Raw genomic sequence first — 72,089 nt, forward strand, 5'->3', positions numbered from 1 at the left:
CTGCGTGGGCTGTGAGACACCTCTGACTATGGCAGTTGTCTGCTGAAATAACCCAGTGGCCAAAAAATGCAGGACATTGAGCACCTTTTCCAAGGGGCTCAGTGCTTGGGAGCACAGGGTGGGTGATGTGAGGTCATCCTCCCACTCAGTGACCAGGTCTAGGATAATATGAGGTGGAAACCTATACCTGCCATAGACCTGGTCATCAGGCATCCCAAAAAGGCTGGTCCTGGGCAAAGAAATGCGGGGCCTGGCTATTCTCCTCCTCCTGTGGTGTCCCACGATCACTGCTGCGAGAAATGGGACATTCAACATAGCTGTATATGCTTGTTTGTTGTTTGCGTTCACTTTTATACTGCGCAGGGGCGCTTCCGCCTGCTTTCGTGTGGCAGATGTATGTATGCGTGGGTTTTCCCTATTCCATTCCATGAATACATGTTGCTTGTGAGCGTGTGGGCATTGCGTGTATTTCCCTGCGGTACTTGCCTCGTTACGCCCACATTTTCACGTGTTGTTCCCTATTCTGCATGTTCTGCCCCCGTTTTAGGTGTGTGCGCTAGAAGTTGTGCGCTCTCGCTGTGCGTGACACGCACAGTGTTTGGAAAGTCGCAGTGACATGTAAGGTAAGCGCGGATTTGGCGCACCTCCCGGGAAAGCCACATGCAGGGCCTTCCATGAATCGCTTGCGTGCGATTCGCACACGTGCGCTGGTTTTTGTCACGTTTGCGCCACATATTTCAGTGCACAATCATTCCATGAATTACCCTCTTAGTTTAAAGACAGTTTTTTCATCATTAAGCAGCCCTTCCTGTGTCAATGCTTATTCGAGTCAGTAAGTTAAAAAAGTGAACTGTTTGTTCTCTACTTTTGCCCCCGGAACTAACTTAGAGACCACTACTGTATGAAAGAGGCACATATGTACAGGCTTTTCTTTTGTATATCGCAAACTGGCCATCTCTCCAGCATATTTCAGCACTAATTTGGAACCAATGTACCTCTAATGCACGCTGGAGAGAGCCTTCCGAGATGCCGACTATCATTTCTCCACTAGGGGCTCCTTGTCATTCAATGTTTTCAAGGACTAATTGCAATGGGCACACATACTGAGGCACAGACCTCAACTCATAGTACTGGGCTACTGTTAAAAGATCCCCACTAGGTACAGCGCTCTGCTGCTCTCGAGCTAGGTCTGCGCTTTAAACAGTAAAATGAAATAAAATGGAAGGTCGAATCACCTGCACCTGCTTTGGGTTTGGCAACACATGCACTGTGAGGAGGAGGAGAAGAAGGTGGTAGACCTCCTCCTTTCAAGCAAACTGAAGTTCAGGTGCACATCCTACTCTGTCACATCCGTGGAAAGGGGTTGAGGGCCTGTCTCATGCACCTCTAATAGATTGGGAAACGGCTTGATAAAGCTCACAATCAACTAGGTGACCCACTCAATCAACCGGGCGCTATGTTTCAATCCATTTCACCATGTTAATTTATCACCATATTGTGTCAATATGAGATACAGCATGGTGTAAAGCCATTACTGAACACAGGATTCTAATCGCAGTGTATGGTTGTAAGATAGCCCCACGTAAGGGTGATTGGTGAAAGAGCCTACTAAGCAAATACCTATATGTCTCGGGGCACTGATACAGCTTCTCTTTTTCAGACGTCAGATGCGGCATGAGTAGCTTACATTGGGTGTAGAGCCTCAACTATTAATGCTGTGACAGGCTCCAAAGGAGCCCTAAACAACTGTAGTGGACTGTAACCAATCACTATTCAAATGTTTTGTACAACATTGCCCTCAGCTCTAAATGGGGTGCCATGTAATTTGGGAGAGGTTCATCCTTTCCTGTATTTTGTTGGGGTTCTCTGGGACTTTCCCTTTCCTTTTCGTATTTCAAATCTAGGACTGTATGTCCCAGAATGCATGGACCGTATTGGTATGCACTGCACTGCACACAAAACACCACACACATTTGTTAGGTGGCTGTTAAATACACCCTGCTGGTGCCCACCCTTTGCAAGGGACATCCCTCTAACATAAAAATATAGTGGACATAGTAATTCCAGGCCAAGAGCAAAGATATTGGTGTAAGCTTTTCTGTGTTGCAAACAAGCTTACAATGTGTGAAGGTAGTTGGAAATAAATCAACTACACCAGAGCAATTGCCCCACCCCACATCACCAGCTTCTTTGCTGTTCTACTAAAGCTGAACTTCCATATCCGACCCATTCACAGGTGAATGCTGAGGCCTACAGCTTTCAACCCATCCATACCTTCATGGTTATTTGCACCTTCTTCTGGGTGTGGGTGTAGGTGCAGGGGTCAGAGCCAGCAGATCTTAATGATGGATCATGCCATAGCTGTAAAGGAATATCATTCATATGAAGAAGCAGGAGGACCTTTGAGTGCCCACAATAATTCACAGCACCCGCAGGGCTTACTGCACACCCGGGGCTCCTGAATGTATAGTGTTCTCTCAGAAATGTGTTCCAGGACAACAGTGGCTTCGGCTATGGAACAGTGTCCAGCAGGTAAGATGGATGGTTCAAAAGTTGCATGAGGGGTTTGCTGCACAATGTGACCTGTAAAAGAGGGCACTATGTACAATTGATTTGCAATATATCATTAAGGAACAACCGCAACTTGAAGCACCATGACATGTATCTCAGCATTCCAAGATTTGCACCTCAGCACCGCAGCACACTCAAATGGAACTGACAGTACCTTTGGATGCCCCCTATACACTCCTTTCCAATCATCCCAGTGCCATATCCTATCCACAACACACTGCCCACACCTCTCATGACAGCCCATTAACAGCATAAGCCAGGGCCACTTCAACCCGATCTACTGGAAATTGGCACTCCATAGCTCCCGTCCCTCTTTGCAACTTCTTGATGCAGCTGCTTTCCATGGTATCACATACCCATCACCTTCACCTCAAAGTTCCAAGGAACAAGGGTATGTTTCCTCATTACCAACTGTGAGCCATTACTTTGGAGGATGAGCAGATCATAATTAGCAAATCTGCAAATATTTCCAAAGCAAGATGGCCTACATTCTGTTCTGTTAAGGATTTCAATCAGGCAGTACACCCGGGTCTCAGCCTAGCATGCAATGCACCAATGAAATGCTTATTTATTGTGTTTATAGGTTCAATATTCTAAGTGATATACCACACATATCACACCCCTTCTCAAAATACCCCCAGGTCACAATGGACCAGGAATCAGGCTGGTTGGTAAAGGTAATATTTATGTATTTATTTAAAATTCAAATCAAACATATGTTTTAGTATATGGGGCAGCAATGACCAATGTGGTGACAATACAATTGAGAAAGTAAGTAATACAGTTGAATTGACGTTTTATCAACACAGAAGATAACACACAAAGAAAAGAACACTTTTAGCTTGTTGGAAAGATAGCGCTTAAGTTAAGATTTCCCCCTGCAAATTTCTCAACTCACAGAGAAGCAATTCTACACAGATGTAAGTAAGCAGCAGGCCTTTAGGAATAAGGAACAGTGTATAGGGTTTAAATACAATCTTCCCTCTTCAAAAAAGAGAGAAAAGCGTTTTGGAAATTGTACACTTTTTAAAATGACACTCGAAAATGGCTTTGTGAAACAATGAAAAGGGTGCAAAAATCCTTAAATTGATATAGATTCCTATGGGAGCAACAATGAAAAGATTCTAACAAACATAAGCTATAATATGAGCAACTATACACATTTTGAATCAGAATAGAAGTTTGGTAATACTTTGAATGGGAAAACACACATGTAAAACTTTTGTAAAATTGCAAATTCCTGCCTAAATGTCCCTATGCAGTTTTTAAGAAAAACGGGTCAAATACAGTGTTTTTGGTGTGGATGTAGCAAAAGGTCTTAGGTTTAGGTCAGAGTAGAAAATAAGTCTCTAGCTATTAAATTCAGAAAGTTATGCAAGTTTGAATGAGAGGTGTTTTTGAAAAAAATAGATCCGAGAAAAGCAGAAAATCGGTTTGAAATGACAGATTGATTTTACTTAAACTAGATTAATGTCTAAGAGAAAGAGAATAATGCCACCCGTGAATCGTCACAGTTACTTGGCCACTGTAACCCTTCACGTGGTGGATACCCCGTTTTCTTTATAGGAATTACTTTATTTAATCAAAATCACTAATGGTTTATGGTCTAGTAAAACAAAAATGAGATAAAATTGTTGGTAATGCTAAGAATTACAGATAGAGTTGCAAGGATGGTTCTGACAATATTACAGGTCCTTAAGTTAAAGCTGGGATAGGTTATAGATTGGGATAGGAAAACATAATATATGCTATAGTTTACTATGCTTCTTATTGATACTTACAGTCCACTTTAATTTAAGATTTGGACCATCAGGTTCTGGTCATCATAGATCAGGTCTATAGAAAGCAGGGCACTTCTGGCGGGATAGGTCAGCTGGGCAGTTCTGGTCAACTGGACTGGCACCTCAGACTGGATTGGATAGGATTGGCCCTTCTGGTTGCTGGACACTGTAGATAAGTGGGATGGCGAGTTTCAGCAGGCAAGCCTTAAGGTTAGCAAGCCAAACTGGATCAATTTACTTCCCTTTGGTTTTGGGATGGTTTCAGGATTTGGGCCTAGCTGAAAAAGGAGTTCAGCAACTCTGAGGCCTTGGCTTTGCAAAGAAATCTGGAATCAGGAACAAGATGGAGGATTCAGGAACAAGGCGCCACTCGGAAATCAGGATGGAGTCAGGAATCAGTCTCTGTGTGTTGTGAGGTTCCCTTCTTTATCATGCAAAATGACATCACTTTGTATGACTTACAACCCACACCCACAAGGCTATGAATGGTCAAAGGCACAGTTTCCGCCTTGCTTTCTGCTGGTTGGATGACAGAAAGGGTTGTCATGTTTTATGATGTGACTGGAAACCTCCCATAGTTGTTTGTACCAAAATCTAACTTTCTGTCACGCTCACCTGATTCCCACGGAGGCGCAGGTCTGGCTTCGAGTGCTGATGGTTCTTCAATGGTGAAGCGCAGGACTCTGATGATGGACAGGAAGGGCCCCTCTACTCTGGCTTTTCTGGCTCGCAGGAATATTCCCCTGTGCGTGAAAAGGGAGTATTACCTACTGACGGAATAATGCTCAAGCCTCCCACTCCCTTCCAACCCTCCTCGATACCCTTCCACGATTCCCCGTGAAGTCTCACCTTAGGGTTTGGAAGGATGAGCTCTCCATCCTGCTTCTGATGCAGGGGCGCGTTGAAACCCAGTTACTTCACTGGATTGAGGTTTGATGGGAGTTCAATATAAGCTTGACTATTCAGGTGAGGCGCTGTAAGGGTTCTGTTGCAAGTTCAAAAGTTCAAGCTTAATAATAATGTTCATTGTCTTATTGCAGCAAGCGCTAATGCTTATGTCTTTTTCCCCTTAGGGGCTGGGGTTCGGAATGCCGGAGATATGGCGCCGACCCGAAGTGTAAGTTCTGGATGAGCGTTCAGGTAATGTCTTTGCATTCGCTCATTCAATGTCTTTGTCTTTTTTCCCCATTTGGGCCGGGGTCCGGAATGCCTGGAAGCGGCAGGACCCGAAATTAAATGGGAATGACCCAACAGGTAAGTCTTAGAAGGAAACTGAGCTTTTCCTTTTTCCCTTCCTTCTCTCACCTTGTTTTCTTGTCTTTTCTCTCTAGGCTCTGGGAAGTGGGTGCGGATCCGGATGATCGCTGCTGAAGATGGAGGCGCCCAGGAAAGGTGAGTGAAATGCAGCGCTGCAGCGGTCGAAACGAAATGCTTTTGAAATGATGTCTTCCCTTTCAGGATCGTCGGTGTGATGTCCCCGTGATGCAGCTTTAGCAGGTAAGGTCTTCTTTCTCTCCAATTCCTTCTTATCTCCTTTTGCAGGCGACCCAGGATGCTGACAGGCGTGGCTGAAGTCCAGATGTAGGAGCTGACACGGTGAGCGTCCAGCTCCGAGGAGCAGAACAATGCGAAGCGTGAGTTGCTGATCGGGCGTGGTTTAAATAGCTTTGGAAGAAGTTCCAGGCATGTACCCTTCCACCGATCAGGTATGTATCCTTCCCCGACCACACCCAGGTGGAAAGTAGTCCCACAGGTAAAGTAGTTCCATTCAGGCCTCAAGAGGGCCTGGATGTAGCAGCATGGTCTGCATCAGGTAAGTGCACATTAAAGCACTTGAACACATGTCTAGCTTTATGAGCCTGGCGCCTAAGGCGCCAGGACAGGGGTCCAACATGAGCCTGGCGCCTAAGGCGCCAGGACTGTGTCCAAATGGCCCCTGCGTGGGCCCGCTGGCACTTCCCTGGGAGGAATGATGCCTGCCTCTGGGGTTGCTGGGTCGGACCTGGCTCCTTGGAGGTAGGCATCATGACAGTACCCCCCCTCAAGGCCCCTCCCAAGGTTGTTCCCTCCGGGGGTTTTGGCTTGTTCGGAAACCTCCGGTGGAACCTTTGTATTAATCGAGGTGCGTGAACATGGTTACTAGGCTCCCACGATCTCTCCTGAGGTCCATATCCCTTCCAGTCAACACGATAGAAGAGTTTTGACTTTAACACCTTGGAGTCTAAAATGTCTTTAACTTCGAATTCTAATTCCCCTTCAATTGGAACTGGGTCTGGAGGCTTGGACAGTCGGGTCCCTGGTTGTACTGGCTTCAAAAGTGATTCATGAAAAACTGGATGAATACGCATGTTAGACGGTAAATCCAGTTTAAAGGCCACGGGATTGATTATAGCCTTGATGGGATAACGTCCTATGTATCTGGAATTGAAGGTTCGCAAGCCCTTGAGGGGTAAATGTTTCGTTGCTAGCCATACCCGGTCTCCTACTTGGTAAGGAGGAGTCTTACTTCGGTGCAAATCAGCATTTTCTTTATACTTTTTCTTGGCTTGCTGTAAATGAGTTGCAGCTTCTTTGAAGGCTCGGGTTATTGTGGAATGCAGATGATTTACTGCGGGCATTTCCAGGGTCAGAGGTGGATCTAGGTCAGAGGTCCGAGGATGGTGACCATACAAAGTATACAAAGGAGTTTGTCCGGTTCCAGAATGCACTGAATTGTTGTATGCATATTCTGCGATCCAAAGGATGTCTTTCCAATTTAACTCGGATTGGTGTAACATGCACCGAAGATATTGCTCAAGAGTCTGATTGGTTCTCTCGGTTTGTCCGTCGGTCTGGGGGTGGTGGCTGGTGGATAACCGCACATCTATTTGTGCTAGTTGACAACATTTCTTCCAAAAATGGGAGATAATTGACTTCCACGATCCGAGACTAATATGGAAGGAAAACCATGTATGCGAACTATATTCTCCAGAAATTCCTTGGCCAAGGTGGAAGCTGAAGGCAAACCTTTTAAAGGGATAAAGTGGACCATTTTGGAGAATAGATCCACAATTACAAGGATAGTGTTGTAACCAGCACAAGGAGGCAGGTCAGTTATAAAGTCCATTGACAAGGTGTGCCATGGTGCCGGTGGAATATCCAAGGGTTGAAGTAGGCCGGCTGGCCTTTTCTTTTGGCCCTTGTTTTGGGCACAAATTCCGCAAGACAATACAAAAGACTTGATGTCTTTTCTCCAAGAAGGCCACCAGAAGTGGCGTTTGATTTTTTCCTCCGTTTTAGCGATACCAGGGTGTCCTTCCATTAATGATTCATGATGATGGGCAATAACAAGTTCTTGCAATTCTTTACTTGGCAGAAACAACCGCTCCTGGAAGTAGGGTAAATCATCCTTAACGGTGTAATGAGGACCCTTTTGACTCCATTCCAGTAAGGCTGAAGAGTCTAGAAGTTGTTTTACTTGCGTTTGGATGTCCTCAATAGTTTGCAATGAAGTTAGGCCTAAGATTCTTTGTTCAGGTATGATTGGCACAGGTTGTAAACTCGAATTGGGTTCTTCCAGGCCAATCCGGGATAAGGCGTCCGCTTTACAATTCTTGCAGCCAGGGCGATCGGTAATTACGAAATCAAATTCCGCAAAGAATAGAGCCCATCGAAGTTGTCGTGAAGATTGAGCTTTGGCCGTCTTTAAATATTGTAAATTTCTGTGGTCCGTAATTACAGTGATGGTGTGTCTTGCCCAGAGAAGGTAGTGACACCAAGCCTTGAAAGCAGATTTAATAGCCAGTAACTCCTTGTCGGTAATTGCGTAGTTGATTTCAGGAGGAGACAATTTCCTGGACCAAAAGGCCACAGGGTGTAGTTGGTTAGTTTCTGGGTCTCTTTGCGACAAGACAGCTCCCATGGCCGAACTGGATGCGTCGGTTTCCACAATGTAAGGGAGATCTGGGTGCGGGTGCTTCAATACAGGTGCAGAGGTGAATTTGGTTTTCAGGTCCTGAAAGGCTTGTTCGGCCTCAAGAGTCCATTCAAAGCGTTTGTTTTTCTTTAGGAGAGCTGTGATGGGTTGGACTGTTCGGGAAAATTCCGGAATGAATCTTCGATAGAAATTGGCGAAGCCGAGCATGCTCTGAACTCCCTTCACCGAGCTAGGAGATGGCCATTTGAGGATGGCGTCCACCTTTCGCGAGTCCATTCGGACTCCTTGAGGTGTCAGGATGAATCCGAGAAACTCAACTTCTGTGGTATGAAAGACGCATTTTTCGAGCTTTGCAAATAGTCTGTGCTGGCGCAATTTCTCAAGAACTGCCCTAACATGTTTTCTGTGATCGGATTCTGAAGAAGAGTACACCAGGATGTCATCAATATAAACAATGACACAGACATCGATAAGTTCCCGAAGAACATCATTCATAAAGTACTGAAAGGCGGCAGGTCCATTGCACAAACCGAAGGGCATCACCTGATATTCGAAGAGCCCGAATTTGGTGCGAAATGCAGTCTTCCATTCGTCGCCTTCTTTTACACGCACCAGGTGATAAGCTCCTCGGAGATCCAATTTAGTGTACACACAAGCGTCTTTCATCTGGTCGATAAACTCAGGGATCAGGGGCAGAGGATAACGATTCTTAATCGTTATTTGATTTAGGGCGCGATAGTCTATACATGTTCTAAGGTCGCCCTCTTTTTTCGGCACGAAGAACAGAGCTGAGGAGACAGGAGACTTGGACGGGCGAATAAAACCATTGGCTAGGTACTGATCTAAATACTGACGCAAATGCAGGTTCTCAGGTTCCGTAAGAGCATAAATCCAACTACAAGGAGGTTGAGCATTGGGTACCAGATCGATTTGGCAATCATAAGACCGATGGGGAGGTAACGTGTTAGCCTGTTCCTTCTGAAAAACATCTTGGAATTCTTGGTATTCTGACGGTAGCTGTACAGGGGTGGAAGTTGCTGAGGCTAGACCCATAACTGGATTTCTTGGATAACAAGTTGGTTCACAATCAGGAAAACTTATCTTCTTTGCTCGCCAGTCGATTCTGGGATTAAGTGTGTCTAACCAAGGAATTCCAAGAATTACTTGAAATTGTGGGGCCTTGATCACATCAAACACGATTGCTTCCCGATGTCCATCCTGACCCACCAGTGTCATTTCAACAGTGGAATGCGTTACAGGTCCTGAGGCTATTTCGGTTCCATCTACTGTAGTAATGACATCTTGGGTTACTTTCGGGCGGAGAGGGAGCCTAATCCTGGAAGCCAATTCACGGTCTATGTAGTTTCCAATAGCTCCACTGTCGATGTATGCTTTTACAGCATGCAACTGCTGAGGCTGTTTTGGGACCACGAGCACCATTGGCATGACAAAATGCGAGGTCAAAGAGTTTGTTTTCAAGCTCGGCAAGCGGACCCCGACGCTTGTCGGGCTAGGTCGTTTCTGAATCAGGTGTCAATAAATCGTTATCAGTGGCTCCAACCACCTTCTTAGGTGGTTTAACCGGACAATTTCGAAGAAAGTGACCGGAAGTCCCGCAATACAGACAAAGTTGCATTTGCCGCCTTCTCTCTCGTTCCTTCTGCGTTAATGGTCCTTTAACACCGCCGATTTGCATAGGTTCGGATACGTCGGTACTCTTGGAGTTAGCGTGGGTTTTGATCGGTACTCGGGTTTCGTACTTGAACCGATCTGCTTTTCTATTTTGAAGTCTGTGATCAAGTGGAACCACCAAGTCTATGTAGTCTGCGCAGACCTGGGGTGGAAGGAAGGAAGATCGAGTGTTTGCTGATATTCATGAACTCCCTGTCTTTTGTAGTTGTCATTAAACGGAATCCCTTTGCCAAACCATTGAGTGGTCATTATTGATTAAATGTGAGAGTATTAATCTGCATTCCCCATCCATCTCACGGGTGCTGCTGCCTCATCTTAAAGTGCTATTGGGAGACCCCCAACTCTATGGGCCGTCTGGGTTCCTAGTGCACGCACGTATCGGATGAGGGGGGATGTAAAACTTGTCAAGCATGTTGGCAGAGAATTTACATATTCATTTTAACTTATCCTTAATGTGCTGTGGGTCCTGGCGGGTGGAACGGCACCTGCCTGCAGACTTTCACGGATGCACCGGCACCGTTAAAACGGTGCCGGTGCTTCCATGGTCCCCACTCCCATAGAGTCCTATGGGACTCTGGGAATGAGGATCAACATTTTACCGACACCTGACTTACTGGACTGCCAGGGTTGTAATGCCCTGTTGTTTCCGGCAAGTCAGGTGGTGGTAAATCATTACGGGTTTGGTGGCTACTTGCCAATTTCACCGGCACGGTTACCGCTGGACCAGTAATGGGGCCCAGTATTGTGACCTTCAGATTATGAAGCAGGGATGCCTTGGTGTTCACCCCATCAAAGTTTACTTTTCATATGATATTTGATGGCATTCAAACATGAATTAATGTGTGAACTGTGGGATATTTGGCCCAATGTGCCCCACTGCATCACTTTACAAATGGTGAAAGAAACAGCCTAAAATGGATGCGCTGACTCCTGTGCGCACCAAAATCTGCAAAACTGCGCTTGGGTCACAACCACAAAAAACTGCACACCCTACCACACACATTCGGGGGGGCTGAAAAACAGAGTTCTCACTGCAGGAGCATGCCAGTGGGTTCTGTTACATTCAACATGGAGCAAAGCTGCAGAATTGTGCTGAAAACCAAAAATGCCTTTTCAAATTTTAACTTGCAACCTTCAAAAGTGCTGTTTTTGGCGCTAGATCCATTTATGTCCATTGAATCATTGAGATTAAAAAGGGTACTGAAATGTCAGGATCTTCCAGTGTGGCTCAGAGGAACCGGGCCTCATTGACTGACAGCAGTTATGAAATGTATCTAAGGAAAAGGCAGCCCAGGAACATTTGTTTTCTGTTCCACGGGAAAAACGCGGCTAAAATTGCAACATGTAACAAAATCAGCTGTGCAGACAGAAACTTTAAACAATGGCAGGATACATATATCCAGACTGCAAACCATCCCAGCACTGAAGGGGAGAACTTGTGCAGAATCAAATGTGTATGTGCTACATAGGAAGATCGGATTTAAAAGAACTCAGTTTAAGGTGTTTTTCCATGAAGAAAGTGCAAAATCACCTGTTGTGAAAGCATGTTTTGTTGAAAGGCCTAATTCTTTAAGAAATGTAAAAGCATTGCTAATGTAAGAATCCACCTATAAACTGTGTGCATGTGTTTTAATGAAAGATGTAGGTAACTTAAAGTAACCCAGTTTGGAGTTAATTAACTATTTAAAAAAAAAACAATTCTGCTTGACAGTCCTCATCCTGGGAAAGGTTGACACTTCATTGATGGCAGGAAGGCCTAATTGCTCTGGGGGGCCTTGCATACTCATAACAAAGGACCTCATTAGGCCTCAGGCAAAGACAATAGAAGGCTTGGACATTCATCCTCCCAGGGGAGGGGCAGGATGCTGGGAGAGGCTTCTCAGTGAACTTCAAAGGACTGGGCATTTGCTCACACTTGGGAAGTAAGAAAAAGTAACTGACCTGTGATTTGAATTTAAATTGCTTATTTTGCCACCGAACTTCATGATATTTACCTTGGCAGCAAAAATAAGTAAAGGAATGAAAAGTACACACATTGAAATCTGAATTTATGAAAGACATGTGAAGACTTGGTAGGATTTCTTACTGCATAAGGAACTGAAGTCATGAAAAAGGACTAATCGCGCCAAAACTATTAATGCTGCAAATCTAATATTCTGTACCCATGTTCTAGGGGTGATTGCACATATATGTACCGAATTAGGAATTGTTAGGCCAAACCTTTATGATTAAAATTGCCAGAATTCCATAGGAAGACAAGACCAGGTCCCACCGACTTGGGAGTTGGAGGTAAATGTAACCCACAAAATATATAATGTATGTGTCCGATTTTATTAGAGGGCATAAGTATATAAATATGTATTTGTGGGAAAGTGTCATGATGCCTACCTCCAAGGAGCCGGGTCCAACCCAGCAACCACAGAGGCAGGCATCATTCCCCCCAGGGAAGTGCCAGCAGGCCCAAGCTGGGGCCCTTTGGACACAGTCCTGGCGCCTTAGGCGCCAGGCTCATGTTGGACCCCTGTCCTGGCGCCTCAGGCACCAGGCTCATAAAGCTAGACATGTGTTCAAGTGCTTTAATGTGCACTTACCTGATGCAGACCATGCTGCTACATCCAGGCCCTCTTGAGGCCTGAATGGAACTACTTTACCTGTGGGACTACTTTCCACCTGGGTGTGATCAGGAAAGGATACATACCTGATCGGTGGAAGGGTACATGCCTGGAACTTCTTCCAAAGCTATTTAAACCACGCCCGATCAGCAACTCACGCTTCGCGTTGTTCTGCTCCTCGAAGCTGGACGCTCACCGTGTCAGCTCCTGCATCTGGACTTCAGCCACGCCTGTCAGCATCCTGGGTCACCTGCAAAAGGAGATAAGAAGGAATTGGAGAGAAAGAAGACCTTACCTGCTAAAGCTGCATCACGGGGACATCACACCGACGATCCTGAAAGGGAAGACATCATTTTAAAAGCATTTCGTTTCGACCGCTGCAGCACTGCATTTCACTCACCTTTCCTCCGGAACTGCACCCACTTCCCAGAGCCTAGAGAGAAAAGACAAGAAAACAAGGTGAGAGAAGGAAGGGAAAAAGGAAAAGCTCAGTTTCCTTCTAAGACTTACCTGTTGGGTCATTCCCATTTCATTTCGGGTCCTGCCGCTTCCAGGCATTCCGGACCCCGGCCCCAATGGGGAAAAAAGACAAAGACATTGAATGAGCGAATGCAAAGACATTACCTGAACGCTCATCCAGAACTTACACTTCGGGTCGGCACCATATCTCTGGCATTCCGAACCCCGGCCCCTAAGGGGAAAAAGACATAAGCATTAGCGCTTGCATTAGCGCTTGCTGCAATAAGACAATGAACATTATTATTAAGCTTGAACTTTTGAACTTGCAACAGAACTCTTACAGCGCCTCACCTGAATAGTCAAGCTAATATTGAACTCCCATCAAACCTCAATCCAGTGAAGTAACTGGGTTTCAACGTGCCCCTGCATCAGAAGCAGGATGGAGAGCTCATCCTTCCAAACCCTAAGGTGAGACTTCACGGGGAATCGTGGAAGGGTATCGATGAAACAATGTGATCCTTTTGTTTTCTGCCCATCCAGTTTCCACAACCAGTCTATTAAAGGTGGCAACGTAGGAGAGGAGATCCTGATTACCTTGTCGTAAGGATAGCAGTTCGTTATCAAGGGCCTGTCCTTGAGAGTGTCGAGCAAACAATCTTTCCATGCTGGCCTGGAAGCCCTGAAAATCCTGGAGAATTGGATCATCCTGATTTACCAATGGAATAGACCAATCGGCAGCACTGCCACTGAGGTAAGATAGTATAAAGGCTTCCTTGGTCTGGTCGTTAGGGAAGGCCCCGGGTCTGCATAGAAAGTGTAAACGACATTGGTTCATAAAGACGGCATATTTCTTGGGATCCCCCACAAAACGTTCAGGCGGGGCCAAAGGCATGTGTCCAGGTAGATTGATTTGTACCGGGTTATTCAAACCCATTGATGTGGAAGTACCTCCGGAATTAGGTAAAGGAGTGTGCCCTGCCTGGGCCTGCAATAACCTTTTGGCCAGGTCATCAGTTCTTTCCTTGGATAGGATCAGTTCTCTTTTGAGAGCGTTAGTCTCCTGGCGGGCTGAGTGCACTTCTGCCCGTAATTCCCCCAAAATCTGGGCCAGCTGATCTGTCTTGGAAGTCTCCATAGCGCCCGGGTGGGAGATTGTGGGTAGGCTTCGCGTTCTGTCATGCTCACCTGATTCCCACGGAGGCGCAGGTCTGGCTTCGAGTGCTGATGCTTCTTCAATGGTGAAGCGCAGGACTCTGATGATGGACAGGAAGGACCCCTCTACTCTGGCTTTTCTGGCTCGCAGGAATATTCCCCTGTGCGTGAAAAGGGAGTATTACCTACTGACGGAATAATGCTCAAGCCTCCCACTCCCTTCCAACCCTCCTCGATACCCTTCCACGATTCCCCGTGAAGTCTCACCTTAGGGTTTGGAAGGATGAGCTCTCCATCCTGCTTCTGATGCAGGGGCACGTTGAAACCCAGTTACTTCACTGGATTGAGGTTTGATGGGAGTTCAATATTAGCTTGACTATTCAGGTGAGGCGCTGTAAGAGTTCTGTTGCAAGTTCAAAAGTTCAAGCTTAATAATAATGTTCATTGTCTTATTGCAGCAAGCGCTAATGCTTATGTCTTTTTCCCCTTAGGGGTCGGGGTTCGGAATGCCGGAGATATGGCGCCGACCCGAAGTGTAAGTTCTGGATGAGCGTTCAGGTAATGTCTTTGCATTCGGTCATTCAATGTCTTTGTCTTTTTTCCCCATTGGGGCCGGGGTCCGGAATGCCTGGAAGCGGCAGGACCCGAAATGAAATGGGAATGACCCAACAGGTAAGTCTTAGAAGGAAACTGAGCTTTTCCTTTTTCCCTTCCTTCTCTCACCTTGTTTTCTTGTCTTTTCTCTCTAGGCTCTGGGAAGTGGGTGCGGATCCGGATGATCGCTGCAGAAGATGGAGGCGCCCAGGAAAGGTGAGTGAAATGCAGCGCTGCAGCGGTCGAAACGAAATGCTTTTAAAATGATGTCTTCCCTTTCAGGATCGTCGGTGTGATGTCCCCGTGATGCAGCTTTAGCAGGTAAGGTCTTCTTTCTCTCCAATTCCTTCTTATCTCCTTTTGCAGGTGACCCAGGATGCTGACAGGCGTGGCTGAAGTCCAGATGCAGGAGCTGACACGGTGAGCGTCCAGCTGCGAGGAGCAGAACAACGCGAAGCGTGAGTTGCTGATCGGGCGTGGTTTAAATAGCTTTGGAAGAAGTTCCAGGCATGTACCCTTCCACCGATCAGGTATGTATCCTTCCCCGACCACACCCAGGTGGAAAGTAGTCCCACAGGTAAAGTAGTTCCATTCAGGCCTCAAGAGGGCCTGGATGTAGCAGCATGGTCTGCATCAGGTAAGTGCACATTAAAGCACTAGAACACATGTCTAGCTTTATGAGCCTGGCGCCTAAGGCGCCAGGACTGTGTCCAAAGGGCCCCAACTTGGGCCCGCTGGCACTTCCCTGGGGGGAATGATGCCTGCCACTGGGGTTGCTGGGTCGGACCTGGCTCCTTGGAGGTAGGCATCATGACAGTACCCCCCCTCAAGGCCCCTCCCAAGGTTTCCCTCCGGGGGTTTTGGCTTGTTCGGAAACCTCCGGTGGAACCTTTGTATTAATCGAGGTGCGTGAACATGGTTACTAGGCTCCCACGATCTCTCCTGAGGTCCATATCCCTTCCAGTCAACAAGATAGAAGAGTTTTGACTTTAACACCTTGGAGTCTAAAATGTCTTTAACTTCGAATTCTAATTCCCCTTCAATTGGAACTGGGTCTGGAGGCTTGGACAGTCGGGTCCCTGGTTGTACTGGCTTCAAAAGTGATGCATGAAAAACTGGATGAATACCATGTTAGACAGTAAATCCAGTTTAAAGGCCACGGGATTGATTATAGTCTTGATGGAATAAGGTCCTATGTATCTGTGGTTGAAGGTTCGCGGGCCCTTGAGGGTTAAATGTTTCGTTGCTAGCCATACCCGGTCTCCTACTTGGTAAGGAGGAGTCTTACTTCGTTGCAAATCAGCATTTTCTTTATACTTTTTCTTGGCTTGCTGTAAATGAGTTGCAGCTTCTTTGAAGGCTCGGGTTATTGTGGAATGCAGATGATTTACTGCGGGCATTTCCAGGGTCAGAGGTGGATCTAGGTCAGAGGTCCGAGGATGATGACCATACAAAGTATACAAAGGAGTTTGTCCGGTTCCAGAATGCGCTGAATTGTTGTATGCATATTCTGCGATCCAAAGGATGTCTTTCCAATTTAACTCGGATTGGTGTAACATGCACCGAAGATATTGCTCGAGGGTCTGATTGGTTCTCTCGGTTTGTCCGTCGGTATGGGGGTGGTGGCTGGTGAATAACCGCACATCTATTTGTGCTAGTTGACAACATTTCTTCCAAAAATGGGAGATAATTGACTTCCACGATCCGAGACTAATATGGAAGGAAAACCATGTATGCGAACTATATTCTCCAGAAATTCCTTGGCCAAGGTGGAAGCTGAAGGCAAACCTTTTAAAAAGTTAAAGTGGACCATTTTGGAGAATAGATCCACAATTACAAGGATAGTGTTGTAACCAGCACAAGGAGGCAGGTCAGTTATAAAGTCCATTGACAAGGTGTGCCATGGTGCCAGTGGAATATCCAAGGGTTGAAGCAGGCCGGCTGGCCTTTTCTTTTGACCCTTGTTTTGGGCGCAAATTCCGCAAGACAATACAAAAGACTTTATGTCTTTTCTCCAAGAAGGCCACCAGAAGTGGCGTTTGATTTTTTCCTCCGTTTTAGCGATACCAGGGTGTCCTTCCATTAATGATTCATGATGATGGGCAATAACAAGTTCTTGCAATTCTTTACTTGGCAGAAACAACCGCTCCTGGAAGTAGGGTAAATCATCCTTAACGGTGTAATGAGGACCCTTTTGACTCCATTCCAGTAAGGCTGAAGAGTCTAGAAGTTGTTTTACTTGCGTTTGGATGTCCTCAATAGTTTGCAATGAAGTTAGGCCTAAGATTCTTTGTTCAGGTATGATTGGCACAGGTTGTAAACTCGAATTGGGTTCTTCCAGGCCAATCCGGGATAAGGCGTCCGCTTTACCATTCTTGCAGCCAGGGCGATCGGTAATTACGAAATCAAATTCCGCAAAGAATAGAGCCCATCGAAGTTGTCGTGAAGATTGAGCTTTGGCCGTCTTTAAATATTGTAAATTTCTGTGGTCCGTAATTACAGTGATGGTGTGTCTTGCCCAGAGAAGGTAGTGACACCAAGCCTTGAAAGCAGATTTAATAGCCAGTAACTCCTTGTCGGTAATTGCGTAGTTGATTTCAGGAGGAGACAATTTCCTGGACCAAAAGGCCACAGGGTGTAGTTGGTTAGTTTCTGGGTCTCTTTGCGACAAGACAGCTCCCATGGGCGAACTGGATGCGTCGGTTTCCACAATGTAAGGGAGATCTGGGTGCGGGTGCTTCAATACAGGTGCAGAGGTGAATTTGGTTTTCAGGTCCTGAAAGGCTTGTTCGGCCTCAAGAGTCCATTCAAAGCGTTTGTTTTTCTTTAGGAGAGCTGTGATGGGTTGGACTGTTCGGGAAAATTCCGGAATGAATCTTCGATAGAAATTGGCGAAGCCGAGCATGCTCTGAACTCCCTTCACCGAGCTAGGAGATGGCCATTTGAGGATGGCGTCCACCTTTCGCGAGTCCATTCGGACTCCTTGAGGTGTCAGGATGAATCCGAGAAACTCAACTTCTGTGGTATGAAAGACGCATTTTTCGAGCTTTGCAAATAGTCTGTGCTGGCGCAATTTCTCAAGAACTGCCCTAACATGTTTTCTGTGATCGGATTCTGAAGAAGAGTACACCAGGATGTCGTCAATATAAACAATGACACAGACATCGATAAGTTCCCGAAGAACATCATTCATAAAGTACTGAAAGGCGGCAGGTCCATTGCACAAACCGAAGGGCATCACCTGATATTCGAAGAGCCCGAATTTGGTGCGAAATGCAGTCTTCCATTCGTCGCCTTCTTTTATACGCACCAGGTGATAAGCTCCTCGGAGATCTAACTTAGTGTACACACAAGCGTCTTTCATCTGGTCGATAAGCTCAGGGATCAGGGGCAGAGGATAACGATTCTTAATCGTTATTTGATTTAGGGCGCGATAGTCTATACATGTTCTAAGGTCGCCCTCTTTTTTCGGCACGAAGAACAGAGCTGAGGAGACAGGAGACTTGGACGGGCGAATAAAACCATTGGCTAGGTACTGATCTAAATACTGACGCAAATGCAGGTTCTCAGGTTCCGTAAGAGCATAAATCCTACTACAAGGTAGTTGAGCATTGGGTACCAGATCGATTTGGCAATCATAAGACCGATGGGGAGGTAACGTGTTAGCCTGTTCCTTCTGAAAAACGTCTTGGAATTCTTGGTATTCTGACGGTAGCTGTACAGGGGTGGAAGTTGCTGAGGCTAGACCCATAACTGGATTTCTTGGATAACAAGTTGGTTCACAATCAGGAAAACTTATCTTCTTTGCTCGCCAGTCGATTCTGGGATTATGTGTTTCTAACCAAGGAATTCCAAGAATTACTTGAAATTGTGGGGCCTTGATCACATCAAACACGATTGCTTCCCGATGTCCATCCTGACCCACCAGTGTCATTTCAACAGTGGAATGCTTTACAGGTCCTGAGGCTATTTCGGTTCCATCTACTGTAGTAATGACATCTTGGATTACTTTCGGGCGGAGAGGGAGCTTAATCCTGGAAGCCAATTCACGGTCTATGTAGTTTCCAATAGCTCCACTGTCGATGTATGCTTTTACAGCATGCAACTGCTGAGGCTGTTTTGGGACCACGAGCACCATTGGCATGACAAAATGCGAGGTCAAAGAGTTTGTTTTCAAGCTCGTCAAGCGGACCCCGACGCTTGTCGGGCTAGGTCGTTTCTGAATCAGGTGTCAATAAATCGTTATCAGTGGCTCCAACCACCTTCTTAGGTGGTTTAACCGGACAATTTCGAAGAAAGTGACCGGAAGTCCCGCAATACAGACAAAGTTGCATTTGCCGCCTTCTCTCTCGTTCCTTCTGCGTTAATGGTCCTTTAACACCGCCGATTTGCATAGGTTCGGATACGTCGGTACTCTTGGAGTTAGCGTGGGTTTTGATCGGTACTCGGGTTTCGTACTTGAACTGATCTGCTTTTCTATTTTGAAGTCTGTGATCAAGTGGAACCACCAAGTCTATGTAGTCTGCGCAGACCTGGGGTGGATCTACTATCTGAGCTAGAACATCCTTAAGCTCTCCGCGCAGGCCTCGATGAAACAGTGTGATCCTTTTGTTTTCTGGCCATCCAGTTTCCACAACCAGTCTATTAAAGGTGGCAACGTAGGACAGGAGATCCTGATTACCTTGTCGTAAGGATAGCAGTTTGTTATCAAGGGCCTGTCCTTGAGAGTGTCGAGCAAACAATCTTTCCATGCTGGCCTGGAAGCCCTGAAAATCCTGGAGAATTGGATCATCCTGATTTACCAATGGAATAGACCAATCGGCAGCATTGCCACTGAGGTAAGATAGTATAAAGGCTACCTTGGTCTGGTCGTTAGGGAAGGCCCCGGGTCTGCATAGAAAGTGTAAACGACATTGGTTCATAAAGACAGCATATGTCTTAGGATCCCCCGCAAAACGTTCAGGCGGGGCCAAAGGCATGTGTCCAGGTAGATTGATTTGTACCGGGTTATTCAAACCCATTGATGTGGAAGTACCTCCGGAATTAGGTAAAGGAGTGTGCCCTGCCTGGGCCTGCAATAACCTTTTGGCCAGGTCATCAGTTCTTTCCTTGGATAGGATCAGTTGTCTTTTGAGAGCGTTAGTCTCCTGGCGGGCTGAGTGCACTTCTGCCCGTAATTCCCCCAAAAGCTGGGCCAGTTGATCTGTCTTGGAAGTCTCCATAGCACCCGGGTGGGAGATTGTGCGTAGGCTTCGCGTTCTGTCACGCTCACCTGATTCCCACGGAGGCGCAGGTCTGGCTTCGAGTGCTGATGCTTCTTCAATGGTGAAGCGCAGGACTCTGATGATGGACAGGAAGGGCCCCTCTACTCTGGATTTTCTGGCTCGCAGGAATATTCCCCTGTGCGTGAAAAGGGAGTATTACCTACTGACGGAATAATGCTCAAGCCTCCCACTCCCTTCCAACCCTCCTCGATACCCTTCCACGATTCCCCGTGAAGTCTCACCTTAGGGTTTGGAAGGATGAGCTCTCCATCCTGCTTCTGATGCAGGGGCACGTTGAAACCCAGTTACTTCACTGGATTGAGGTTTGATGGGAGTTCAATATAAGCTTGACTATTCAGGTGAGGCGCTGTAAGAGTTCTGTTGCAAGTTCAAAAGTTCAAGCTTAATAATAATGTTCATTGTCTTATTGCAGCAAGCGCTAATGCTTATGTCTTTTTCCCCTTAGGGGCCGGGGTTTGGAATGCCAGAGATATGGTGCCGACCCGAAGTGTAAGTTCTGGATGAGCGTTCAGGTAATGTCTTTGCATTCGCTCATTCAATGTCTTTGTCTTTTTTCCCCATTGGGGCCGGGGTCCGGAATGCATGGAAGCGGCAGGACCCGAAATGAAATGGGAATGACCCAGCAGGTAAGTCTTAGAAGGAAACTGAGCTTTTCCTTTTTCCCTTCCTTCTCTCACCTTGTTTTCTTGTCTTTTCTCTCTAGGCTCTGGGAAGTGGGTGCAGTTCCGGATGATCGCTGCTGAATATGGAGGCGCCCAGGAAAGGTGAGTGAAATGCAGTGCTGCAGCGGTCGAAACTAAATGCTTTTAAAATGATGTCTTCCCTTTCAGGATCGTCGGTGTGATGTCCCCGTGATGCAGCTTTAGCAGGTAAGGTCTTCTTTCTCTCCAATTCCTTCTTATCTCCTTTTGCAGGCGACCCAGGATGCTGACAGGCATGGCTGAAGTCCAGATGCAGGAGCTGACACGGTGAGCGTCCAGCTTCGAGTAGCAGAACAACGCGAAGCGTGAGTTGCTGATCGGGCGTGGTTTAAATAGCTTTGGAAGAAGTTCCAGGCATGTACCCTTCCACCGATCAGGTATGTATCCTTCCCTGACCACACCCAGGTGGAAAGTAGTCCCACAGGTAAAGTAGTTCCATTCAGGCCTCAAGAGGGCCTGGATGTAGCAGCATGGTCTGCATCAGGTAAGTGCACATTAAAGCACTTGAACACATGTCTAGCTTTATGAGCCTGGCGCCTGAGGCGCCAGGACAGGGGTCCAACATGAGCCTGGCGCCTAAGGCGCCAGGACTGTGTCCAAAGGGCCCCAGCTTGGGCCCGCTGGCACTTCCCTGGGGGGAATGATACCTGCCTCTGGGGTTGCTGGGTCGGACCCGGCTCCTTGGAGGTAGGCATCATGACACTTTCCCACAAATACATATTTATATACTTATGCCCTCTAATAAAATCGGACACATACATTATATATTTTGTGGGTTACATTTACCTCCAACTCCCAAGTCGGTGGGACCTGGTCTTGTCTTCCTATGGAATTCTGGCAATTTTAATCATAAAGGTTTGGCCTAACAATTCCTAATTCGGTACATATATGTGCAATCACCCCGAGAACATGGGTACAGAATATTAGATTTGCAGCATTAATAGTTTTGGCGCGATTAGTCCTTTTTCATAACTTCAGTTCCTTATGCAGTAAGAAATCCTACCAAGTCTTCACATGACTTTCATAAATTCAGATTTCAATGTGTGTACTTTTCATTCCTTTACTTATTTTTGCTGCCAAGGTAAATATCATGAAGTTCGGTGGCAAAATAAGCAATTTAAATTCAAATCACAGGTCAGTTACTTTTTCTTACTTCCCAAGTGTGAGCAAATGCCCAGTCCTTTGAAGTTCACTGAGAAGCCTCTCCCAGCATCCTGCCCCTCCCCTGGGAGGATGAGTGTCCAAGCCTTCTATTGTCTTTGCCTGAGGCCTAATGAGGTCCTTTGTTATGAGTATGCAAGGCCCCCCAGCAGCAATTAGGCCTTCCTGCCATCAATGAAGTGTCAACCTTTCCCAGGATGAGGACTGTCAAGCAGAATTGTTTTTTTTTAAATAGTTAATTAACTCCAAACTGGGTTACTTTAAGTTACCTACATCTTTCATTAAAACACATGCACACAGTTTATAGGTGGATTCTTACATTAGCAATGCTTTTACATTTCTTAAAGAATTAGGCCTTTCAACAAAACATGCTTTCACAACAGGTGATTTTGCACTTTCTTCATGGAAAAACACCTTAAACTGAGTTCTTTTAAATCCGATCTTCCTATGTAGCACATACACATTTGATTCTGCACAAGTTCTCCCCTTCAGTGCTGGGATGGTTTGCAGTCTGGATATATGTATCCTGCCATTGTTTAAAGTTTCTGTCTGCACAGCTGATTTTGTTACATGTTGCAATTTTAGCCGCGTTTTTCCCGTGGAACAGAAAACAAATGTTCCTGGGCTGCCTTTTCCTTAGATACATTTCATAACTGCTGTCAGTCAATGAGGCCCGGTTCCTCTGAGCCACACTGGAAGATCCTGACATTTCAGTACCCTTTTTAATCTCAATGATTCAATGGACATAAATGGATCTAGCGCCAAAAACAGCACTTTTGAAGGTTGCAAGTTAAAATTTGAAAAGGCATTTTTGGTTTTCAGCACAATTCTGCAGCTTTGCTCCATGTTGAATGTAACAGAACCCACTGGCATGCTCCTGCAGTGAGAACTCTGTTTTTCAGCCCCCCCGAATGTGTGTGGTAGGGTGTGCAGTTTTTTGTGGTTGTGACCCAAGCGCAGTTTTGCAGATTTTGGTGCGCACAGGAGTCAGCGCATCCATTTTAGGCTGTTTCTTTCACCATTTGTAAAGTGATGCAGTGGGGCACATTGGGCCAAATATCCCACAGTTCACACATTAATTCATGTTTGAATAACATCAAATATCATATGAAAAGTAAACTTTGATGGGGTGAACACCAAGGCATCCCTGCTTCATAATCTGAAGGTCACAATACTGGGCCCCATTACTGGTCCAGCGGTAACCGTGCCGGTGAAATTGGCAAGTAGCCACCAAACCCGTAATGATTTACCACCACCTGACTTGCCGGAAACAACAGGGCATTACAACCCTGGCAGTCCAGTAAGTCAGGTGTCGGTAAAATGTTGATCCTCATTCCCAGAGTCCCATAGGACTCTATGGGAGTGGGGACCATGGAAGCACCGGCACCGTTTATAACGGTGCCGGTGCTTCTGTGAAAGTCTGCAGGCGGGTGCCGTTCCACCCGCCAGGACCCACAGCACATTAAGGATAAGTTAAAATGAATATGTAAATTCTCTGCCAACATGCTTGACAAGTTTTACATCCCCCCTCATCCGATATGTGCGTGCACTAGGAACCCAGACGGCCCATAGAGTTGGGGGTCTCCCAATAGCACTTTAAGATGAGGCAGCAGCACCCGTGAGATGGATGGGGAATGCAGATTAATACTCTCACATTTAATCAATAATGACCACTCAATGGTTTGGCAAAGGGATTCCGTTTAATGACAACTACAAAAGACAGGGAGTTCATGAATATCAGCAAACACTCGATCTTCCTTCTCGCTTCAACTCCAATTAATTTCATAAAAAACACATCATTTATATTAAAACTCGTAATCACTGACGTGTAATGCTTAAAATATTGCATGTAATCCTATTTGTTCTAGGAAGGTAACTTTAATATAGGTGCTATATCTGTATATGGTGACAAAGTGAGGGGTTTGGATAAACACTGTCAGGTGGGGCCTCTAAGCCCTTCCTTCAAATGGACTACTGCAAACCTCACTAAAAGTATGACGTCTCATTGGTTCTACTAACTATAGGACCCTTGATTACTTGGTCCACTATGATTGGGTTGGCAACAACCCCACTCATACCTTTCTACTTGCCTAGCAGCATGCCGAATAGCCGGCCAGGTTCAGGGAGTTTGTCTGCATCCCAAGCTTCCCTCCAATTATTGCTACAATCAAGTATCACCTCAGTGGTCATGTGTCAATTATTTCTTTGTGGTTGGCTTCGAGACTGCTTCTTGGTCTGGAAAAGTAAAGACATCTGTGCATGGCACAAGTCCATGCAAAGGTGTGAAGTTTCATCCCGTCTCACTTGGCTAGTCACGTTATTCTAACACTGTGAAATCGTCTTATTCTTCATGAAATTTGAATATTTGATTTAATTTTGCCAGCCATCTGCCTTCTGTGGCTTATCTTTACCTTTCTGAACAGGATACGCTGTTCTTCTTTTTCATAATTGTATCCACTGTTGGTCTATTTCAGCCGATACGACCTTGGCTTCTGGGCATGCTTTGCCCTCGTCTGAGTTTCTCTCTGTCTTTAATTCTCGAGTTGTTCGCTGCAGAGCTCCCCTGTTGAGACCTTTAGTAACCTCCAAGGGTTGAAGTAGGCCGGCTGGCCTTTTCTTTTGACCCTTGTTTTGGGCGCAAATTCCGCAAGACAATACAAAAGACTTTATGTCTTTTCTCCAAGAAGGCCACCAGAAGTGGCGTTTGATTTTTTCCTCCGTTTTAGCGATACCAGGGTGTCCTTCCATTAATGATTCATGATGATGGGCAATAACAAGTTCTTGCAATTCTTTACTTGGCAGAAACAACCGCTCCTGGAAGTAGGGTAAATCATCCTTAACGGTGTAATGAGGACCCTTTTGACTCCATTCCAGTAAGGCTGAAGAGTCTAGAAGTTGTTTTACTTGCGTTTGGATGTCCTCAATAGTTTGCAATGAAGTTAGGCCTAAGATTCTTTGTTCAGGTATGATTGGCACAGGTTGTAAACTCGAATTGGGTTCTTCCAGGCCAATCCGGGATAAGGCGTCCGCTTTACCATTCTTGCAGCCAGGGCGATCGGTAATTACGAAATCAAATTCCGCAAAGAATAGAGCCCATCGAAGTTGTCGTGAAGATTGAGCTTTGGCCGTCTTTAAATATTGTAAATTTCTGTGGTCCGTAATTACAGTGATGGTGTGTCTTGCCCCGAGAAGGTAGTGACACCAAGCCTTGAAAGCAGATTTAATAGCCAGTAACTCCTTGTCGGTAATTGCGTAGTTGATTTCAGGAGGAGACAATTTCCTGGACCAAAAGGCCACAGGGTGTAGTTGGTTAGTTTCTGGGTCTCTTTGCGACAAGACAGCTCCCATGGCCGAACTGGATGCGTCGGTTTCCACAATGTAAGGGAGATCTGGGTGCGGGTGCTTCAATACAGGTGCAGAGGTGAATTTGGTTTTCAGGTCCTGAAAGGCTTGTTCGGCCTCAAGAGTCCATTCAAAGCGTTTGTTTTTCTTTAGGAGAGCTGTGATGGGTTGGACTGTTCGGGAAAATTCCGGAATGAATCTTCGATAGAAATTGGCGAAGCCGAGCATGCTCTGAACTCCCTTCACCGAGCTAGGAGATGGCCATTTGAGGATGGCGTCCACCTTTCGCGAGTCCATTCGGACTCCTTGAGGTGTCAGGATGAATCCGAGAAACGCAACTTCTGTGGTATGAAAGACGCATTTTTCGAGCTTTGCAAATAGTCTGTGCTGGCGCAATTTCTCAAGAACTGCACTAACAGGTTTTCTGTGATCGGATTCTGAAGAAGAGTACACCAGGATGTCGTCAATATAAACAATGACACAGACATCGATAAGTTCCCGAAGAACATCATTCATAAAGTACTGAAAGGAGGCAGGTCCATTGCACAAACCGAAGGGCATCACCTGATATTCGAAGAGCCCGAATTTGGTGCGAAATGCAGTCTTCCATTCGTCGCCTTCTTTTATACGCACCAGGTGATAAGCTCCTCGGAGATCTAACTTAGTGTACACACAAGCGTCTTTCATCTGGTCGATAAGCTCAGGGATCAGGGGCAGAGAATACTGATTCTTAATCGTTATTTGATTTAGGGCGCGATAGTCTATACATGTTCTAAGGTCACCCTCTTTTTTCGGCACGAAGAACAGAGCTGAGGAGACAGGAGACTTGGACGGGCGAATAAAACCATTGGCTAGGTACTGATCTAAATACTGACGCAAATGCAGGTTCTCAGGTTCCGTAAGAGCATAAATCCTACTACAAGGTAGTTGAGCATTGGGTACCAGATCGATTTGGCAATCATAAGACCGATGGGGAGGTAACGTGTTAGCCTGTTCCTTCTGAAAAACGTCTTGGAATTCTTGGTATTCTGACGGTAGCTGTACAGGGGTGGAAGTTGCTGAGGCTAGACCCATAACTGGATTTCTTGGATAACAAGTTGGTTCACAATCAGGAAAACTTATCTTCTTTGCTCGCCAGTCGATTCTGGGATTATGTGTTTCTAACCAAGGAATTCCAAGAATTACTTGAAATTGTGGGGCCTTGATCACATCAAACACGATTGCTTCCCGATGTCCATCCTGACCCACCAGTGTCATTTCAACAGTGGAATGCGTTACAGGTCCTGAGGCTATTTCGGTTCCATCTACTGTAGTAATGACATCTTGGGTTACTTTCGGGCGGAGAGGGAGCTTAATCCTGGAAGCCAATTCACGGTCTATGTAGTTTCCAATAGCTCCACTGTCGATGTATGCTTTTACAGCATGCAACTGCTGAGGCTGTTTTGGGACCACGAGCACCATTGGCATGACAAAATGCGAGGTCAAAGAGTTTGTTTTCAAGCTCGGCAAGCGGACCCCGACGCTTGTCGGGCTAGGTCGTTTCTGAATCAGGTGTCAATAAATCGTTATCAGTGGCTCCAACCACCTTCTTAGATGGTTTAACCGGACAATTTCGAAGAAAGTGACCGGAAGTCCCGCAATACAGACAAAGTTGCATTTGCCGCCTTCTCTCTCGTTCCTTCTGCGTTAATGGTCCTTTAACACCGCCGATTTGCATAGGTTCGGATACGCCGGTACTCTTGGAGTTAGCGTGGGTTTTGATCGGTACTCGGGTTTCGTACTTGAACCGATCTGCTTTTCTATTTTGAAGTCTGTGATCAAGTGGAACCACCAAGTCTATGTAGTCTGCGCAGACCTGGGGTGGATCTACTATCTGAGCTAGAACATCCTTAAGCTCTCCGCGCAGGCCTCGATGAAACAATGTGATCCTTTTGTTTTCTGGCCATCCAGTTTCCACAACCAGTCTATTAAAGGTGGCAACGTAGGACAGGAGATCCTGATTACCTTGTCGTAAGGATAGCAGTTCGTTATCAAGGGCCTGTCCTTGAGAGTGTCGAGCAAACAATCTTTCCATGCTGGCCTGGAAGCCCTGAAAATCCTGGAGAATTGGATCATCCTGATTTACCAATGGAATAGACCAATCGGCAGCATTGCCACTGAGGTAAGATAGTATAAAGGCTACCTTGATCTGGTCGTTAGGGAAGGCCCCGGGTCTGCATAGAAAGTGTAAACGACATTGGTTCATAAAGACAGCATATTTCTTAGGATCCCCCGCAAAACGTTCAGGCGGGGCCAAAGGCATGTGTCCAGGTAGATTGATTTGTACCGGGTTATTCAAACCCATTGATGTGGAAGTACCTCCGGAATTAGGTAAAGGAGTGTGCCCTGCCTGGGCCTGCAATAACCTTTTGGCCAGGTCATCAGTTCTTTCCTTGGATAGGATCAGTTGTCTTTTGAGAGCGTTAGTCTCCTGGCGGGCTGAGTGCACTTCTGCCCGTAATTCCCCCAAAAGCTGGGCCAGTTGATCTGTCTTGGAAGTCTCCATAGCGCCCGGGTGGGAGATTGTGCGTAGGCTTCGCGTTCTGTCACACTCACCTGATTCCCACGGAGGCGCAGTTCTGGCTTCGAGTGCTGATGCTTCTTCAATGGTGAAGCGCAGGACTCAGATGATGGACAGGAAGGGCCCCTCTACTCTGGCTTTTCTGGCTCGCAGGAATATTCCCCTGTGCGTGAAAAGGGAGTATTACCTACTGACGGAATAATGCTCAAGCCTCCCACTCCCTTCCAACCCTCCTCGATACCCTTCCACGATTCCCCGTGAAGTCTCACCTTAGGGTTTGGAAGGATGAGCTCTCCATCCTGCTTCTGATGCAGGGGCACGTTGAAACCCAGTTACTTCACTGGATTGAGGTTTGATGGGAGTTCAATATAAGCTTGACTATTCAGGTGAGGCGCTGTAAGAGTTCTGTTGCAAGTTCAAAAGTTCAAGCTTAATAATAATGTTCATTGTCTTATTGCAGCAAGCGCTAATGCTTATGTCTTTTTCCCCTTAGGGGCCGGGATTCGGAATGCCAGAGATATGGTGCCGACCCGAAGTGTAAGTTCTGGATGAGCGTTCAGGTAATGTCTTTGCATTCGCTCATTCAATGTCTTTGTCTTTTTTCCCCATTGGGGCCGGGGTCCGGAATGCCTGGAAGCGGCAGGACCCGAAATGAAATGGGAATGACCCAACAGGTAAGTCTTAGAAGGAAACTGAGCTTTTCCTTTTTCCCTTCCTTCTCTCACCTTGTTTTCTTGTCTTTTCTCTCTAGGCTCTGGGAAGTGGGTGCGGTTCCGGATGATCGCTGCTGAAGATGGAGGCGCCCAGGAAAGGTGAGTGAAATGCAGTGCTGCAGCGGTCGAAACGAAATGCTTTTAAAATGATGTCTTCCCTTTCAGGATCGTCGGTGTGATGTCCCCGTGATGCAGCTTTAGCAGGTAAGGTCTTCTTTCTCTCCAATTCCTTCTTATCTCCTTTTGCAGGCGACCCAGGATGCTGACAGGCGTGGCTGAAGTCCAGATGCAGGAGCTGACACGGTGAGCGTCCAGCTTCGAGGAGCAGAACAACGCGAAGCGTAGTTGCTGATCGGGCGTGGTTTAAATAGCTTTGGAAGAAGTTCCAGGCATGTACCCTTCCACCGATCAGGTATGTATCCTTCCCTGACCACACCCAGGTGGAAAGTAGTCCCACAGGTAAAGTAGTTCCATTCAGGCCTCAAGAGGGCCTGGATGTAGCAGCATGGTCTGCATCAGGTAAGTGCACATTAAAGCACTTGAACACATGTCTAGCTTTATGAGCCTGGCGCCTGAGGCGCCAGGACAGGGGTCCAACATGAGCCTGGCGCCTAAGGCGCCAGGACTGTGTCCAAAGGGCCCCAGCTTGGGCCCGCTGGCACTTCCCTGGGGGGAATGATGCCTGCCTCTGGGGTTGCTGGGTCGGACCTCCTCCTTGGAGGTAGGCATCATGACACTTTCCCACAAATACATATTTATATACTTATGCCCTCTAATAAAATCGGACACATACATTATATATTTTGTGGGTTACATTTACCTCCAACTCCCAAGTCGGTGGGACCTGGTCTTGTCTTCCTATGGAATTCTGGCAATTTTAATCATAAAGGTTTGGCCTAACAATTCCTAATTCGGTACATATATGTGCAATCACCCCTAGAACATGGGTACAGAATATTAGATTTGCAGCATTAATAGTTTTGGCGCGATTAGTCCTTTTTCATAACTTCAGTTCCTTATGCAGTAAGAAATCCTACCAAGTCTTCACATGTCTTTCATAAATTCAGATTTCAATGTGTGTACTTTTCATTCCTTTACTTATTTTTGCTGCCAAGGTAAATATCATGAAGTTCGGTGGCAAAATAAGCAATTTAAATTCAAATCACAGGTCAGTTACTTTTTCTTACTTCCCAAGTGTGAGCAAATGCCCAGTCCTTTGAAGTTCACTGAGAAGCCTCTCCCAGCATCCTGCCCCTCCCCTGGGAGGATGAGTGTCCAAGCCTTCTATTGTCTTTGCCTGAGGCCTAATGAGGTCCTTTGTTATGAGTATGCAAGGCCCCCCAGCAGCAATTAGGCCTTCCTGCCATCAATGAAGTGTCAACCTTTCCCAGGATGAGGACTGTCAAGCAGAATTGTTTTTTTTAAATAGTTAATTAACTCCAAACTGGGTTACTTTAAGTTACCTACATCTTTCATTAAAACACATGCACACAGTTTATAGGTGGATTCTTACATTAGCAATGCTTTTACATTTCTTAAAGAATTAGGCCTTTCAACAAAACATGCTTTCACAACAGGTGATTTTGCACTTTCTTCATGGAAAAACACCTTAAACTGAGTTCTTTTAAATCCGATCTTCCTATGTAGCACATACACATTTGATTCTGCACAAGTTCTCCCCTTCAGTGCTGGGATGGTTTGCAGTCTGGATATATGTATCCTGCCATTGTTTAAAGTTTCTGTCTGCACAGCTGATTTTGTTACATGTTGCAATTTTAGCCGCGTTTTTCCCGTGGAACAGAAAACAAATGTTCCTGGGCTGCCTTTTCCTTAGATACATTTCATAACTGCTGTCAGTCAATGAGGCCCGGTTCCTCTGAGCCACACTGGAAGATCCTGACATTTCAGTACCCTTTTTAATCTCAATGATTCAATGGACATAAATGGATCTAGCGCCAAAAACAGCACTATTGAAGGTTGCAAGTTAAAATTTGAAAAGGCATTTTTGGTTTTCAGCACAATTCTGGAGCTTTGCTCCATGTTGAATGTAACAGAACCCACTGGCATGCTCCTGCAGTGAGAACTCTGTTTTTCAGCCCCCCCGAATGTGTGTGGTAGGGTGTGCAGTTTTTTGTGGTTGTGACCCAAGCGCAGTTTTGCAGATTTTGGTGCGCACAGGAGTCAGCGCATCCATTTTAGGCTGTTTCTTTCACCATTTGTAAAGTGATGCAGTGGGGCAGATTGGGCCAAATATCCCACAGTTCACACATTAATTCATGTTTGAATAACATCAAATATCATATGAAAAGTAAACTTTGATGGGGTGAACACCAAGGCATCCCTGCTTCATAATCTGAAGGTCACAATACTGGGCCCCATTACTGGTCCAGCGGTAACCGTGCCGGTGAAATTGGCAAGTAGCCACCAAACCCGTAATGATTTACCACCACCTGACTTGCCGGAAACAACAGGGCATTACAACCCTGGCAGTCCAGTAAGTCAGGTGTCGGTAAAATGTTGATCCTCATTCCCAGAGTCCCATAGGACTCTATGGGAGTGGGGACCATGGAAGCACCGGCACCGTTTATAACGGTGCCGGTGCTTCCGTGAAAGTCTGCAGGCGGGTACCGTTCCACCCGCCAGGACCCACAGCACATTAAGGATAAGTTAAAATGAATATGTAAATTCTCTGCCAACATGCTTGACAAGTTTTACATCCCCCCTCATCCGATACGTGCGTGCACTAGGAACCCAGACGGCCCATAGAGTTGGGGGTCTCCCAATAGCACTTTAAGATGAGGCAGCAGCACCCGTGAGATGGATGGGGAATGCAGATTAACACTCTCACATTTAATCAATAATGACCACTCAATGGTTTGGCAAAGGGATTCCGTTTAATGACAACTACAAAAGACAGGGAGTTCATGAATATCAGCAAACACTCGATCTTCCTTCTCGCTTCAACTCCAATTAATTTCATAAAAAACACATCATTTATATTAAAACTCGTAATCACTGACGTGTAATGCTTAAAATATTGCATGTAATCCTATTGGTTCTAGGAAGGTAACTTTAATATAGGTGCTATATCTGTATATGGTGACAAAGTGAGGGGTTTGGATAAACACTGTCAGGTGGGGCCTCTAAGCCCTTCCTTCAAATGGACTACTGCAAACCTCACTAAAAGTATGACGTCTCATTGGTTCTACTAACTATAGGACCCTTGATTACTTGGTCCACTATGATTGGGTTGGCAACAACCCCACTCATACCTTTCTACTTGCCTAGCAGCATGCCGAATAGCCGGCCAGGTTCAGGGAGTTTGTCTGCATCCCAAGCTTCCCTCCAATTATTGCTACAATCAAGTATCACCTCAGTGGTCATGTGTCAATTATTTCTTTGTGGTTGGCTTCGAGACTGCTTCTTGGTCTGGAAAAGTAAAGACATCTGTGCATGGCACAAGTCCATGCAAAGGTGTGAAGTTTCATCCCGTCTCACTTGGCTAGTCACGTTATTCTAACACTGTGAAATCATCTTATTCTTCATGAAATTTGAATATTTGATTTAATTTTGCCAGCCATCTGCCTTCTGTGGCTTATCTTTACCTTTCTGAACAGGATACGCTGTTCTTCTTTTTCATAATTGTATCCACTGTTGGTCTATTTCAGCCGATACGACCTTGGCTTCTTGGCATGCTTTGCCCTCGTCTGAGTTTCTCTCTGTCTTTAATTCTCGAGTTGTTCGCTGCAGAGCTCCCCTGTTGAGACCTTTAGTAACCTTTGGTTGGTTCTGCTCTTGTGCATAGTGGAAGTATACTTATATAACATGCTCCTTTTGAGGTAGGTATGTATAGGTGGCGCTTGCCGCAATCTAGTTTACTACTAAGCATAAGCAAGCCTAATGACTCTTTGCTTCTTGCGGTTCCATGCATATGTACACGTTTAATCTTACTGAATATCTTCATTGTGCTCATGACATAAGTTTCTGACTTTTGACATCATTATTTCACTTTAGGCTCATGATGTCACTTATCCATGTTGTTTCGTCTCTTTTCACCATTCTCAGGTCATCATATCTTCTATGTATGAGTCAGTCTGGGTTCATGTGACATCACCTTTAGTTTTCCTTCAGTATCTTTTTAGCTTCTTCAGGGATTGCATTCTGACAATCTTCATTCTGTTTCATTTGTCGATATGGTTTTCTCAATGGGTACCTTATTGTCCACGTTTTCTTAGGTGTCGGTACTGCAACACATGCTGTTCTTCTGATAGGTACTGGACAGAGCCCAACTGCGGCTATCTGCTGGTTTATTTGCTCGTCATACGTCACATATTTCGGCGTGAATGTTCCTGGTACTTCAAAATGGGTGGCTGGAGTGCGGGTCATGCTTGGGACCTCCTCTACACACCGTCCTACTTTTAGTCAGGCAAGCACCTCTCACAATCATCTTGGGACAAAACTCAACAACTCTCCCTACAAAACTACCAACCCACCCTTAGACGAGACCCACTGATGAATGCAGACTCATTTCATCATGCATTCCAATATTTTTATTTTTTTATCATTCAATTCAATTAATCTTATTCTGGGATATGAATCTCTGAAGAGATTTTAATTTTCATACTTCTTATTCCTCAGTTTAGCCCAGACTGAAGGAAATGAGTTCACCCAGATAAGAAAATAAGCCAGGCAGCATTGCAGAAAGCCTTCATTTCGTAAATGGGTAATAAAAAAATAAAACAAATATTGCTTGAGAAGAGTATATTTGTGGCAAAACAATATAAAATGACGCATGATCTCAAAAAATGAAGAAAAGAGAAAAACGGACATAAACTCTCCTCGAGAATGGTGTAATGCCAGGCTTGAGTTATGGCATTACGTGTTCATCTATTAACACAGGGACACATTATTAAAATACAATGGGAGAGATATGGTGAATTAGTTAAGTATGGGATCGTGTCATATGTAACTGATAGCAGCTCTAGGTAGGTATCTATTTATGGGTTTCATCAATTCCTGATATGATCTGTCAGATTAATATAGATGTAACAACACCATGTTCTACTTCTAAATGTTCTACCTCTTCCTCCAATGTTCTCACAACCTCCTGCCTATGCTTCTGCCTCTAAAGCTGACAATAAACCCCACCTGTGTATGCTTAATTTATCAACTTTTTGTTGTGAAATTGTCAAACCACATTGTCAGTTGCAGGAAGGAAATCCGGCTAAGTTTGGTTTGGCCCTTATGTTGGGTTATTTGGAATTTGTCTAAATAGATGTACTTGGGCTTACTCTATGGGATCTAACTTATGTTAAGCCACCATATGTATTGAAAAAGGTCACCCAACCAAAGTCTCAACATAACAATGGGCCTCATTACGACCCTGGCGTTAAGGGTTTAACGGCGCCGCAAAAGGTGTCGGCGCCGTTAAACCCTTAACGCCTCATTACGAGTTCCCTTTGCGGGACCCGACCTTAACGCCTGCTTTTAGCAGGTGTTAAAGTAGGGTGCCGCAAAGGGAACTTGGTGCTAAGTATGGTGCCGCACCGTAGTTAGCGCCTTCCCCATTCCCATTGAGCCCTATGGGGCAAAAATGAGAATGGGGAAGGGCCCATGGTGAATGGGGAATTACCGCCCCGCCAACCTTGGAATGGGGCGGTAATTCCGCCATTCACCATGGCGGACCCCGGCATGGACCATGGTGCTATAGCACCATGGTTTAGCGCCGGGGTCGTAATGAGGCCCAATGTGTAGCTTGATTGCCACAACGAAAAATATCTTTTGGATAAACGGAACCACTGTTCTCTTGGGGAACAGGCTGACTTCAAGCTAGGACGGGCGGACTAGGGAACATCGCCTGTGACAGAGCTGCAGTGAAGTCAGAAAAACATCCTAAATGAGAACCCCGCATGAATCTATCCCATTCACCAATGCCTGGCTCATTTTCTCCCCACCAACCACAACTAGAGCGTAAGCCTCCAGGGTAGTGTAAGCTCAGTTGTTGCCATGCCATTCTCTTTGGTTGCTAGTGGGACATTAAATAGTTTATCACCATCAATTATTAAATCGCAAAAAAGATATTACTATCAAAATATAAATACCACTGAGCATCGGAACAACGTAATTGTGTTGCTGGCAACATAACAGATGATGACTATTTCTGGAGTGTTTGATTAGCTTGTTAGTGAAATTGGGCTACGATCGGTACAAACGAATAGCCTGCAGGCTGCTTTTCCCAGAACGTTTTTTATTTTTTTACTTCTGATCAAATCTTATTTTGGATTGCTAATGGCATTTCTAAATAGCAACACATCTATGTCTCTGCATTTAATCCAATATGTTATGCTAATGGTCAATTCATAGCAAGATTTATAAAGTTTAGAATTACCATAGCAGACATGTTTTAAGGGATCTATGTGATATTAACAAAAACCATAACACCGAATCACATTGAAAGTAATTCTATATTTTTTTTAGCTGCACTAGACACCATCCCCAAAATATTTTAGGACCAGTGCAATTATATAATCAAACTCCAGTCATACAATGTTTAGGGAAAGTGTTGGTTAGTGCCTTTAAAAATAAATATCAAATCACTTTCGATATGATTCGGGGTTATGGTTTTCGTTAATATTAATGGATAGCGTTTTAAGAATACTTTTGGTATTTCTATAAAATGCTATTTCTTTTCATTTTTACTTTGAAAAAGTCACTAAAAACATGCACAGGTAAAATGCATTTTCTGTATAGAATCACAAAGAGACATCTGGTATTTTTCATTTGGACGTATAGTATGTTGTTTTGTATAATATAATTATTTAATTCACAACATTATTTAGACTATACAGAGCAAGACCAAATACTTTGTCACACATATGGATGCACATAACAGTTATGTTACATGCATTTACGACATTGGGATTTATTGAAGAAGACAGGTGTCATTTGTAAACAGAAATGACTTACAAACTGAGCAGTAACATGGTGTGGAAGCAGTGCTTGGGTAAGAGGCGTTTGCAAAATGTATGGCAGGATTGAATGAGGAGGACAGGAATTAAATGACCATACAAATATATTTCCTGACATTTTCGGAGGCTAACGCTGGTATTGCCATTATTACAATAAAGTGGTGCTGAGGGCCAAAATCAAGAGGGATTGGTTGGGTAATCAGGTTGGAGGTGGATGTGCAAAGAGTCTCCTGCAAACACTAGAAGATGGAGCTTGAGCCTTCATTTGATTAGATCCACTCAAGAAATGGCTTTGATGGATTGCAGAGAATATTCTAGGGACGTGGGTAGATTGGCTAAAAGGAGAGGAAGTGGGAGTAAGCACAGGGCAGGCAGGTGACTGGTATGTTGAAGAGAAATTAGTAGCAAAGTATCCAATGTGTAGGGTACTGTAAGGTGCCCTCAGAGAGATAGTGGGGTGCAAGACCATGGATTATTTCAAGATGAGAAGCAGGAACTTAAAGAGAACATTATTTTACCTGGCAAACCATATGTCATATGGATGCTAGGTAGAAGTCAGGGAGAATCTGGGAAGGTTGAAAAGGGTGTGTGCCACAATGTTGAAAAATGTGTTGAGGTGGAAGAAATGAGTAGAGGAGAAGATGAAGAAGCAGGCCTGTGCAACAATCCTGTTTTCTGAGCACGACAGTAGAGATTGGGGTTTCGGTTAGGGGTGTGGAAGGTGTTTGATGAATTTCATTATGTTTTGGAGGTTGAGTCTGGCTGTAATGGCACTGACCATTATGAACAAGGAGAGATTCAGGTTATTGGAAAAGTGAATCTCAGGGTTGCGTCTCATGGTCAGGGAGAATGAGATGGGACAAGGGAGAGTGGGGTTGGAGCCTAGAAGAAAGACGACTCCCATGCTTCAAGAGTTTAGAATGTGACAGCATATGGTCATCAAGTGGCTGATAGCGGTTAGACAGTTGGGCATGTCTTCAAAGATTTCAGGAGTGAAGGAGCGGAAAGAGAGGAAGATTTGAGTGTCATCAGTAAACGAGTGGCAGTTAAAACTACAGGAGTACATTAGTCTCGCAAGGTATAAAGAATGAAAAGGAATGGACCCAGAACTGAATCTTTATGGGCACCCATGAAGAGAGGCATTGGGGAAGAGCTATCAGATTTCCACAAGAAGGATAATGAACACTGAGAGAAATAGAAGGGCAGCTAGTCAAGCCTGGTCCCCTTGAAACCAAGGAAAGAGTTTGAAGAAGGAGATTATAAACCACAATGTCAAAGGTTTCAAAGAGATCTAGAAGGAGAATGGAGGAGAAGTGAGTGTGATGGGCAATGGTTAAGAAGTTGAAGACATGGATAAAAGCGGACTTGGTGGAGTGTTTGGCCAGAATCCTGATTGCACAAATGGTGGACAACAAGATATTAACTATTACATTTCGAAACATTTCTTTGTATTCTAAGCTTAAGACCCATAAAGCTATTATCCAAAAAAATACAACATCATATCATCGCCACACAAAGGATACAGTGTTTTCTGCATTTTTAACAATATTATCCCACAGTCTAGTCACTGCTACGTTTAGAAGAACATTACGCACCATCCTTATTTATTTGACTGTATACTTAGCCCTAATCGTGTTACTTATATTCAAAACGTTACAGCTAAATAGGTGCATTTGTTAACTAGTATCTTATAATCTAACTTAACATGTTTGAGCAGCAATTAGATATTTTTTTTCTCTTAAGACTATAGACTTTGCATAAATGAATTCCTTTTCACACACCTACTATCTCTCTAACTAATTCAAAATAAACAGTATAACAAAAGGATCAGATAAGATTGAATGTCCCTATCATGTCCCTAAATCGTAACTTACTGCACCAAAGAGTGTTTTGAAATTAGAAGTAATATATTTCTCTACACTTGTTCCTCAGAAAAATGTTTACGTTTTTTAATACATGCCACTGTCAATATTTTCCTGGAATCGCATAGAGGGAAAGCTGCACATTTTTATGCTTTTTCCTATTCTGAATACTACACCATTTAAAGTTTGGTCTTGGGTTAATTCATAATACCTCTTTTAACATGTCATACCATTGCTTATATGTGTTTCCATCTTCTGGCAACAATGTGTAGATTAATGCAAATCCCTAGAATTGTATGAACAGAGAGTGGGTTCTCGGCACACAGCCTGAAGTGAAGTTCACTCCCTTGATACCAGACATTGGGCCTAATTACATGTTTAGCAGTATTCCGGCAGATTTACCACTGGAATGCCACCAAATGGAATTACTGTTATTTGGTCCAGCATAATTGCCGCCAGATTACAAATGGTGGTATGGTAGTGTTGGTCCCCGTTTATGAAGTGCATAGGACTCCATGGGGAAGTCCAAGGAATTACCAGTGGCAGTATTTCCTCCAGCAGCAATTCTGCCAAAATGGCAGCATTTGAGCTGTAAGGTGGCGGATTTACCTTCAGTATTTCTTTCCTCCACCCCACTGGCAAAATTATAGTTATGTGGTGCACCAATGTGGTGGTAATGCTGCAGTAATAAGGACCATTGTTTTCAAAGTTGTCCTCAGAACTAGTCCTGGATGAACCTTTTCACATAAACCCTGAATAACCTACATTCTAGGGGGTTTGTCCAGGTTGGATATTGGACAAAACAAATTCTGCCCGAGTTTGAATTCATGACCTGAAAAGGGCCACACATGGTTGGGATTGTTTTCAAACTCAGGTAGCTTCAGAGAGGCATGAGGGTGTTGGTGAAAGCCGACTTAGGAGATTTAGGAAATTTTTTATAAACTGCACATAGAGTAGCTGAATGGGATGAAAGGTAGAAAAAGGTAGTGAGGACTTAGAGAGTTAGTGTCAGTGTGAACCATTCATTGGTAAAGTGGAAGAGCAAGACAGGTGCCATCAGAGGATCCTACGGAGAGGGTGTCCCTGAGAATGAAAGCAGCTCGGGGACCATGAAAGAAACTAGAACATGATATTTCCTATTGATTTACACCAATATGAGTATGGAAAACATATTGCTTATTGTGGGAAGCAATCAATACCAAGCACTCATCTCTTTAAGACACTGTAAGTGTCACACATTCCATCAGAAAAACAAACATATGTTCAGCTTGTGCTTTACACTACTGAAGCTTTGCTGAAGACCCATGCTCACAAGTCATGTGTGGGAACAAAGTAGAAGAGATTCATACACCTGGAAGACACCGTTATGTGCCCAACTCGCTTGATACTTGGGTGGAGGAGGAGGAGCACAGAAATCCTGAGGGCAGATTATGCAAGGCCTACACCCACACAATACATTTGGGAGAATGTAGCAGAGATTTAGCAAGGATGGAGATGCCTTACAGATTCCATTTATTGCTGTGAATGAATTACTCATGTGCCATCAGATGACACTTGGGGGAGGAGGATCTGGGAATCCATGAAGGCAGCATGTGTGAGAGTCATTCTTGCATGATATTTGCTGGGGAAAGTAGCAGAGATTAAGTGAGTGATGGGAGGAGATACCATTCTGTTTCTGTCTCCTGAAGAACCTGAACAACATGTGTGACAATCAGTGACACTTGGGTTGAAGAGGCGAATCAGGAATCTCTGGGGGCAGATATCAAAAGACATACATTTTCGTGAGTTAAATACACATTAGGACAACATATCGGAAGCACAAATACAATATAGCATTCAGTGTCTGTTTCTTGAATTGAGTGAGTGAAACATCTGCCATCAGGAAAAAGTAATCCCTGAGGGCAGCATGTGGGTGACACACAATATTTGCACAATAAAGTAGCAGAGATCCAGGGATGCTTTAGTGAAGGACGCCTTTGGACATCATGTCTGAAGTACCAAAAGAAGATACATTTCTGTTACTGTTTCTTGAAATGAGTGAGTGGGCATTTATATGATGGTGGAGGAGGATGGGTAGGGTATCCCAGAAGGCAGTATGTGTGTGGCATATTTATTCTCACACAGTATGTTGGATGAAAGCTGCAGAAATTCAGCAGGTGGGAGATTCCATTCAGTGCCCATCTCTTAAATTGAGCACAAAAAAAAAGACATGTGCCGTTGGGTTATATTTAGGTGGAGAACGCAGTAAGAACACAGAGTACATTTGTGAGACAGATGATAATATCATAATTGCTGGAGAAAGTTTCAGAGATTCAGGGAGGCAGAAGATGCCATTCAGTTTCCATTGCATGCAATTGGGTGACACAATGGGTGGAAGAAGTAGAAGAACAGGTAGTCCTTAAGGGCAACATGTGTGAAACATATATTTGTACAATGTTTACTGGGGAAAGAAGCAGATATTCAGGAGAGTGTAAGATACCATTCAGTGTCCATCTCTTGAAGTGAGCCAAAGCATATATGTTATCAGGTGAGAATTATCTGGAGGAAGAGCAGCAGGCGGAGGGCAGCTTGTGTGAGACACCGATGTGTACAATATTTTCAGGAGAAATTGGCAGAGATACAGGAGGGTCGAAAATATCATACAGTTCTCATCTCTTTGGGTGAGTGAATGACAGACATGCCATTGCCTGAGAGTTTTGTGGACGAGGAGCTGGGAATCTCTGAGACACATGTTCACCTACTATTTGTGGGATAAAGCAGCAGAGATTCAGGGTGGTGTCCAGTCAACTCGTCGAAAAAAAACTGGTCGACTGCAATTTGGTCGACGCAATTTGGTCGAAAACCAAATGGTCGAATTTTTTTTTTTATTTATATATTTATTTTTCGGGTTTTCGTTTAGTTAAAAAAGGGGTTTTTAGAGAAAAAAAGGGGGTTGGGGGGGACCCCCCAAAAAAAAAAAAAAAAAGGGTTAAAATAAAAAAATAAAAAAATTTCGACCATTTGGTTTTCGACCAAATTGGTTCGACCATTTGTCTGGTCGACAAATTTTTTTCGACCAAATGTCTGGGAACCATTCAGGGTGACATGTGATCACATTCAGTCTCCATCTCATGAAGTGAGTGAATGACACATGAGCTATCAGGTGACACTTGGGGGGAGGAACGTGTGCACATGAAAGTAGGAAATCACACAATACAGCTTGTACTAGACACAGACTTGCCCAAAACATGTGGAAGAAAGAAGCAGAGATTCAGGGTGGTGAGAGATACCATTCAGTGTCCATCACTTGAAGTGAGTGAATGGCATACATGCCAATGGATGTCACTTGAATGAAGGAGGACGAACATGGAATTCCTGAGATCAGTGTGTGTGAGACAAAAGCGTGCACATTATTTGTGGGAGAAAGTAGTAGAGATTCAGATGGGTGAGATATACCATTCAGTGGCGGAAAGACACAATTACACATCTTGTCAAGGCCACCAAATAAGCTGAAGGAAGGTGGGGATTTTCTGCTTGATGTATTTTGTATTTGTATATTAGTTTATTAATAAAGTGCAGCCAGGCCCCAGGGCAACCGGGCGCATAGTCTTGCATATAGAGTTACAGTACATTACAGTAAGGGTCATTACATTACATTACAGTAAGGGAACATTACAGTAAGGGTCAGTGACAGGAGGTTCAGGCTCCCCCAGTTTACAGAAGCGGGGGAGCAGAATTCTCAAAGAGGAATCAAACATACAATAGTGTACAATCAAAGGCAATAAGGAGGAGCAGGTGTCTGTACCAGATATATAACCATAATCAGTGAAATGAGCAGGTAAGGAGACATGTAAGAAATTGAGACGACCCTGCGGGAGGCTAGGTCTTGTGTGAAGTACTTCATGCACTCTGGGTGAGCAGCCAGGATTTAGTTTTCTTCTTGAAGATATGGAAAGAAGGCTCAATTCTGATGGGAACAGGCAGGGAGTTCCAAAGCTTAGAGGCTAAGAGTGGGAAGCTCACACCTCCTGCCTTTTGGAGTTTAAATCTGGGCAGGATGAGGCTGTGAATTTGTGAAGTTCTCGTAGGACGTGTGGAAGTATGGAGAGTGAGGCGGGTGGAGTGGTATGGAGGGGCTTTGTTGTCCAGGCATTTATGAGTCAAGGCTAGTGTTTTCAAGGCTATTCTTTGTTTTACTGGGAGCCATTGGAGATCTGTTGGGACGTTGGAAATATGGGAACGCCTAGGGATGTTGAGAGCTGCCCTGATGGCATTATTCTGGATTGTTTGCAGTTTGTTGAGGTTGGATTGACTAGTCCCCAGGTAGAGGGCACTACAATAGCCGATCTTTGACAAAATGTGTGTTCTTGCCAAGGTAATGCAGTTGTGTGGGTTCAGAAAAGGTCTGCAAGCCGTGATGAGTTTGCAGGTATAGGCCGAAGCCGACCTTACTGCCTTCGTTTGTCTGTTCAGAGAGAGAGCTGAGTCCAGATATACGCCTAGAGTTTTGGTGTCCTTAGAGACCTTAATATCGTTGCCATCAATGTTGAAGGACTTGAAGGCTCGGTCAAGTTTATTCAGGCATTGAGGTGAGCCTAGCAATAGGAGCTCTGTCTTGTCGTCCTTGAGACATAGTTCGTGCTGTGCCATCAGGCCTGAATGACCAAGTAGACGTCGTTCAAGGATTTGGCATCAGCTATGTGGTCACCAGTTATAGGAATGAGTATCTAGGTTTCATCCACGTAGTTAGTGTAGGAGACAGACAGATAGTCAAGCACATCGAAAAGGGGTTTGGTGAACACATTATAAAGTGTAGGCAATACACAAGAACCTTGTGGGACACCGCAGTATATCAGAGAGTGGTCCGCGGAGGCTGTGGGAGAGAAGACCCTCATGGATCTGTTACTAAGGAAGGAGTGGATCCACGCATTGGCGGAGTCCGAAAACTGGGCCGTAGATTTAAGATGTTGGCAAAGTATTTGGTGGTTGACCAGATCGAATGCCGCAGAGAGATCAAGAAGTAGGAGTAAAGCTAACTTCACATTATCTTTTAGAGTCTCCATTTGGGTTTTCAAATCAGTCAATGCTGTTTCAGTTACGTGTTTAGGGCGGATGCCGGATTGCCTTAGCCCAAGGAGGCTGTTGGATTCAAGATATTCTTGGATCTGTAGATAGGCTGTGCCGTCAAGAATATTGAGCAGAAAAGGGACTGTGGTGATAGACCTAAAGTTAGTCCGTATGTTGGGGTCCAAGGAAGGTTTTTTCAGTAGTGGGATCACCCAGGCGTCCTTGAGGTTTTCAGGGATGGTGCCTGTTTTGAATGAGGCGTTTATGAAGGCTGTGATGAAGGGGGCTAGGTCATGACAGGCTTCCTTGATGATAGGGGCTGGACAAGGGTCACCTTGACAGTTGGATGGCTTGATATTGTTTATGATTGCTTCTACTTCAGGGATAGTAAGAGGGGAGAAGGCGAACGGTTTAGAATTCATGTTGGCTTGACAGGTATCAGACATAAGAATGGTCAGAGGTTGGTCAGACTCTAGGGAGTTTTGTTTACTTCTAATTTTAGATTGGAGGGAAGCAGTTTTTCCCAGGAGTGCTGTCTGTATGCTGGTACATTAGTTACTGTCTTTGGTGCATGAGTCAGGAGGCAATGCAGGAGTCTCAAGAAACTTGATAATTTTGAATATTTCCTTAGAGTTGGATTGTGCTGTCAGGATGCACTTGTTATAGGACTCTTCTTTGGCCTGGAGTATGGCTTCTTTATAGTTGAGAGTAGCTATGAAGAGACCATCCTTGTGGGCCTCGGACGGGTGACTTTTCCAATGTGATTCTGCACTACGTTTCTCTTTACGAAGCACTCTAAGCTGTGGAGTGAACCACAAGTTAAGGTGCGCGTGCTGCTTGGGTTTCCCGAGTTTGAGCGGGGCGATAGAGTTTATACCTGAGAGCACCGCCTGGTTGTAGGTGTCAGCTAAGGTGGTAGGGTCTGAACAAGAGTCAATTACATTGTTGAGGGTAGGAAGGATGAGGGGGAGTAGTTTTTCTGAAGTTATGTCCTTTTTGTTTCTGGTAGGGATGGCGGGTGCGACGGAAGGCGTAGGTAGATGGGCTGCTTCAATGCTGAAGGTGATGATGTGATGATCAGATCAAGCACATGGTGAATTTGAGAGAAGACTGATGTTGAAGTTAGTGTTGCTTATCCAGTCTAGGGACCTCCCTTTAATGTGGGTAGGTTCTTGAATATGATGGGAGAATCCTAGGTCATATAGGGTGTTGGCAAGGTCAATGGCTGAAGGGTCATTGGGGTCTTGGTAACCTGGATTGAGGTTGCCAAGAATGATAGTCTGAGAGTTAGTTTTGGCTTTGTCAAGTACTAAGGAAGTAATGTCATCCACAAATGATGTGCGGGGACCGGGTGGTCTGTAGATTAACAGGCCGATTCATGGAATAATTAGCACGGCGCAAGTGGCCAAAAACGTGCGAATCGCAGTGAAATAGCGAAAATCGCAGTGCAAGTGCGAAAATCGCACGAAAAGCAGCGCACATCGATTCATGGAAGGCCGTGCGCGAGAAAACCATCGGATGTGCGATAAAAAAGTGCGCGGCGCACGTTGGCGCACAGGCCATCTAACTGCGTGCGCCAGGTCACAGCGAAAATCGCACAGGCCACAGCGAAAATCGCACATAGCGCGGCGCACGCAACAAAAGTAGGCGGAACACGGGGCGTAACACTCGGAATGGGAAACAACTTGCCAAAATGTGGGCGTCACGGTGGAAGTACAGGGCACAAGTGCGCAGAACGCCCACACGCTCGCCTACAATACGTATTCATGGAATAGAATAGGACAAAAAAGCACACGCTCAAACCAGCGCACAGGCACAAACACGACCGCCACAAGAAAGCAGGCGGTAGCGTCTCTGCGCCTGTAAGAAATGTGCGCCAAAAGGTGCACCAACAAATAGCACCTATATACTGCCATGATGAATGTCCCATACTGTGGCCCTCCAGGACAAATGACGTGCAAAGGGGTACCCACAAACACGGACACCCGCTGACAAAAAATACGTGTGCGTGTATACCGGGGTGCGCGGGAAGTCTCACACGCGATTTGGCCGTGTACGTGGATTTCAGGGGTGCGCAGGAATTTCCACACGCGATTTGTCAGGGTACGTGAATTCCAGGGGTTTGCGGGAAGTTCCACACGCGATTTGTCAGGGTCCGCGGATTACAGGGGTGCGCGGGAAGTTCCACACGCGATTTGGCCCGGTATGTGGATTTCAGGGGTGCGCGGGAAGTTCCACACGTGATTTGTCAGGGTACGTGAATTCCAGGGGTTTGCGAAAAGTTCCACACGCGATTTGTCAGGGTCCGCGGATTACAGGGGTGCGCGGGAAGTTCCACACGCGATTTGGCCGGGTACATGGATTTCAGGGGTGCGCGGGAAGTTCCACACGCGATTTGGCCGGGTACGTGGATTTCAGGGGTGCGCGGGAAGTTCCACACGCGATTTGTCAGGGTACGTGAATTCCAGGGGTTTGCGGGAAGTTCCACACGTGATTTGTCAGGGTACGTGAATTCCAGGGGTTTGCGAGAAGTTCCACACGCGATTTGTCAGGGTCCGCGGATTACAGGGGTGCGCGGGAAGTTCCACACGCGATTTGGCCGGGTACATGGATTTCAGGGGTGCGCGGGAAGTTCCACACGCGATTTGGCCGGGTACGTGGATTTCAGGGGTGCGCGGGAAGTTCCACACGCGATTTGTCAGGGTACGTGAATTCCAGGGGTTTGCGGGAAGTTCCACACGCGATTTGTCAGGGTACGCGGATTACAGGGGTGCGCGGGAAGTTCCACACGCGATTTGGCCGGGTACGTGGATTTCAGGGGTGCGCGGGAAGTTCCACACGCGATTTGGCTGGGTACGTGGATTTCAGGGGTGCGCGGGAAGTTCCACACGCGATTTGTCAGGGTACGTGAATTCCAGGGGTTTGCGGGAAGTTCCACACGCGATTTGTCAGGGTACGCGGATTACAGGGGTGCGCGGGAAGTTCCACACGCGATTTGGCCGGGTACGTGGATTTCAGGGGTGCGCGGGAAGTTCCACACGCGATTTGGCTGGGTACGTGGATTTCAGGGGTGCGCGGGAAGTTCCACACGCGATTTGTCAGGGTACGTGAATTCCAGGGGTTTGCGGGAAGTTCCACACGCGATTTGTCAGGGTACGCGGATTACAGGGGTGCGCGGGAAGTTCCACACGCGATTTGGCCATGTACGTGGATTACAGGGGTGCGCGGGAAGTTCCACACGCGATTTGGCCGTGTACGTGGATTTCAGGGGTGCGCGGGAAGTTCCACACGCGATTTGGCCGGGTATGTGGATTTCAGGGGTGCGCGGGAAGTTCCACACGCGATTTGGCTGGGCACGTGTATGACAGGGGTACGCGGGAAAATCTACACGCGATTTGGCTGTGTGCTCCCAGGTATTCCATGTACACCCTCCACGGCCCCTGCAGGCAGCACACACCACAGGGGACTACCCTGCACACCTGCTTATGTCACCCAGCACCCCCACCCCCCAGCCACCAGGGGCAGCCTCCACCAGGCCCCCACTCATGTCTCCCACCACCCCCACCCCCCAGCAACCATGGGCAGCCCCCACCAGGCTCCCACCCATGTCTCCCACCACCCCCACCCCCCAGCAGTGCAGGGGCACCCTCCACCAGGCCCCCACTTATGTCTCCCACCACCCCCACCCCCCAGCAACCATGGGCAGCCCCCACCAGGCTCCCACCCATGTCTCCCACCACCCCCACCACCCAGCAGTGCAGGGGCACCCTCCACCAGGCCCCCACTCATGTCCCCTATCACCACCCCCCCCAGCAGTGCAGGGGCAGCCTCCACCAGGCCCCCACTCATGTCTCCCACCACCCCCACCCCCCAGCAGTGCAGGGGCACCCTCCACCAGGCCACCACCCATGCCCCCTTCACCACCACCCCCCAGCAGTGCAGGGGCAGCCTCCACCAGGCCCCCACTCATGTCTCCCACCACCCCCACCCCCCAGCAGTGCAGGGGCACCCTCCACCAGGCCCCCACTCATGTCTCCCACCACCCCCACCCCCCAGCCACCAGGGGCACCCACCACCAGGCCCCCACCCATGTCTCCCACCACCCCCACCCCCCAGCAGTGCAGGGGCAGCCTCCACCAGGCCCCCACCCATGTCCCCTATCACCCCCACCCCCCAGCAGTGCAGGGGCACCCTCCACCAGGCCCCCACTCATGTCTCACACCACCCCCACCCCCCAGCAGTGTGGGGCAGCCTCCACCAGGCCACCACTCATGTCTCCCACCACCCCCACCCCCCAGCCACCAGGGGCAGCCTCCACCAGGCCCCCACCCATGTCCCCTATCACCACCCCCTCAGCAGTGCAGGGGCAGCCTCCACCAGGCCCCCACTCATGTCTCCCACCACCCCCACCCCCCAGCAGTGCAGGGGCACCCTCCACCAGGCCCCCACTCATGTCTCCCACCACCCCCACCCCCCAGCCACCAGGGGCAGCCTCCACCAGGCCCCCACTCATGTCTCCCACCACCCCCACCCCCCAGCCAGCAGGGGCACCCTCCACCAGGCCCCCACTCATGTCTCCCACCACCCCCACCCCCCAGCAGTGCAGGGGCAGCACCACCAGGCCCCCACTCATGTCCCCCTTCACCCCCACCCCCCAGCATCCAGGGGCAGCCTCCACCAGGCCCCCACCCATGTCTCCCACCACCCCCACCCCCCAGCAACCATGGGCAGCCCCCACCAGGCTCCCACCCATGTCTCCCACCACCCCCACCCCCCCAGCAACCATGGGCAGCCTCCACCAGGCCACCACCCATGTCCCCTATCACCACCACCCCCCAGCAGTGCAGGGGCAGCCTCCACCAGGCCCCCACTCATGTCTCCCACCACCCCCACCCCCCAGCAGTGCAGGGGCACCCTCCACCAGGCCCCCACTCATGTCTCCCACCACCCCCACCCCCCAGCCACCAGGGGCAGCCTCCACCAGGCCCCCACTCATGTCTCCCACCACCCATGGGCAGCCCCCACCAGGCTCCACCCATGTCTCCCACCACCCCCACCCCTCAGCAGTGCAGGGGCACCCTCCACCAGGCCCCCACTCATGTCTCCCACCACCCCCACCCCCCAGCAGTGCAGGGGCAGCCTCCACCAGGCCACCACCCATGTCCCCTATCACCACCACCCCCCAGCAGTGCAGGGGCAGCCTCCACCATGCCCCCACTCATGTCTCCCACTACCCCCACCCCCCAGCAGTGCAGGGGCACCCTCCACCAGGCCCCCACTCATGTCTCCCACCACCCCCACCCCCCAGCCACCAGGGGCACCCACCACCAGGCCCCCATCCATGTCTCCCACCACCCCCACCCCCCAGCAGTGCAGGGGCAGCCTCCACCAGGCCCCCACCCATGTCCCCTATCACCCCCACCCCCCAGCAGTGCAGGGGCACCCTCCACCAGGCCCCCACTCATGTCTCACACCACCCCCACCCCCCAGCAGTGTGGGGCAGCCTCCACCAGGCCACCACTCATGTCTCCCACCACCCGCACTCCCCAGCCACCAAGGGCAGCCTCCACCAGGCCCCCACCCATGTCCCCTATCACCACCCCCCCAGCAGTGCAGGGGAAGCCTCCACCAGGCCCCCACTCATGTCTCCCACCACCCCCACCCCCCAGCAGTGCAGGGGCACCCTCCACCAGGCCCCCACTCATGTCTCCCACCACCCCCACCCGCCAGCCACCAGGGGCAGCCTCCACCAGGCCCCCACTCATGTCTCCCACCACCCCCACCCCCCAGCCAGCAGGGGCACCCTCCACCAGGCCCCCACTCATGTCTCCCACCACCCCCACCCCCCAGCAGTGCAGGGGCAGCACCACCAGGCCCCCACTCATGTCCCTCTGCACCCCCACCCCCCAGCATCCAGGGGCAGCCTCCACCAGGCCCCCACCCATGTCTCCCACCACCCCCACCCCCCAGCAACCATGGGAAGCCCCCACCAGGCTCCCACCCATGTCTCCCACCACCCCCACCCCCCAGCCACCAGGGGCAGCCTCCACCAGGCCCCCACTCATGTCTCCCACCACCCCCACCCCCCAGCAACCATGGGCAGCCCCCACCAGGCTCCCACCCATGTCTCCCACCACCCCCACCCCCAGCAACCATGGGCAGCCTCCACCAGGCTCCCACCCATGTCTCCCACCACCCCACCCCCCAGCAGTGCAGGGGCACCCTCCACCAGTCCCCCACTCATGTCTCCCACCACCCCCAGCCCCCAGCAGTGCAGGGGCAGCCTCCACCAGTCCACCACCCATGTCCCCTATCACCACCACCCCCCAGCAGTGCAGGGGCAGCCTCCACCAGGCCCCCACTCATGTCTCCCACCACCCCCACCCCCCAGCAGTGCAGGGGCACCCTCCACCAGGCCCCCACTCATGTCTCCCACCACCCCCACCCCCCAGCAGTGCAGGGGCAGCCTCCACCAGTCCCCCACCCATCTCTCCCACCACCCCCACCCCCCAGCAACCATGGGCAGCCCCCACCAGGCTCCCACCCATGTCTCCCACCACCCCACCCCCCAGCCACCATGGGCAGCCTCCACCAGGTCCTCACAATCCCCAATCATGTGCGTCATGGTCAGCCTCCACAGCCAAAAAGCCCAACAAAGTAACCCATTCACCCACATGGAAAAGGAAATTACATGTTACACCCCCAATGTTCATAAAGGTAATGAACCCATGTCCGTCACACACAATGGTTGCAATTGAATGGGAAAACACCCAACATGACATGCATGAAAGCAATGAGATGATACCACACAGTGAAGTATGAAAACAAAATTGTATTAAAAAAATAAGAATGCAAAAGAAATGAAACAAACTACAATGGGAATGAAAAAAAGATAAGCTGCATGTCTGTTTAAAAAATAAAAACACCAAATCCTAATCCAAAAAAATGTAGTCCAAAGTCAAATGAAAAATAAAATCAATCCAATGAAGAACTATGTACAAAACATCCAAGGGTCCATGAGCCCAACTGAACAAAGGAAACCTACAAAAAACCCTAACTAAAATGCAACTATATACAAAAAGTGGAGCAGTGTCCGTCGACTCCAAATCATAACAACAAACAAAGGAAACCTAAAACTAAAGAACTATATACAAATGCGGCGGGCAAGTCCAGCGGCTCACTCTGTGGTGTTCCGGGCCAGGGCATCATCGAACTCCTGTTCGATGTCCCGGAGGCGGTCCTGTTCCATGGTCCCGAGGGTCCGCAGGGACGACGCCGTGTCCTACTCCAACCCCCTGCGGATTGCCTCGAGGCACTCGGCCCGCCTCAGGGCCCTCCGCATGGAGTTCTCCGCCCTGACCATTGTGAGCCGCGCCTCTTCCGCCCGCCGCCGCTCCGCACCTATGGCGTGGCCCAACCGCTGCCACACGGAAGACACTCTCTGTCCTGGGTCCTCCTGCCCTCCGGCCGATGCCTGCCCCTCTGATGTCGAAGGCCCCGAGCCTTCATGGCTCCCACCATGTTGCTGCTGCTGCTCTGCCTCTGCCCGTGCACTGCCTCCTGCTGCCTGCACATCCTCCGCCGGCTGGGGTGCAGTTGTTGATGTGGCCACCACTGCTGGACGTCCGACTCCCGACTGTGGCAGGGATGCCTCCTCCACCAGCCTGGCCACACCGTCAGAGGCAGCTCCACAGGGCACCCAGGTGACTGATGGGTGGGAAGATGGCACAGAGGACGACTGGCGCGTAGGGGGTCCAGTTGAGGAGGGGGTCGGAGCAAGCCCCATCAGACGGAGGAATCCGGCCTGGGTGACCTGTCCCAGCAGGCTGACGTGGTCAACGAGCCATTCGAGATGACGTGCAGTCTCTCCATGAAAAGACTGCAGGTCACCTCGCATGGCCCGTTGACGCAACGCCACACCAGCCAGGACAGGCTCAACCCGGACCTGGATGGCCACGTCCGCAGGCAGAGGAAGGCCAGTTGACGTCAGCTCATCCCCTGCTTGAAAACGGGTCTGGACGTAGGCATCCCTGCTGGTGCAAGATGATGCAGGGACAGGATCGGGGACAGGATTGCACACAGGCACCTCCGCGGCGGCCTGTGCTGCCTCCTGTCCCTGGTCCTGCACTGCACCACTAGCACCAGTGGGATCCCCACCTCCAGAACCCGTCTCTGGTGCTTGCACGGCCTCCTCCTCCACCAAACCCCCCACCAACCTGGATGACTCCGTGCCATCTTCCCCTGTTGGGCCCTGTGGGGTCCCAGCTGCCCCTTCTGCTGCCGAGGAGTCCAACTCCAACCTCTGCCTCTTGGACCTCCCCCCGGCAGCTGCGGCCTGGGACGCGGCAACCGACTCCTCACTCCCCGACGAGATGACAAAACGGGAGGGGAGCCGGGCCTTGCGTCTCCGGCTGGCGGTGGGATCCCCGCCGCTGTGCTCCACAGCACCTTCTCCGCCCTCTTCATCAGTTGACGCTGCAGACAGGGAGAAACAAAACACAGGCATCAGGGCACTGTACAATGGACACATACACACATGACAGTTGCACATGAGTGGCATTGGCAAACCACAGACATGTCATCACAATCCCCAACACACATGTCATTACAACTCGCACACATGAGCCATACCACAGCCATATCGCAACTGCCACCACCATCCCTACACATACAACTGCATGAGCAGCCAAAGGGGAGCCAGACATCACATGCAACACAGGAAGTGCACCACACATGTACACACACCACCACACTTGCATGCATGTGTACACCTCTGCCAAGTGTCGTAGTGTTCAGACGGGCATCCATGTCACATCTGCCAATCAGGCTTCCACATACCGCTGTCACATGCATCCATGTTGCATCACTGTTGCACCCTTGTCAAATACACACACATGCACATGTACACAGTGCTCATACATGCAGCCGAAAACAACATACATGCGTGACATCACGGACATGTCTACTTACATACACATTCATCCAAACATGTGTGCACACACAACTGCATTTGGCATGCAAGCCTACACACACAAGCACCATCCATGTCTCACACATTACAGCCCTCGCATGTGTCAGCCCCACGGCCCTGTACACCCCCACCCATACTCGACCCCATACAAACAGATGTGCAACCTGCACACTACCGAATAATCACCACACGCACTGCTCACAATCAGGATGCATGTACACTCACCGCTCGACTCCAGACGGGTCTGCTTCTCTAGGACCTGGACGTGGAGCGCTGGGGATATGCGTTCCAGGACCCTCATCTGTTCTTCCGACAAGTGGCCCCGGCGCCCTTTGGCATCCGATGCCTTCAAGAGGCGCCGGGCCTTGTTCAGGGTCCTGGACCTGAAGTCCTCCCAGCGCTTCCTGACATGTTGTAAGTCCCGGATTGCCACCCCCTCCGCGTTGATGGCAGTCAAGATGTCAGTCCAGATCCGAGTCCGTCCTTCCTTGTTGGCGTGGGAACTTCCAAAGAGGGCATCTTACTGCCCCAGGACTTGCTCCACCAGGACACCAACTTCGGTGGCACTGAAGCTGGTGCCCCTCTGCCTCTCTGGCCGGGGGTTGTCAGTGGTCACAGATGGTGTTTGCCCCGACATGACAACCCCAGAGGCAGGAATGGGTGGGCAACTGGGTCCTGGGGCTGGGCTGTGGAGCGATGGAATCCCAGTCGGGAGTCTTCAGTTCCAGCAGGGGTGGTCACAGCAACAGCACCCCTGGCTGATGTGCAGGCAGCACATGGCAGTGCACGTGGGCAGCAGGCAGTCAGGCAGCAGCAGATGGCAGGTGGGAGCGTGCTCGGGCTCTGGGGGGCAGTAGTTCGGCCTTCTGGGCAGGAGCGTGGTCTTCCGTGTGCTTACGCATGGCTAGCTTGATACGGAGTGATTTGGCACGTGAAAATCCTGCACGTCAGCGTGAAAATCGAGGAAAGGCCCTTAGCGCGTAAGCGCGTCAGCACGCATACGCGTTTCTATTGGACCAAAGGCCCTCAGCGCGTAAGCGCGTCAGCACGCATACGCGATTCTATTGGACCAAAGGCCCTCAGCGCGTAAGCGCCACTGTGACGTGACCTGCACGGGTGTTTCCACACAGCACATGATGACAGAGCACACGTGGAAAGACTGCACGTCAGAGTGTCATCGCGTGTAATTGGACAGCACGTCAGAGTGTCATCGCGTGTAATTGGACAAAAGTGCGCGTACACGCGATTGGCCTATGTACGTGTATATCAGGGGTGTGCGGCCACTTACACACGCAAGTACGTCAGCGCACCTGTATCCCGGGGTGCGCGGGAATTTCCACACGCTATTGGACTGGGTACTGGATTTCAGGGGTGCCGGGTCACACGCTCGCCTACAACACGCGCAACGCATAAATTTGTGCGCTAACAAAATAACAAGCTCAGACCCAGGATGAACATACCGTTCCTAGCAGCAGTGGGCGTGGGCTACCAAAGGAGGAGGAGGAGGATAGTCAGGGCCAGAATATTCACACCCAGAACCAGCCTTTTCGGGATGCCTGATGACCAGGTGTATGGGAGGTACAGGTTTCCACCACACATAATACTGGACCTGGTGAGTGAGTGGGAAGATGACCTCACATCACCCACCCTGTGCTCCCAAGCACTCAGCCCCCTGGAGAAGGTCCTCAATGTACTGCACTTCTTAGCCACTGGATCATTTCAGCGGACAAGTGCCATAGTGGGTGGGGTATCACAGGCCACCCAGTCACGCTGCCTACACCAGGTCTTGAACATCATCACTGCACGCCCATCAGTCCGCAGGCACATATACCTACCCAGAACACCTGCAGAAAGGCATGCTGCCGCCCTGGATTTTTATGGTATGGCACGATTCCCCAAAGTGCTAGGTGCCATCGACTGCACCCATGTGGCTCTACGTCCCCCCGGGGCATCAGAGCACATCTATAGGAACCGCAAGCACTGGCATTCCATCAACGTGCAGGTAGTATGTAATGCCAAGGGAATCATCACCTCAGTATATGCCAACTATCCCGGGTCCACCCACGACAGCTTCATTTACCGAATGTCCACCCTAAGCCGGGACCTAGAAGCTGGGCGGCATGGCGATACACGGCTGCTTGGTGAGTATGAATGCCACTGCACATGCATGCATGTCAGATACTGAGCAAGGTCACAACCCCACCAATGATACGAATCACCACCTCCACAGAGGACAGTGCCTACCCTCTCAGCACCCACATGATGACGCCAATTCGGAACCCCACCACGCCACCCCAGGTAAGATATAACACAGCCCACATTACAACCCGGAGCATAGTGGAGGGCACATTCGGAGTGTTAAAGTCACGCTTTCCCTCCCTTGACCGTTCTGGCGGGCAGCTGTTGTACGCTCCCCCAGTAGTGTGCAGGATCATAGTGGCAGCATGTGTCCTGCACAACGTTGCAACACGCCGGGCCCTGGCCGTGGACATGGTGGTGCCCCCACATCCCCAACCACATGCACAGCCACTGCGCATGGGAGGGGAAAGGGCACAGGGGGAGGCAGCCCGTACACAGCTAGTGGCTAATTACTTCACATAGTAATCACACCCCTGCGGAGTGCACACTGCCCTGGCACATTCCATCTGACAATCAATGATGACTCAACCTGTCACTGATCCTGAATGTCTGGAGAATCAACCGTGAAAACCATATCAGCCTGAGAATGTTCACCGGGAAGTGTTACAATGTGTGCATCCCTACCCACACAGACACCACCAATGCAGTTTTGTGAAGAAACACATCCAAGTAGCTAAAATGAATACCCACTTGCAAAATGCAACAAGAGGACAGTGCCATGTCAGACAACCCATCCCCAGCACCGCCACACGACACACCGTGCCATGTCATGCCATTTGCAGGTAAACAAAGTAATACCCACAACATGACACTAGTGTCACAATGTACAGTGTCCCTAATTTAAACTTGCAACACCTGAAATGCTCACAGTAATGCAGGACCAACAACAAACTTGAGCAGGTACTACCATTAACATGACATCACAAATGTAAGAAATTAGTAGTCTCACCACCTGGAAATGCCTGCACTCCCACCACTACCAACTGTGCAGTGTTGGCGCCATGTAGAGTAGTAGGTGCACTGCTGCCAACATGGACCCCATCTCCAAACTAGAGGGCCTTGTGTAGACATGAGGAAGGGACCTGCAAATTGGGAGGTAGACACAGATGATGAGTTACACATCAATGCAACATGCCGTGTACAACACAACAGCAATATGCACTAGGAATGTATACACAGTATTGACTAGACTACCCACACATGTAGTGGGAGTCCAATGTCACCATGTACGTCAATGTCACTTGGGCACACCCTTTGCAAGCCCATGGAAACGGGAAGCAGGAGGGGTGAGTGTGACTCAAACCCAAGCATCTGAACCAAATACATGACAAGCCTGCATGTGCCCAGCCACAATGCAGCATATGCCCACAGGAACCACGGAAGGCAACAAATTGTCCCAAAAAAATTGGGAAAAATAAATTTAAAAATAAAAATCAAAATAAAAATAAAAATAAAAATAAAAATAAAAATAAAAATCAAAAATGGCCATTGATGGGCCCGGGGGGGTTTGGGAGGCCACCCAGGAGGTCCGAGGACAGGGTGCACACCAAAACCCACCTGTGTGGATCCTGGGAAAAAAAAACACCTCCATGGGCTCATGGCCCACACGGCTACCCTATTGTGGGAGTATCACTGCTGTCGCTATTATCACCCTGTGCAGCTGCATCCGGAGGTGGTTGCACTATGGGAGGCAGCCCACGCAAGGCCCTAGTCTGCTCCTCCATGGCTGCAAGCATGCGGGTGTGGTAGGTCTGGTTCTGGAGGATGAGTGTGCGGAGGTCCCATTGCAACAACTCACGGGATGCCCGGACCTCCGCCCTCGTTGCCTGCATCTCAGCTGAGAGCGTACGGGTGAGACGCTCCAGCTGTTGTTCTGTCCTTTGGTGTGTTGGAGCATCAAGCTCAACAAGAGTCGTCCTGAGGTGAAGGAGCTCCTGCCTCAGTGCTTCCCTGTGGCCCTGGGACTCTATGGAGATGGCCTCCTGCAGAGTCGCCAGTGCCGCCCGCCTGTCCCTGTTGGACGCCAACATGTCCTCCCTGTGTGACTGGCAGATGGAGTCGGTTGCCTGCTGTAGTCGCTCCATCAGCCTTTCAGGGGGGACAATGGAAGTGGCCACCCTATCCATGGCCTGAGCCATCATCTCGGATGATGCTGCCTGTTGGGTTGCCATACCGTAAATGGATTGCTCCCATGCGGTATTGCCAGGTGGCGTACGGCCACCACGTCGGCGGGCACCACACCTGTCTGGGGCAAGGCGAAGTGCGCCTTGCTGTGCCGGCACTGCCTGAGGCTGCAGGACTGCATTCCCCCTCTGATCTGCTGGCCCAGGAACAGGATCAGATGTCGCGGAGTGTGACCCCGCATCCGTAACCACCAAAGGCGTAGCTGCCAACACTGACATCCCCATTGAGGGTTCTGACCCTGGTGCAGGTGGGTGAGACAGAACAGAATCCCTCCCTGGAACACTCACCTGCGACGGCACGTAGGTCTCATCATCCGAATCAACACCTGAGTACAGCTCGGGGGAGGTGCAGCCAGAGACACCCCTTGAGAGCACGACCTGCAGCACTTGTGGGTTCTCACCCACCACCACACCACTTCCCTCACTGGTGGTTGGTCGGCCCTCGGACCCCTCCTGGGTCTGCACCATCTCCACAAAACCAGCAGTATCAGGTGCGTCTTCCCCTGCAAAGACATAAAAACAAAGAAATGGAAACAGGCATTAGCACCATGGCACACAATGAGGGCTGAGAAGCAAGAGAACCAGTACTTGATTGACACATGTCCCACATGACTAAAACCCTCCCATGCATGCACCCTCACTGCATATGAAGGGCAGGCAAATGGCACACACTGATGACACCAAGATGGAAGATGAACACATTTTCTGCATGCTGCCTGGCAGTGGCATCACACAATGGCCTGTGATTGCCAGGTGAAACACACATGCCATCACACAGATGGCATGTACCATTGCTATTGAGTGAAGATGGAGAGGAGGGCAGCACCTATTCATTCAGTCCAGTTCCCGCATGTAATAGCTTTTCTAATTCAAACAGGTCAGATTTTTCACCTGGAGCTGCCAGTCCAAAATGGTCCAATTGCACAGGGACATGTGTGAACAAATGATATCCAGGTAACAAAGTCACTCCACTTTACCATAGCCATGTCAGACATGTGACTAGAGGACTGCGAAATGCCTAGTAAAAGTGGTGGAATGCAAACAATCTGCCTGAATGAACAGTGAAAAATAAGCAACAATGTTGTGGTAAGTTGACACTTCAAGGGCAACTGGCGTGCAGTTGGGCTAGATGTCTACTGTTGGCAGAAGGGATACTGCTATGGCCTAATGCAGCTGCGCAGGATGTATTGCATGAAGCACATGGCTGACCCATACGACTCAGGCGCACACACTCTCACCTGGCACACAAACAGAAGCCCTCACACACACACCATGCACATGGATGACACACACATGCATGTGCACTCACCGGACAATGCCTCGTAATCAGGCAGATCTCCCACGCCTTGGATCTGTTCCTCCGTGACGTAGGTCCCATCGACTGACTCATGTGGAGTGAGTTCCATGTCTACTACTGGAGACCCACCTCCAGTCACTAGAGTTGCGGCATGACTTAAGGCCAGCTTACTCTTTGCCCTGCGCTTTAGGTCATTCCAGCGCTTATAGCAATCATTGGCTGTGCGCCTCACGATTCCAAGGGCACTTACGATGTCCGCAACGGTCTGCCAGTGTGCCTGGCATTGTGCAGGTGTGGTCTTGGATCCTGCAACAATGACCATCTCGTTATCATGTGCGGACACATACTCGACAAGTGCATTCAGTTCGTCATCCGTGAAGCTGGGCTTCCTGGACGGGCCGGACTGTGTAGCCGTGTCTGGGGCATCAGCCTGTGCCGGACGAGCACTCTTCCTCTTCCGCTTGGAAGGTGGTGGTGATCCTGAGTGTCCTGCGCCGCTCTGGACACTAGGGGCAGGAGCCCTGGTGGACTCTGTATCAGGAGTGTGGGATTGCACACTCAGCATGGGAGTTGGTGCAGGCATTGGCTCAAGTGTAATGGTGTCAGGGGGAATGTCAGCAGGATGGACTAGGACCGACACTGTCCTGGCTGGGTGTGTGAGAGCTGGGGTGGATGGAGCCGCAGCTGCCCCTGCAGCCTCTCCGCCCTGCCTACTTGGGGCAGCAGATGACCTTGCTGCCCCAGATGCACGTGGCATGATGACATCAACGTGCACCAGCGCACGTGTCATAGGCCTGCTGACCTAGAAGTCAGCCATGGAGTCAGCCAGGTCTGGTGCCACAATGGGCTGGTCCAACAAGGGCTGAGCATGGATGGTGTCAGCCACATCAGCCTCAACGGGAGGGGGGGAGGGATTATGGGTGCCCTTGAATGGTCCTCCACACATGGGGGGACAGGCTCACCCTGCAAGTAACGACCACGTCCCCTACCGGATCCACCACGGCCACCACTTGTGGCTCTTCCACCTTTGCCACCCTTACGGAATCCTCGCCTCCCAGCCATGGCACTGATGTTAATGTGCGTATGGGAGTGGCTGTAAAATATTGTCCTGGGCAATTGGGGGTCAAAGGGGTTGGGTACCAGATGGTAATTGTACCCTAGTGCTCTAGCAAGGCTGAATGTAACCCCTGGGGAAAGATGACGGGTCACGCTACGCACAGGAGCCCCAAAAAAGGGAGATGAGGTGCACGCAACCCCTCCTAGACCACGTGTGCAGAAAGAAAAACCTGCACTACGCTGTGGCACCCAGTAACACAAGAATGAACGTATGCGTGTCACACGCAGCCTAGAATGACCTCTGAAGGGGTAGGCTACACTCGGGGCAAGCACAGATGTTAGATACGTGCGTGACTCACCGTCTGCCAGGTAAAAGAGCGTAAAAAAGGAGCGCGTTTGGTTGCAACACCCGCGCCAAAAGAAGATTTGTACGCTGTCTGAGGAGACAGGACAACAGTAGAAGGGAACACTGTTTCAGGGAACAGGACCAGGTAAACCAGTAAAAGAGAAAAAAGAGAAAAAGCTTTCAGAGGTAACAGGGAATACGAACTTGAAACGCCGTGAAGTAAATCGCGTGTGAAACGACAAGAAGTACAGAATTCACCCACTCGCTCTCCACGAAAAGCACGTACAAGGAAATGGTGTTCTACACGTACCTTTTATACAGGCCCACACGCCCAGCGTCACTTACGTGGCGTGTACGCGCTAAGGCCATTTCCACCAATTACACGCTTTGTCACTTCTGCGTGTAGGGCCATTTTCACCAATTACACGCTTTGTCACTTCTGCGTGTAGGGCCATTTCCACCAATTACACGCTTTGTCACTGCCGCGTGTACGCGCTAGGCCCATTCCCACCAATTACACGCTTTGACACTCGGACGTGTCTTTCATTTTTTCCACACGCAACATTTTCAAACGTGTGCCCAATTCAACGTGCACGTGACTTCATAGACGCACATACGCTGGCGACGCTCTTACGCGCTGAGGGCCTTTGGTCCAATAGAATCGCGTATGCGTGCTGACGTGCTTACGCGCTAAGGGCCTTTCCTCGATTTTCACGCTGACGTGCAGGATTTTCACGTGCCAAATCACTCCGTATCAAGCTGGCCACGCGTAAGCACACGGTGAGGGTTTGACACTCTTGCCCGCTCATTGCCACAGCAAGCTTTATTCTCTAGTCCTATTTCTTTATCCTTGCCTTTGTGATCCACGTCTATAGTAGACTTTTTGCCTTGGTAGCAGTGGGTCCTTTCTTTGTGTCGATTTTCAGACACGGGAAGCGCGTAGCACACTTCCGGGATCGCACCGAGCCCTAGCTTGAATGATCACGGCGCGGTCTGTATGCGGTTCAGCCCTGCAATCCCGACTGAATGGTTGCGGTCTAACTGGGGGCCTTCCCAGGTAGGTGTTCTCTCGATACGTTTATCATTGGAAACGAGTGTAGGTAATGGGATACGTGGTTGATGCCGCGGTGGATGCTTCTGCACCGCGCATTTAAGGGTATATACATTTATGCAATTTTGCGGCTTCCACAGTGTTAGGAGAGCGGGGCATTTTAATATATTTCTTTATACGGCATATCTTTACTTCTCTGTATTTATGAGTGGTATCGTTTTGTCCCTTCCTCCTTTTTTAGTTCCTAGTTGGTGTAGTGGGGACGTGGCATTGACCCCCCTCAGATCGGCTCAACCGGTCCTCGGACCCTCGTGTTTGCCGTTAGAGGGGCCGCCTCCTATTACCTGTTCCAGCCCTTAGCTGCAGGTGAGTTACCGACGCCTGAGCTTGCTTTGGTAGTAGGGTATCGGCACGTTTACTTATCTGTGCAGCAATTTGTGTCTTTGGTTTTAGATGAGCAGACTTGGAGGCACTTTCCCGCGCTTCTTTGCCATCTCGGGGGTATGGAAATACCTCATGGGGGTACCATTCTATCCCTCCTAGTAAGTGTAGGGCCATTGTTAGCCCTGTATGTACCTGGCTGAGGGCACGGTATATCTTTCAGTTCTGGGTTGGGCGTTTGGGCACTCTCGGCATGCGGACACCTGGACACAGCAGCACCTTATTTCGTCTCTTAGGGGGTCTATATTATTGGGTTGTATTTTTTCCTCCTCATTACGTTCCCTGTGGAGAGTTTTTTTCTTCTCTGCCCTCTCCTTGCCCGTTGACAGGGAAGGGCATAGTGAATGATTTGTTCTGGTGGAGGTTGTTTCTATATTGATGTTACCACTCTGGTGAAGGGTGGACTTCCTCCAATACACATTAGTTTGGTGCTTTCACAGGGGAGAACTTCCTCTCCTCACTTATGTTGTTATTAGTCACCTTTTCCAGTAGCTGCAAGCTGTTCCTCCTGGGCTGCTGGGGGTGTTTCTATTTGGCTGTACAGGCAAGTAATATCATTATTTATCACATCCACAGAACTCCATTCCCCTTGGGGTCCTGACGAAGGCAGCAGAATCGATGCCCTGCCGAAACGTCCTGTACATCGCTCCTTGCTACCGAGCTCTGTGATATGGCTCAACAACGCCACAACGGACGTAGACCTGGGATGTGTGTGCTTTGGTCAGACGCAATTTAATGTGCCATGTCTAATTAGTTTTAGCATTGTAATTGGGTGACACTGCCATACAGAGCATATCTGTGACTTGTTAGCCAGATAGGGCCAGTAAGATGTGCCCGCTTGGCTCTGGTATATATAATCCTGGCGGTGTCATCTGTGTTTTTATGATTAGATCATGAAATTGTTAATAGATGCATTTTATACATTTTCCACATTGATACATGTCTTTATGTGGTGTTTTTTATGATTGGTGCACGTAGGACCAACGGCCTACGAAATAAAACTAAAAAAACATTTTATTAAATGAAAAATTTGGCACACTGTGTATTTCTCATTTTGTGAGGTGATGTATACAACTCACGGAATGGGACCTAGTTTAAATTGGGGCTAGGTCATCAAATTCGTTTCTAAATGGTTCATCTGGGGGACTCCCCTCTGTGTGTTAAAGATTCTATATAATGGCAGACCCGCCTGCAGTCTATTCATTACGTATAGCCAGTCCTTATGATTATTACTTGCATTGCTGCATCTGCACAGTTATAAAACGGCTTGCATTTTCTACAGTGCTCTTCACACGTGCCATCTTCATTCCGCATATGAACGTTTACTCGATTCTTTACTTCGTCATCACATTCTATAAGGTCTATGAAAGTTTTTCGTCGAACATTCTTCTTCTTCTCACGCTCATTTCTTGTGACGTCACCAGCCTCCTTTTCTCTCATCTTCATACTCCTTTGGGGATCTCCTCCAAGAGATTGTCATCTCTACTGGGATACGTCATATAGGGTCTTCTCAATGGATATCGTACTTGATGACTCTCTGTGGAATTGGCCCGATCACTGGTGTCGTGCATGCCTCAATTTCCGGTTTCCAACATATAGGAACAATGGGGGCGGGACTTCCAGCAGAGGCATTCAGCTGCTCCTCTATAGTAGACATGATCCCCTAATCCAATCCCACCCCTCGATAGGTTTTTGAAGTTTGCCACACAGGATGATGTCATAGATGATGCATCTAGCATTATATAAACTATGCGTGATTGAAAAAACAGTGTGGTCCTGCATGAGTCGAGTTGATGAGTGTATATTCGCCCAGCTTTATTCTTGAGATTAAAGCAGTATTTTAGCATCTCCTTTGATTCTGTCCGGTTATTGGGTCCGAAGTATTTACATGGTAATTCCATCTGGTATAGAAAATGCTTCAAGGTGCTATAGCAGTGTGCAGACTTATGGTCTAATCAACCTAGAACTCAGATATAGAACCCAGGCCGAGGTTCCTGGAAAAATCGACGACTCCCACCACAAGCCAGATGATCACAGTGTTCCCTGCAGTGAGCAGTGCCCTAAAACTGAAGTCATGCGACTGATATATGGTCGGCAGGTCCACCTTTGAAGAAATTCCTCTTTGGTCCCTGCAGCTGCCCCGTGGACGAAAGGCAAACTGGTTGATTATGGTAAAGTCGATTCCAGGGGACTCAAGCTGAGGACCAGATGTAAGTAGACCAACGTAGTTGGTCGAAGCATATAGGGGGAGGGATTGTAATGATGTTATGTTGTAAACAAACGTGTAGAAAGTAACTAGACTTTTGGGGATTACATTAAGAAGAAGAGATAAGGATACCTGGAATTCACAGGCTCAAGAGAGATGGAAAGGGCACACACTATAGTTATATAGCAGAACATTAAGGATTCCTACTGGCAGAGCCAGGTAGAAGAGTGAGTGTCAAACCCCCAAAAGGGTAAATAGAAAGACAGGAGAATACACCCACTAAATTAGTGGGAAAAGACGTACATGAAGGGGAATATACATATATTACAAGTCCACATATGTAAAGCATATCATATGATTGTATAAAAAATAATGTGTTCAAAATAAATAGCAGAAACAAAGAAAGAAAAGAGCAAGATAAATAAATAAAAAACAGAATTTGCCTTACACTTTTTGACAAGGGATCGATGTTGATCAAAAATCTAGAGTTAGATAAAAACTAAATAGAATTAAAGAATACAGTCTAAAGATACTAAAAAACCAAGAATAATATCAAATAATTAACAGAAAGTACAAACGAAGGAGGTCGAAAAATAGCTCTGAATACATTTTGTTTTCAAAAATAATAAACAAAGACTGGAAACATCCTGAATCAGCTTGTCGTAATGGAGGAGACATCTCTCACACACCTATGCAGGATATTGCCAAGATATACAGCCAGGATTATGCAGTACCATTCCATCAATCAATAAAACATGTATGCCCTGGCCTCCAGGAGGCTCATTATCGAACATAGTATTATGAAATTTGGCGACATGTTCGCATGCCACGTATAAGGGGAATACGCTAGAAAAGAGATTGGCAGTATTAGAGCTCTAGAAAATTTGTCAGAATGAAAAGGAAGACCCAGTCTGTAAGGAGTGGATGCTTAGTGAACATAAAGGGGAAGATGGAACACCCTCAGCTCCTCTTCCCCCTTCTGAGAAACAAAACATCAAGAATAAATAGGAGGGGTTTTACCCTTTAAAGCAATTAAAAGTAGAAGCGGGGTATGTTAACCCACCATATGAACCCCCTACCTATACTAGTGAAGAGACAGAAGAAAGAAGAAGAGAGCAAACGTAGATGTGTACAGACATGCGATGAAAGCAAGCAGTGTGAGGAGAAGAAGGATAGACAGAATAAACAGACAGAAGAAGCAGAGAAACAAAGGAGAACAACAGACATGGCGGAGGTTCAATAATAGTACAGAATGAATGGACGGGAAGACAAAAACAACTTAAGTTAGATGACAAAGGTATTTGTGGAGTTTGAGAAAGAGAGGAAAGGGAAGAACAAGATAAAAAAAGCAAAAGAGAATGAAGAAGAGAGGTTATATAAACAAGAGAGAGACAAAGAATGTAAATGAAAGGAAGAGAGAAGGAAGCATGAGGCGAAAAGGGAGAGAGAGAGGTTAGAAGAGGAGAATCAAGAAGCCCAAAGCTTACAAAGAAGGCACAAGGAAGCGGAATCAAGGGAAATTAGGAGAAGGGAGGAAAAAATAAACAGAAGCAGGGTATTTAAAGATGATGAGATTGACTATGTATGCCAGGAGCATGATACCCATGGAAACGCAAGAGCAAACTGAAGAAGAGAGAGTGGATCGCAACCGCCCCGTGACAGATGGTGAGGATCATTAGATATGCTAACATGGAGAGAAGAAGATACCGAGAGCATAGGAACAAGAATAGGGAAACTATATAGACAAATAAGGGATAAGAAAGGGTACATATCTCAAGACGCCAAACAAGTACCATCCTTTAGGGGAACATAAGAAAGTTTAGATGATGTCAGAATAAACGATCATGGGACTATATCCTTAAGTGGGTTATATCTTGAAGATGTGGAAGAGGACAATAGTCACATGAGGTGGGATATAATGATGTCAGATGAGAAAATGAAACAAAATAAGGAGACACGAGAAGAAGGCACATATTTATTTTCAAGAGAATCAAGCATAGAAAATGGGGTACAATGGCTAGATCTAGAGAACCCTATAAGAAAAACCCCAGAACTAGTACCATATACTGAAAAACGACACATACGATCATACAGTACAGGGATGCATTCCTGCCCTATGTGAGCAGAGTAAGGGCATTGCCTGTGAGAAAACAAGCAGCAATGATAATGCTGTTTGGAAGACAAGGAGCGTGGGTAGGTATGATAAATGATCAGGGTTTTCACAGCTGCCACTATAAGAGAAAGGAGGGGGTCGACCACAATATATACCATGGCCCCAGATGGATAAGGATAATTTAAAATGCACACTGCCGAGTTTGACTTCCGGTGCAAGAAAATGCATTAAGGAATTAGAGAAAAGGACACCAGGAATGATGTAAGCTATAGGTGATATAAAAGGCCTATTGTTAGCCATTCTAGGGTAAAGATCTGATGACATTTGGAAAAGAGCAGGGTGCCCAAAGTAACTACACAACATACAGTTCATGACAGAGCACCATTCAATAACTGTAAAGCAGATCTATGGTGAGCACTTAGAGTACAATAACCAGATACATCGGATATTGGGGCGATATTGACTAGGAAGATGAGGCCAAATGAAGACCTCGTTGCTTTTATTCAGGATATTCAAAATAAATAGAGTGCAGAGATGCATGAGCCATGAGATAAAGCTATAGCATTATTTTACCATAAATTATGTCAAGGACTGCCAGAACCAGTACAGAGGCAGTTAAAGAAATAGGTGGGGATGGAAGCAAAACAATGGCCAGAGATACAATTGCCAATCATGCATTATTGCAGAATGCAAAAAGAAAAAGATAAGAAGGAAACTGAGGGAAGAAAGCAACACATTATCAAAATATTCCATACAGGGAGCAGTGTTGACAAGCAATGAGGGATGCACAGTGCACATAGTACAGTTCCCACAGCAAAATAATATAGTCAATGCCCAAGATCAGAATGGAATCATTATGTGCCGAGAGGCAGAGGGAATGGGCCTTGAGGAGGTGGATGGGGAGGATTTCAAAACCCTCAAGGAAGTAGAGGAGTCAATGGTGAACAATCATCATTAATGTGTTGGAATTGTAGAATATTAAGGCACATGGCTTGAGTATGTAGAAGTAGAGCAGCTATGCCTCGGCAGAATTGGCAATTTTCAAGAGGGGGGATGGGATAGGCTCCACAATTTATCACTGATTCACAAGGATATTATACGCAAGATCTCATGCGAAATCAGGCATATGAGCCACAACCACAGCAGTTTCAGCAAGCACCAACTCAGACACAAGTGTGACAACCACATCAATTCCAACAAATAACAATGCAAGTGCAATCATTACAGGGGCAGCAACAGAAAGCACCTATGCAAATGCAACAGACACCCTCTCAACAGATACAATATATCCCAATGCAACAGACAGGCGCATCACAGTGACAGATGGACACGGCAGCTACACAGGTAGTCAATCCCAAACTAGGGAGTGTGACTGTGGTTGGAGGAAATCCTTTCAAGGGCACAGGGATGAATTTATACCCACAATAGGACAGTCCACAGGATGACCTGATGTGTTCAGTACTACCTGTAACACCAGACCTCCAAGAGGAACGAAGGGTTAAGGTAACGATAGGAGGCAAGACGTACTAATTTCTTTTGGACACTGGATCGACTCGTTCATGTGTCCGTGAGGGAAAATGTTCAATGACAGGCATTGCCATGAATATTCAAGGATTTACTGGGGCAAAGAATTTAGTTCCATTTACAGACAAATTACCTATTTCTATAGGGGAACATGACATGTATATGCCATTGCTATATTTTAAATAGACACCAGTGAATATATTAAGATGTGATCTAATGAAATGACAAAGCTTAACATGACAATATCTTTTACTGACAAAGGCATAGTGTGTTCAACCCCAGTGATACATTATGTAAATGTGAGGGAATTTAAACTAGCTTTTGCAGTAAGAAGAGCTTTACGGGGAGTCGCTTAGGACGAGGAAGTATTCTTAAATGGAGTGCACATTTTACGATCATGGTTACCTGAATTAACAGGTAAAATTATAAGGCTGTTGGGTATATTTTTGTTCCGACCAGATATTTCCAAGGATGATGAGGATGGACAAGTTATTCCTTTGAAATTAGAAGCAGCAGTGCTAAGAGAAGAAAGGGTGATGCTTCATGGGACAGACGATGAGGGAAGGGAATGGAGAAAAGTGATAGTCCTCAATGAAGGATATAGACTAACAGACCTGACAGATGAGGAACTGTTAAGGGATCTATCTATCTATCTATCTATCTATCTATCTATCTATCTATCTATCTATCTATCTATCTATCTATCTATCTATGTAATTGTTTCTATTGCACCACTAACGCAAAAGCATCAGGGCACTCACAGGAGAAATCACGTAAAAGACAGTAGAGAGAGGCAGAGGATGAGAACCTAAAAACAAACCACATGTTTAAAAAGACAAAAGCATGTAAAGGCAGCTTGTTTGGGAGTAGGAGGTGTCAGGTGATAATCAATCAGATACATTTGGCATCAAAAAGTAAGTTTTTAGGTGATTCTTGAAGAGGACCGTAGAATCACTGTTAGCCAGGTTTTTGGGGAAGGCATTCCATAGGGAGGGTGCCCAAGAATTAAAACTGGCACCACCGAATTCCTTAACGGTGGAACGTGGTTGTATAAGACAAATGGGGCCTCATTACACGGAAGGCGGTGAGCCCTTCCCCATTCCCATTTCTGCCCCATAGGGCTCTATGGGAATGGGGAAGGCGCTAATTACGGCACCGCAATTTTGCTTTTTAACACCTGCAAAAAGCAGGCGTTAAAGCACCAACCCGCTAAGGGACCTCATAGTAAGGCGGTAATGGTTAATGGTCACCGTTACCATTAACGGTGGCCGTTAACCATTACCGCCTTCCGTGTAATGAGGCCCATGGTGTCATTGGAGTGCAGGGTCTATTCAGATGACAAATTAGTATTCTTTATAAGTCTCACGTGTTTGATTAAAGTTGAGAGTATAGAGGTACCACAGGGAATGGCGTTGGTAAAAATGAAGCCGTCATTTTTCAGTACGATATAGAAAAAGTGCCAAGTATCTCATGGACCGCAATTCCATATGATGTGGGCCTATTGAAATGAGTAGGAGCAGTGAAAATTAAGCTTAAACCAGGAGCTATTTTTCCACGTGCAAAACAATATCCGATGTCCACAGAAACAGATGAAGGTATATTAAAAGCAATATCCGCACTAATGAAACAAGGCCTTCTGGCACCATCAGATTCGCCATGCAACACGGCTGTATACCCTATTAAGAAATCGGAGGGGTGTTATGAAGATTTATCCAGGACCTTCACCCTTTAAACCAGATGTCTTCAAACAGCATGAAATGAAGAAAAAATGTATCTTTTTTTTTTTTTTTTTTTAGATTGGAGGAAATGGGCAGGGGCCGCTCACATGGTCGGACTGGACCATACACATTTCTCAGGCACCAATGAAACAGTGGCCCAGAGTTGCAAATTATCATTCCTTTAGTCACAGACTGTTTGAATAGTACCCAAGGGTGCCTTTATTGTTATAATGTAAGCAAATTGTGATATTTAAGACTATGTATTGAGCAACAATGATCAAAACTACTAGGTGCATAGTAAAGTAACTCATTGAACTGGCCCACATTGACCAGAAATTGGCCCATTTTGACTGGCCTACACTAGCATTTTGCATTTTTGGTACAGGCATTGCCCTATTGCCCTATAGGCCAGTCCGAGCCTGGCAGCTCATCTATAATGGGCGAGGGGCATCCACTCAGTGGCCCCCTCACCCATTATGGAGGAGCCGAGGAGCCAGCCCAGTGAAACAATGAACACCCCATCAGCTGCTTTTTCCAGCGGAGGGAGTGCTCCTGGGCTGAACTGTCAAAAGAGAACACTGTTTTCCGTTGACAGTTCAGTTCCCCAGCCGCACATGCTTACTGAGCTATGCAAGGCTGGGGGCGTTTTGCTTCGCCAGCCCTGCATAGCTCATTGGAAATGCTGGCTGGGGCACTGCATCTCTGTATGTGCGAGAGGGAGCTTCGGCGCCTCCTCGCACATACGGACAGACGTTACAGAGAAATCACAGTGACACCACTCTCTCTACTGCCACCCTACTGCCAGGATGGTATAAATGATAACCCTGTCCAATGTTCCCCTCGTTTTTAACTAATGAGTGCAGCAGCAAATGTTCAAGCCAGTATCCAGCTAAAGGAACTTCCCAAGTTCATTCAAACTCAAAGAACCCTAGTTGGAAGATCTTGGCCAAATATGGGCTCTACATACAACTAACAAAATTGTTCATAGCAAGAAAGACAGTGGAGTAAAAGCTTGAGCAGTACCTTGAAGTATACTGAGCTGCAATCCATTGGTGACAAGATTCTGGCTAGTTGGTGCAGCACAATGGAGCAGTGGCTAACACTAAGCATATATTCCTGCAGCTGACTCTGATAGCACATATGCAGATGATGGCACCATTATCCACTGGTGTTGCTTGGGTCTGATGCAAAACTCTGCAGCTGAGAGTCTGTTTTATAGCCAACACTATCGGTACCTTTACCACCTACATTGATTCAACCCAAGTGTGTAGAGTTTATATTTCCTTCACCAAAAATAATAGTTATGCAAATCACATTTACTTTCTTAGGAAATGCTTGATTCAACCCTGGAAACACTTTAAGAGTTTCCATGACTACACACAGCACAACACTACAACAAAAACTTCCCAAAATCTTATCTTCCGTCGGAAATTGAAAAACACATTATTTTAAAAGAGTATCTCCGTTGCAAAAGCTCCTTTATGCCATCAGCGCCATGATGCCTCTGGTCCTACGTGCACTCAACAAGTTCCGATAACATAACATAACAAAAGGAAACCAACAACCAGAGGATGAGTGCTTGTCTTACTTCACCAAGACGACTTGTGTGGTTCATGTTCTCTCAGAACTCTGTTCTGTTTTGGAATGTTTGCCTCTTCATGTTTTATAAGTTTCTTTTTTGAACATGAACTGCAATTTTACCACAAGGTAATTGTTTCACTTATTTTATTCTGTGACATGCGGAAATGTAAATGCAATCTAAATACACCCGCCAAACATGGGAAATGTCACCCCTTAAGAGTTACAGGAGAATAGACCAAATGCATCGCTACTACCACCCAGGGGCCACTGTGACTCACGCTGTATGCTACCCATACATCCTGCCACCACTCCTTTAGTGTAACATAGGTCTGAACGTTTTAGAAATGCACTGGTTAGCTTTTCCACAAAGGTGACCTACAAATATCATTGGGAGATTTGTGGCAGTGCAAATGATGCCCTGGCGAACCCCCTTGCATGTGTTTATTAATGTCAGGAGGCCCGTCCCAGCATCCACAAGGTGCTGGGAGCCCGTAATTGTGAAATGTTAAAAAGAAGAAAAAAATACACTTCTATCCCTGTTTGGGGAATAGAAATGCAAGTGGGACAGCAACGGCTCATACTGCAGTTGTACCATTTAAAATAAAATGCATGATAGGGTCAGCAAATACCCTGTGTGTATTGAGCACCATCTTGTGCTTATTCCCAATATAAACAGGGAATGTGACTATTTTCTGCATATTTCAAAGAGCATTCTATTTGTGGATTTGGTGTGCACTTTGAAATGCACAGACACCCCTAGTTATTCACAGAAAGGAGGTGATAAATGGAATCGGGATATACATATTCACACGCACACTGATACCCTATTTGGGAATAGGGCACAAGTTTGTTTGGCCAAGCAAATCCCATCACTCACACTACAACATATTCTGAGAGTCTGCCCCATGTTTGCAAAAATCCACATAGATCTTGAAAGTGTTTTAACCCAATTCACGTCATAGTGATCTGTGGTTCTAATTGGGTCGACCCGATTCAATCAAACTTCAGCCAAAACAGTCATTTAGTGATGTGGCTACACTCAACACGTTAGCCATCTCAATGGAAGCATGAATAGCATGAGCCGATTCAAACATTTTGTCCAAAGCTTCGAACTGGCATATGAGTCTGGTTTGTTAAGCCTTGCCCATCTTTCGTTACAACCCAAGTGGCTGGACTAAGTCAACAGAAAGAACTGTTTGAGTGAATGCAATGATTTTCTGCCAGTATCTATCCCCTACAATGAAAATGATGCAACCATGGGTCAAACATACATAATTACAAGTTTGGTGGTGCAGACAAAAAGTGGCGGTAATTCCATTACCACCACTTTTCCTGCACCATCAACCTACAAATTTGGTTGTGGGGTGGCCGGATTAATCTGCAGCTCCAAGCTGTCAGTAACTCTAGCACCGCACTACCAAATAATTCCAGTATTACCAGTGCCTGTAATACCAGCAATTCCCCCCATCGAGTCCAATGGGACTCCATGGAATGGGAAATTACAACCGTTTGCCGGCACTTCGAATATGTCGGCAATTCCAGCATTCCACATGCCAGTAACGGTATTACTGTTCTAGTGGTATCCCGCCGGGCTGACCAGCAGGTTGCCACTAACCTTGTAATGTGTGCCAATGTTTGTCCACGTATCACCCTGTGCAGCTGCTCGTGAAGCTATCTTTCTGAGATTTGAGGGGTGCAGCTTTGCGCAATCCAGTGGACATTGGGAACCCAGTTTAGCGGTGTGACTAGATCCATGGACTCGAGAAAATCTAAAATAGCAGACACCTGGATTAAAACCTCAGGCTGCAGTGCCATGTTGCTGCAAGCAGAGCAATCAGAGACAACTAGGAGTTATGCAAAGATCCAACCACATGGCTCACCAGAAGTGAAACCTCAGCTGAATATATTCACACAATGAATGCATGAATGGTCAGACTGAGTGGCCCCGTTAAATGGGACATGATTATTGGGGAGGTGTGGAAGTTGTGAGTTGGATGTGTAAAGGGGAGTAGGTAACTTGTACTGAGAACTGTTTCTTCATTAAAGGATTTTGCATCTCGATTTTAAAAATGAACAGGACTCATGGGGGTGCCCCTCCATGCAAAGGGAGGGAAGGGTGAGTAGCAACCCCACCCAAAAAATAAAAGGGGAAGGGGAAAACAAGAGCGCAAAAAGGGATCATGAAATAATGACCTGTGAAATAGTGACACCAATCTTGGAAGGGAGCAGTTGAGTGTATGAAGGTACTGCAAGGAGGCTAGGTGTTATGCTTATCTGTGAGTTTATAAATTTGTTTTCCAAATTTCACCCCAAATGTTATCGTGCTTGACACTAACCTGGGCTGTCAGCAGAATCTGAGGGTGGCAACACTGCAGAAATGAAAGGTCTCCCGGTAAATCATGCCCCCTCCTCACCAACAAGTACAACTCGGTGAATGAGGGAGCACAACCTCCAGGGAAAACCCTCCAGGGAAGAAAAACTCTGCGTTGGAGCGGAGGGGGAGTTGGTCTGTTGGTTGTTTCCTGGGATCGGTCTAGCTGTAGTCTGGGAAACATGATGCTGGTGCGAGTTGTCCTAAACAGGAGATAGTAGAGGTGAGTAATACGTGAATAGAGAAAAAGCAAGGGACAGTAGATTGAGGGGAAGAAAAGAATACACTTACTCCTAAAACGGAGATGATGGGCTATAGCTTAGCGCAGAGCTGTTTTCAAAGGGAGCCGTTCTATACTTCTAATATTGGAAACAGAAAATGGATAGGATGTCAAAGGTAGAGATTAGTACCATGCTAGAAGGGGACCGGAAAGGAATGGGAATAGCTGGGTGCACACTTAGGGCGACTCACTTCCCAACAGTAGCAGGGGATTCTGCAATATGAAGCGGCAAAGGAATGGGATGATCAGTCAGCAATCTAATGAATAGACAAGGACTGCAGAGAAAGCGGTAAAGGAAAGGAGTGTTGTAGAGATAGTCAGACAAAAGGAGAAATCACAACAGGATATCACAAGTCATTAATCCTAGGATCGAACTTACGAAGCGCCGTGCAGGAGA

This window comes from Ambystoma mexicanum, chromosome 10, assembly GCF_040938575.1.
Source record: "Ambystoma mexicanum isolate Mex_15411 chromosome 10, UKY_AmexF1_1, whole genome shotgun sequence".
In the NCBI taxonomy this organism is placed as follows: Eukaryota; Metazoa; Chordata; class Amphibia; order Caudata; family Ambystomatidae; genus Ambystoma; species Ambystoma mexicanum.